At 38.7% G+C, this 64,126-nt stretch overlaps 1 long non-coding RNA gene across 1 annotated transcript; it reads right to left on the bottom strand.

Moving 5' to 3' along the window:
- Nucleotides 1–32,377: 32,377 nt before the first annotated feature.
- LOC131722955 (uncharacterized) lies at nucleotides 32,378–33,837 on the bottom strand. Its single transcript, XR_009320071.1, has 3 exons — nucleotides 33,764–33,837; nucleotides 33,449–33,494; nucleotides 32,378–32,490 (listed from the first exon to the last, which is right to left on the bottom strand). It is a non-coding gene; the product is annotated as an uncharacterized LOC131722955 (long non-coding RNA).
- Nucleotides 33,838–64,126: the final 30,289 nt, after the last annotated feature.

Genomic DNA, 64,126 nt, shown 5'->3' on the forward strand with positions numbered 1-64,126 from the left:
TTGACAGCTGGTTTGCCTTTGGGATCGGGTTGTGAATCGACAAGGCTTCCATTTTTATACAGATGGAAAAACCTCTCTTTTCCTGTTGCATCTCTGAATTCAACTGGTATCATGCATTTAAATGATACATCCATTCCTTCAACTGCACTCTGTTTGTCTAGCAGAAGTATGAACTGATTGCTTGACTCTGAAAATAAGTTAAAAATATGCCTTCAGAACATACCTAAAAATATTCAATAACAAACAGTAGTTTTACTAATCCAAACCCTGTTCCAATTACTGGTTTGATCATAATCTGTACCATATTAAAAACACCTTATCTAGTGTTATGTTTAATATTTTTTTAAGTTGTAGTTGATGGCAAATCAGTAATAACCATTTGAATAAAACATTGAGAGACAGCTATCTCACATAATTATAAGCTTTCTCCAGCCGATATCAATAAGCATTTAATAACCAGAGCATGGTTCAGATTAGTGTGAGTAGTGTATGGGAAATTTAGCTGAAATATTTAAAACAATTTCAAGACTAATTTCAAGAATAATCAATTGACTGAAGGATCACTCTATTATTTATATATATATTTATATATATATATACTTCAAGTTTCTAAAATAACATTTAGGCTCTAAAAGTAGTTGTTACAAAAATGCATTTTTCCTTTTCCACCTATTTAAGAACAAACCAAGCAATTTAAAATGTGATTGTGTTATTTTTTTATATGAAATCAGTTAATTTCCTTCACAAAAAAAATAAAAATAATAAAAAAACATTCAGGTGTTTGGTTTTGTACTCACCTTTTACGTTGAGATAAACTGAAGAGCCATGGCTGATGTTTTTCACATTTCCTGGATTCTCTTTTCCATACATGCAGGTATAGTTTCCAGCATCATTCTTTCTGATGTCTTGTTTTATAAATGTGACAGCTGCCATTCCTCCGGGCTCCGGCAGTGAGCTGATCTTCTCTCTGTTTTTATATAAATGGAACCAATTCTTCTCCTTGTTCTCTGGTTGTTTTCCGTACACAGCTGATATTAAACATTTGAATTCAACCTTCTCCCTTTCCACTACAGTCGTTTTGCCAATTTGAATTATTGCTGTGTGAAGTGGCTCTGTAAAAATGTATTAAAAATGAAAAATGACAAATGAGAGAGAACAATCTGTTAAGCAAATAACATATAGACACTTATTGAAGTAATAATAAACTTTTTATAGACATTTGACATTCCGTGTATATAAATATGTCTAAAACATGACGTTTTTAGAAAATCAAATAAGAGAATTTGTTTTCTGAAAACACCAGTTTTTGTTTTCACGTGATTTGGAACATTTAATCCAAAAACAATATTACACTTTTTGTTCTGTTTCATAAAAGTTATCAGTAAAATATAACCAGGAGAAAAGTTTATATTTTTCATTTTGACAATACATGAAAAATGTCATCTTTGCAAATGCTACAAAATGTCATTAATTTTAAAAACAAATTTATTGCATGTAGTTATTTGAAATGGGCTGTAGCTCAAGCATTTTGGAATAGTAACGGTGATGTTATTTGGAAGAAAAACACAAGGGTGCAATTTACAAAGCCTGTACTTTAATCTATCTTCTGCACCACTTCTTTCCGAAAAGAGAAAGACACCCATTAATGTGAGAAAACTAGAAATAAACATCATAAGAATACCTAAGAATCCATTGCCTGAGTTGTTTATTTCAGGTTGAGTATCTTCATTGTGTGTGTGTAGTCTTTCAGGAAAAATGGTTCTAAAGATTCTTCAGAGTAAACGGCCTTGTGAATTCTACCCTGAATGTTATTCATTCATAATGAAATGAAGATTTAAAACATTGAATCTTATTATGTGAACGTATCAGAGACACACATACCTGTCGAAACTAGCAGCACGTCTCCAAGTGCAAAAACTGAAAAAAAACAAATTAATCATTTTACAAATAAGAAAACGTTAGCTTCTATTTTCTTTTAAAGAATAAAAAGAGTGAGATTTGGCAAAATCCAATGTGCGGGAGTGTTGTATTTTTCATTGTGACATGTGCTCTCCTCTGCACCTGTGATGAGACTAATCAGGAGTGCAGATATTTCATTGATTTAAATAAGACAATTAACATTTCAAATGTACACACATAAAAAAAGTTATCAAACAAATAATACTTACACAGTATGATTGAATGAATACTCCAAGGCATATTGGGAAGCTGTCCAATGAATTTCTGAAACTACCAGTATGAAGTATTTCTATTTGTAACACAACTAAACATGACAGTGGAAATGATGAGATTAAAACAGTAATGCACATACGACAGCACCCTCCCTCACTGAACAAGTGTTTCCGTTACACATGTAAAAGTTGACTATTAAGTAACCAAAGATCAAGAGCAATACATAAATGGTATTGGTCCATCAAAGTCTCTCATTGTTGTCATCTAAAGACCAGGTAGTTGTATTTTCTTTATAACCTCAATGTATTGTTCATCTGCATCAGCTGAAAGAGAGTGAACTTATTGTAAAGAATGAATGAACAGATACTAATAATTAAAATGATAAGGAATAACATACAGCAGCCTGTAAATAACTGTTGAGAATTCCTTCATTTTTTTCGAATACAAGATAAACACACCAGAGCTTCATTTCCCACACGGTCCCTGTTGAGTTTATGCCATCTTCTTTATGGGTGAATCTTTGCATCAACCCAACATCACATTTGTATGGCTATTTCTGACTAGACATGGGTGCTCCTGGGGTTTGGGGCTTTGCCAAGGTGTATAAGACAGTGCAACCCTGTTTTTTAAAACTTCATCAACAATTCTCATTGAGCATCAGATAATCTCTGTTTCCTCATTCTTCTCGATGGCTGTGTAGTGTCAGTGAGTCTCCCTCGCAATGTGCACTGGCCTTATGTATTGATGCAAGTAAAATTATTCAACATGTTGTCACTGGAACAATATTTATACACAGTTGTTGTTTTTGTATATAATACTGGGCCATTTTACACAATGTATTTTGTAAAGATTATACAGAATTAACAAAATAACACCACTTCATCAATCTAATCTACCTTTTCTCTATTTTTTCATTTCTTTCTTTTATTTTCTTTCTTCTTTACTTTTTCTATGGGAAATCCCTCACCCATACACCTCTTCCGCACTGCTGACCACACACACCATAAACTGACTAATCACAGTGATGGGTTGGGGATGGACAGGGATGGACTAACCCTGCCTATGTGCAAAGCCAAATAAGCACCAAGGATATGCACACTTGTATCAGAAAAGTGTTAGAGCTAGGATTAGCATTAGGGTTAAGGTGTTAGGTTTAGAGTTAGCATTAGGGTTACGGTTAGGAATAGGGTTATGGTAAGGGTTATATCGTGCAAAAGGATTTACACATTAGTACATTGAAACTTTGTGTGAAAGGATAGTGTGGTCGCCCAAGATGTTACCGGCAGGAATTCGAGACCCAGAGAGAGCAGTGTCTCAGGCACACATTTCTGTAAAAGGCACAAGGGTCAAAACAAAAGGTTTCCACAAAAACAGTACAGGCGGGGCATTCGCCTTCACTATATAATTCTCAAAAAACACAGTCTAAACAGAGTATATACACTCACCTAACTCCAAAACAAAGGATTTCTGCTCCCCTCTATACAGTTGGCCACACCCCAATTAGCACTCAATTACCTAATTGGGGAATGGCCACATCTGTGATTGTTGGCAGGGATAGGATTTAACCCCATCGCTGCCACACTATGCATAATGGCATTGTAATTATGTGTAATTAGACATGTATTTACTAAGTAAGTACAATGTAATTACAGAGTAATCAGAGACATGTAATGTAAAGCGTTACCAAGATTTGACATGGTGTTGGATCCTTTTTGTAACTCCTATACTGTAGAACTGTAATGGATTTCCAAAACATCATTATGCTCTATAGCGGGGTGGCCTACCCTGGTCCTGGAGAGCCGCAGGGTCTTCTGGTTTTCATTCCACCTGAGTTCTCAATTACTTAACTGAACCAATTATTTTCTGAATTGCTCAACACTAACATTTCTTCCAGGTCTTTAGCTATTTATGATTTAAAGATACCCAGAAAACCTGCAGGATTCTGGCTTCCCTGAACCAGGGTTGGCCACCCCTGCTGTACAGTGTGATCACAACATGATTGAGTTCACAGAACAAATGTAAGGGGTGCTTCAGTTTGTACACAGAATACTGGAGGACACTTCAGTGGTTGAATGTTCCTTGCTGTTAAATAATATATTTCAAAGTGGCTAATAGATTGAGTCAAGGCGTGCTGGGGCCTGTGTCTAGAAGAGCAAAGTGTTTGAGTGAGATGGTCACCAGTATTAGGTTTCTCAGAACAGTAGAATACACAGTGGTTTATGGGAGGAAGTGCTGACTCATGCAGTCTACAGCAGTACAGGTTCTTGGCTATTAAAGAGACATAAATTAAAACAACTGTACTGTACTGGATGGAGTGATTAAGAATGTCGGTTTACAGTAAGTGTCGACTTTGATTAACTGGAGAATGACTTTAAGAGACCATGGAGAATATTCAACTGATCGGAACAGCAGTGGATTTAAATACCAACACTTTCAAAAAATGAATAAAGGGCAACAGTGCATGTTAGTGTCTTTAGTTCTTATTATGTGTGAGAAAATATTTAAATGAGTAAGATTCATATTTTTAATGATTTAAATGGTGGTGGCATTTAGATCCACAGCTGATTAGGTCAATTCAATAGATCTTCATGGGCCTTATTTTAACCAAGGTCCTTTTCTTTGATGAGCACAAGACACAACCATTTGATGTATCCAGGAAAACAGGATAGAGGCTTTTCATACAAGTGCAGCACTGTGTAATAAATCAACAGTCAGCATGCAGGCTGAGCTCCAGCACTAACACTGTGTAATAAATCAACAGTCAGCATGCAGGCTGAGCTCCAGCACTAACACTGTGGCAGCCAGTCAACAGATATTTATGAGCTTGTGGGTAAAATGTGATTCCTCCCCAAACTTAAGTCAAAGTAAAGAAATTACATAACAGCAGCGAAAGGGTAAACCATGGATATTCACCTTCACTTATTATAAATAATTGAAACAAAAGCTTTGAAAAGTACAAGAGATGTCAACAGGAATACAAATACAATTTTTTTTATTTATTTAAAGGAATTTATAAGGGACTTATAAACTTTAGCATTCAATACAGTTTCACAACTTACGAATCAATCCTAATCCTCTTATATTAGCTGTGCCACAATGACCTCCAGGTCATAGTTTGTGAGACAGTGTGTAAAGGGCAGCTGGAAAGCTTGAGATAACATAGCAGACATAACAACAGGGGAGTCCATGCTCTGCATGCAGCTAAGCGTATTGCATGGAAACCCATCAGAACCCAGGGGCTGGGACTCTTCAAGAGCATGAGCCAGTGCTGCTCATAGCCTGGCTGTGCGAGACGTGTACAGAGTACATTTTAGCAAGCTCAGAGGAGCTTAAAACACTGCTTCAGCAAACCACAGGATTTAAAATAGAAATGTTAAGAGGCCATCAACACACTACATGTCATTTGGTGGTTACAGTGTGCCATGATGAAAAGAAGAGAATATGTAACGTGTGTGAGATAATAGAAAACCAAAAAAAAATAGAAATTAACTTTTTAACAACGACACGAAATACATACAGAGCTGTGCTGAAGAGGCTCTGTCTAAGTGTTATCTAATTGGGCCCCTGTTTGGAGTGACTGCTGTGAACACCAATTACAATTACAACACTGACAAGAAACAACCCAACACTGTTTTTTATTTGCAGTTTGATAATTTTATTGGTTGTGTTTCTATCAAATGAGGAGAAAAACAGTGCCTGATTAAGTTTACAAGCAATTTTACAGCTTCCAAGTATTTACAGCACAACAAAGTATGGTTTCAGACTGAAAATGGAAATCATATGAATATTTTGTTAATTGGAAAGCATAATTTTAGAGTATGCTTACTATCAGTACCTTACAACTATTCAGAGTAAATGCATTAAGAATATTTCTTATTTATAACAATTAATGTATATTAGTATATAACTTTATACACCAAGTTTCACATCTATGCAATAAGCAGTTTCAGAGAAGAAGATCTTTGAATCTTTGAATATCGTCAAAAACGCATAGAAAACCTAATATGGAGGCCATACCACGTGACATGTCTGCACCATTTTCACTCAGGTTCATGTCCTCATAGGGTTTTACCCATGTACGAAGTTTCGTGAAATTTGGAGCAACATTTTCGACCAGCGGATTTTGTTTGGTCCATGTCAGCCAAACATAAATACTCTATAATATAATCACATATATATGGCACAAGGTTCACATTATTATATACTTGAAAAAAATGCATATTGAATACAGATGACATTTGATTGGCTTTTGGCAGCCATGTTGTTTTAAAGCAAAAACGATAAAGGGTGTTACTAATTTTATGATTCGAATGTTTCACAACAATTGGTCAAACTGCGTCTGAGAACGAGACGTTGGCGCATTTTTAAAAACTCTCTATGGCCACCAAATCATGTGACCTATCTCACCATTCCAAAAGCCTCTTGAAACATAAGAATATAACACTCTACAGTACAAAGTTAAAGTATACCAAGATTCATGTCAATCAGCCAAAGGGTTCCTGAGGAGTTGTCATTTAAGCGTTTCACACAAAATCCAACATGGCCACAACATCATGTGACCTATTGCTTGTTCCTAAAATAGAATCAATCATGGACACGAGAGGACTATGTAGACAAAGTTTCACAGCTGTGCTATTTTCTCTTCATGAGAAGAAGAGCTTTGAAAATCTTCCAAAAATCACACACAATCCAATATGGCGGCCATACCATGTGACCCAAAAGCACAGTTTATAATCAGGTACAAGTCTGCATAGGTCTTTACCAATATCTGAAGTTTCGTGAAATTCCGAGCAACTTTTTTGATGCCTGATTTTGATTGGTCCATGTCGGCCATCTTGGATTGACAAAAACTCACCAAATGAATAACTTTTGATGCTCTTGTGTTTAATAAGATACCTGCAAAGTTTTAGTTTAATCGGTCCAGCGGTTCTGGAAGAGTTGCATTTTAAGGCTAAAAACATAGAATCCAAAATGCCGGCTACGTGTGACATGCGGTCAACCCCAAAAAGTGATATGTGTAATTGCATCCCTTATCAACATATGTATGAAGTTTGAGGGCAATAGTTGTAATGGTTCTCGTAGTTTTCTTGGCTTCAAAATGAGACTTTTGATTTTTTTAATAATAATCTTTATAAGAACATCAGGCTTCCAGCCATTCTTTTATTTATTTATTTATTTTTTTTAAATTTAGTCGTTGCCAATTGGTTTTTTATTATTTTCTCCCCAATTTGAAATGCCCAATTATTTTTAGGCTCAGCTCACCGCTACCACCCCTGCACTGACTTGGGAGGGGCGAAGATGAACACACGCTGTCCTCCGAAGCGTGTGCCGTCAGCCGCCCGCTTCTTTACACTCTGCAGACTCACCGTGCATCCGCCTCAGAGCTACAGCGTCGAAGGACAACGCAGCTCTCGGCAGCTTACAGGCAAGCCTGCAGGTGCCCGGCCAGACTACAGGGGTCGCTGGTGCGCGGTGAGCCGAGGACACCCTGGCCGACCTAAACCTCCCTCCCCCCGGACGACGCTCGGCCAATTGAGTGCCGCACCCTGGGAGCTCCCGTCCATGGTCGGCTGTGGAACAGCCTGAACCGGCGACGTCCAGGCTATTGAGCGCATCCTGCACTCTAGCTAGTGCTTTTACTGGATGCGCCACTCGGGAGCCACGGCTTACAGTCATTCTGGCTTGGAAGTCTAATTACAACACTGATAAGAAAGAACCCAACACTGTTTTTTATTTGTAGTTTGGTAACTTTATTGACTGTGTGCACCAAGGTTGTGAGGCCTAAAGGGCATTGATTCTAGATTGCCGAGTCACTGAGAGCGGCATGAACACCAGTGCACCAGGGGTGAGAAAGAGCCGAGGGGACCAGGGGTCCAAGGTCCTGCGAGCGCCGAAGCACCAGGGGGCACCTAATGCCTGAGAACTGGAGTGCCGGGGCACCGAAGCACCAAGGCACAGAGCATCTAAGCACCGAAGAACTGAGCACCGAGAGTACTGGGAACAGGCGCCTAGCCTTAACCGCGTGCAGTCCACGCATCCCAGGGTAGTGCGTAGCATACGCCGGGGTGGATTCACAAGCTTGAGTGGGTGCAGTAGGCAACAGGAGAGCAGTACAGGAAAGTGCATGGTGCTGCACCCGGGTGGCCTGGACTGCGTGTAGTCACACAACGGGGCAGCGCGTAGTGTACACTGGAGTGGAGCACAGGTTCAAGGAGCTGCGGTAGGGGTATTAGACAAGAAAGAAAGAATGTACTGCTTGTGTGTTTTTTTTTTTGAAGGCCCAACGCACCGAGGTGGGCGGTCCGAAACAGCTGGTGAAGTCTACTCAACAGCGGGGTAAGGTAAAACCAGGCCCCAGTGGAGGAAGCACATGTTGTTTTTTTTATTTGTTTGTTTGTTTTTAAGCTGCAGAGCAGTAGAAGAAAAAAATACACACACACACACACACACACACACACACACAACAGCAAAGCTGTGGGGGTAGAACAGTCACCATGCCAGGCGGGTGAACTATAAAAATATATATATTTTTTTTATTAGGCCAATAGCATCGAATCGACGGGCCGAGACAATCTGGCAGAGCCGAATCACACGTCTCTTTTTTCCTTTTTTTTTTTTAGCTGCAAGCAGCAGGAGAGTAACACACAAACAGCAGGTGCTGGGGGTTAGAAAAGCATTCTGCAATCGCTAGGTGATGCAGGCTGCTGAAAAAGAGAGAAAAGATTTAATGAGGCGCAGTTGCGCAATGTTTATAGCTGAGTTTCTGCTTCTAAGGAAGTGGCAAGTTGATTTCCGGCAATATTGCAGGGGAACTCCAGTGAGAGCTCTTTCACACAGTCAATCACAGTAACTGGAATGGTTAGTTATACCTACCTTACCTTACCTGAGTGAGAAGCAAAAGAGGAAGTGAGCTCCGTGGAGTGACTATGTGTTTCCTTGGTAAGCGGGACCGAGAACGTCACTACCCAGATTGGCCTATCAGCAGCTCTGACATAAAATGCTCAGTAAATGCCTGACCTGTGGCAAGCATACCCCAAAAATATTGTTGGTGGTTTCTTCGAATTGAAAGGGAACGTAAAGAAACTGAAACTGCCGACAGGCGTGCGAGTAGCCAGAGTCTGGGTTTGTTTATGAACAGGGAATTGTAGATTCAGGGATTGTAGATTCCACTAATGTATAGCGAGCGAGCTGAATAAGCAGGACCTCCTATGCCTTTGGGAGTAGCGCATGCCGTTTTCACAGCACCTTTTATTTGATAGTTTTGTACAGCGTTTTTATTTTGCTTTACATACATTCCCCTGTATGTCCTACCATTGTTGGTAGTGTCACGTGAGCTGTTCACTGTGTGTGTATGTAAATAAAACCTGTGCAGCGTGTCAACTTCAAACTCTGCCTCGATCTCCTGCCTGTTACTCAGCAACGAATGCACACACCTACACACCAGCAGCCTGTTACAGACACATTGATTGACATTTTTTTATTAAAAAGTGTATTCATGAATGAAAAAACAAACACGTATCGGGCAATACACAGAAAAATGTGGCATTACAGTACATTGGTTATGCATTGTTTTTTAACATTATCTTTACTGTTTTACAGAGTTTGCAATCATCACTCATTCTGAGTGGTTCTGGGTTCTGTTACTCCACTATTGAGTTCATATCATATTTCTAATAACTCTGCCTTTACCTGGCTTTGAGCTTGTCTGGAGAATTGGAAATGTCTTCAGTGAACACCCTTCCTCATTGCATTCAAACAATGGGACAATATAACCTTTTCCACTCTACCAGCAGCACCTACATGTATAGGAAAGGAGAGTAAGAGGGGCTGGCAGAGTTGACAGGTAACCTGCCAGATTCTTTACATCTCCAATGGGTTGTCAGTTCTGGAACCAGCACTAACATGGCTCAGACTGCTCTGTCTCTTCATTCTGGTTGGTTTGTCAGCAGACAGTGCTTTGATGAAAAGGAAAGATCATTTTGGTTTACATTGAATATGAGGTGATTTACGATTACCACACAAGTAATTTCCCCCCACAGTGGATTTCTCATCAACAATCTTATCTGGAAGTTTTAACTGTTGCGTAGTCTACATCAGATCAGCCAGATTTTGATGTACATTTTTTCTTGGGGAGGGTGTGTGTGTTTCATTGTGTCATCCTGTTGCTGTGGAGACCGATTCATCTTATTCTGCAATAAATAAAAAGGTAAATTAATTGGAGAGAGACAGAGTGTGGAGCAAGGGATATATCAGGCATATGTCACTTGAATCCTTTCAGACCCAACTTGACAAAGTTCTGAAATCAATCAGCTACAAGGAAGAAGCCGAACTTAGATGAGCCGAAGGGCCTCTCCTCTCGTTGGTAATTTTCTTCTGTTCTTATATAAGATAATGTCACAGGGCCAGAAGGCTGAACTGTAAATAATTAATTGTTTTATAAATAGATCTGATTCAGCACTTTATTAAAACAGTTAAAAGCAGACAAGACTTTCACCAAAAAAGAACATTTTTACAAAACTCCACCTAAATAATAAGGTACCACTTTAGTTTAGGGATGCTTTATAAGTGGTTATAAACAACACAAAAAACAATGGCAAAAGTGTATAATAACTGTGTTGCAAAAACAAAACAATCCCATACAATTGCTGAGACAGACATATAAAGACAGACAGACACAGGCATTGAAAGACAAACAGACCTGAAAAGATAGACAGACAGACTATATCCGTTATAAGCAATTATAAACAATAGCAAGAAAAATGACAAACGTGAATAATAGTCTTGTTATTTCAAATCTTATTCTATAATTGGTAATAGTATAATTAATAACATGTTTATAAATGGTTTATAATCACTTATATCGGATCCCTAAACTAAAGTGTTACCAATAAGAAGTGATTATTAATAAACATTTATTTCTGTCAATGCAATGCTCTAATCTTCACTGGTGGGTACAAAACCGCTTCCCCCTGATGTTCTGTATGAGTGTTTATTTATTTGTACATGTGCCTGTATACATATGTTTTGTGGACCAAAATGGGCCCAAGAAGATAAATACTGAAAATATGCATTACTCACAACCGAAGCCAGAAGCACTGAATCCTTTTTTTACTGGAATATTGTTTTAAGAATGGTAAATCAGAGACAGTTCTGGATTTAAATATGATAGAACATGTACCTGTGTCAGTGAATTGTTTAAGACATGTAACATATAGGACTTACCACCATGGCGTATTGGCATATATAGGCTCAGTCTGGACAGCAATGTCTGGAATGGCATTGTATCAAATAGATTAGTTTCCTAGTTTGAATGGAGGTGAAAACAGCTAGTGACACACTATGCATCAGTAACATCAAGATATATTTTTGTACCAAAGGATGAACAATGGAACACTGCAGTAAACACTCACCCAGGAATCATGCTTTTAATATAGAATTGAACATGATTGAGGGTCACAATAAATTGACACAGCGAGATGAAGAAGTCCCCATCATTTAAACATACTTCATTTGTATCCATTGTGGTGAAGAATGCTGTGCCCTACCTCGTTTGGATTGCAGACACTTCAGCACTCCTCCTATCAGCAGTACCAGCAGCACAAGGACCCCACATCCTACCCCTGCACCCAGGTACAGAGCTGGAACAGATCCTGGGGGGTCTACATACAAATGAGATTCATTGTAAGATCCAGTTAAATATGTGCAAACAGATTCTATAATTCACTAATAACCTATTGACATAAAAGCCTGATCAAGATGTGTTCAAAACAAATGTAATCCAATCCTGTTTTTACAGTGCCTTGATCTTGCAGTATGTGAATAGGGTACATACAGTATGCTCCACAGTGAAGTCATACATTGTTAGTTTTTGAGCAGGTACACCAAAAGCACAATAATCATGTTTTTCAGAAAGCCTAGTTTCTGGATGTAAGGATTGTGAAACTCTTGCCTATGTATTGTCCTGGACTTGTGGGGAGAGGCTGACTTTTCATAACTCAGAGTGCAGCTGTGACCTCGGAGGGATGATAAAACCATTGTTTCTGCTTAATAAGCTGTTTTGAGCCTATGTACAAACCATAATCAAACTAATTAAAACTGGTTTAAGTTACTTTTGTTAAAAGTGACATGTTATAACTGTCATGGAACACATAATAACATACTATACAATTGGAACATGTAGGATTTCCTGATAACCACACAACTTGTGTGGGGCACGGTACACATTGTACAACCTGTTACTTATGCTTCCCATTTAAAGGAAGCGAGAAATCATTGAAACTGCCTGTAAACATTGTGTGATTTTCCTGTGTTTAATGTAAGCTCTGAATCAACACAGGGTTAATGAACTCTAAAATTAAGCTGTACATAGCTGGTCCACATCAGCCACTTGCAATCACCAGCCTTGTCCTTGTGATGCATGGGTATAGCGCTATGCTGCCTGTGAGAATTGAGCAAAACTCATATCATTGTTCTTAAATGTAACTTCTTGTTATCTGGGTTTCTGCTGACATTGGTAAAGTGAAGAAGAAACGCAAATGTTAACTTTCAGTGTGCTTTGTCTCACACCATGCATCATGCTAGGGAAATGAGACCAAATTTGATCAAGGAAATTACATAAGTTAGCTATATATCTGTGCTGTACGAAGTAATTTCTTGGCTCAGCTCAATAACATCTACACTGATGCCAGCTCAGAAACTAACATCTCTGTGCCATGCCAGCTCAGAAAAGTGCCAGCATCGCCATGAAAGCTCATCTTGGCTTAGAAAATAACATTTACCCTGATGCCAGCTCAGAACACCATCTGAGTCCTGTGTGTCAGATCACTGATGTATCAAATTTGATTTGCTTTGTTCCTGTTTGCATTTCTGATTCCTGAATAAACTCTTTGAGATTGACTTTACCTGAAGATTCATTATTTTTAAGGATAAATAGAATCTCTTACATGGACTTGGTTTAATCTGGTATGAAGTTGTCCACATGTACCAGCAATAATCACAGCTGTGACCATTCTGATTCAAATATAATTTCTGATATGTTAGTTAATTACTACCCTGAATATTGACAGCTTAATAGCTTACTTTTCTCTCTAAAACTCTGACTACTTTAAAATATGTGGTTTTATTAAGTTCAAGGAAACTTATAAAAAGAAAACTTGCCTATACCATCTGTCTGTTGGGTCTTGACAGATGTGGTCGGAGTTGTCATATCTCCTGTGGGAACATAAGCAACAACAAGTAGAAAAGCATCACCATTAGGCTAAAAATGTGGCCAGCTGTTTAATAATTAACTGGAAATGACATTAGTAGGGTCACGTGACAAATGCGTAAGGGAGGCAGCATCTGTGTTGAAAACTGAAAGAAAGTGGACGGCAAAGAAAGCTGTGGAGGATGCAAAGGCTGCCCTTCGAATTGGTGATATCATGGGGCAAGTTCAGCATGGAAGACGGGGTCTTGGTCTCAGTTCAGCTCCTCCTACATGGCACAAGGCAGCCCCCGCTCAATGGGGGAAGCTGGTAGTCAATGAGGTGCAAAAGCAGGAGGAGAGGATAAGGTGCATAAAGGCCATTTCCCAGGGCAAGCAGGGAGAATGGATGAGATGGGAGAGTGTGGAACAATGCAAGATTGGCTGGCAAGACCTATGGTCAATGGAACACTGCAGGATCAGTTTCCTCATCAGGTCAACATATGATGTTCTCCCATCACCACAGAACCTAAACCTCTGGGTAGGAGAGGATCCCTCATGTCCTTTGTGTTCATCACCTGCAACATTAAGGCACATTTTGACAGGATGTAAGGTGGCTCTTAGCCAAGGACGGTGTACTTGGTGCCATGAACAGGTGCTGCGATGTTTGGCCTTAGCATTGGAGACAAGTGTAACATGACCAATAAGTTGCCACCTGTTCCATCAAAACATTACACACAAAAGACAACATTCTTCCGCCCAGAAGAGCAACCACCAAGGAAAGGTGTTAAAACCAGTCCTCGCCCAGGACAACTGGAAGCTGCTAGAGACTGGAAAATGCTGGCAGATGTTTGTCAACGGCTTATTTTTCCACCTGAGATTGCCACCACTAACCTTCGACCAGCTATTGTCTTGTGGTCTGGATCAGCACGCCTTGTTCACCTGGTAGAGTTAACAGTGCCATGGGAGGATGCTGTAGATGAGGCATATGAGAGGAAGAAACTGTGGTATGCTCAACTAGCCACTGAAGCGGAACAGCGAGGATGGAGAGTCCGGGTTTACCCAGTGGAGGTGGGTTGTCAAGGATTTGTGGCACACTCTACAACCCGGTTTCTCAGAGATGTCGGATTCAGTGACCAAGAGTTGTGTCGCACAGTGAAGAACTAATCTGAAGCAGCAGAGAGGACCAGCAACTGGCTGTGGTTGAGACGGAAAGATTCTGGCTGGGGATCTCAAGCACAATAGAAAGAAAGAAACGCTGATGTACAGGTAAGTAAGCTGGGCTGAGATGAGTGGGGGACGGAGGGGCGTGATGCTGGCACCAGAATCACCGTCGAGCCCTCTTGAGGTGTTGTGGGCTAGTCGACGAAACACAGAGGATGAAAGGTGCCCACTTGAAGACCCCAGAGATGTAACCAACTTAGCTCAATCCAGACGGTTGTCATGCTGATGCGCTGGGGAGACCGCACTGTGGTTGATCCCCGGAGCCAGCATCGCAGCCATTGTGTGTGCTGATGCGCTAGGGAGGCAATAAGCTGATCCCTGGAGCCAGCATTGCACTTCAGCCATCAACACCAGACAGAAGGATATCTACATCATCATATGGAAGGAAGCGCAAATGGATGGAGACACAGATGGATCACATTAGTTTACTATAAAGCTACGTCTTAGTTGGTGCTTATCTTGGCGAGAGCCAAGTTCAAATCAGCATGAAGTTTTAACATCTACTCTCGTGTAATGGAAATCATAATTCAGACCAACATTAATTTTTTAAGGATAATGATGTTAATAGTGGGAGATCTAACTACTGCCCCTATAATGTATAAACCTGATCTTGTGCAGACTGCATTCCACTAATTGGGCTCTATGTATGTTCAGTCACAAGCACAATCAAACACTCCCTTTCCCTCAGTTTCTCCTCTGGGGGTAAATGAAGCTCGTTCCTCAGCCTTGGAGGTCTGACAGTGCTGGCTTCACCTCATTGAGGACGGCTCTCCACTGAGACTGAGGAGAGCTCTTCACTCAAGCTTATTTCACCCATTCTTTCCCACTCCGGGGGTAAGCTTGTTCCCCAGCCTTGGAGGCATGGGCGTCCGCAGAATTAATTCTAGGGAGGGGCACAGTGTTTAAAACTAGTTGGGGTATCGTGGTTTTGTAATTATTATTACACTTCTAAGCCTCATTTACAACTCAGACGTAAGCCGGAATAGGTCTGGATGGCAGAAGAGATCCTTCTCATTTTCAAGCTGAGTTTCAACTTGTCTATCTATATTTAATTCAAGCGCACAGACTGTGCTGCACAGTAAGGGGAATTTAAGAATATACTTTAGGTACTGTCTCCGCATCTATAGAATTATTTTAATCACACAGGAACGTGTAGGAATAAAAGTTTAAAAAAGCAGTCATAAAGTGTGCTTTATCAACACACTTGAAACAATTATAAATATACTTTGCAAAGAAAAACAACCACAACCAAGTAGAGCAGGAAGTGTAAACTATAAAACAAAATATGTCACCTGCTGACATATTGCAGTAAGAAAGTGCATGTTAAACACACTGCTCCAAGCTAACTGAACTATTTAAAACAAACAAACACACACTTAAACACATGATACTATGATAGTCATCACGCATAGGTCTGTGTGGCTCCGAGCCGCAGCACTGACACACCTAACTAGAGGTACAGTATTACTATCTTGTAAATGGCCAGCAGCAAGCTACTTAATTATACTTAGTGAGTTGGGTAAAAAGTATAAAAATGATTTTATTGTAGAAGACATGAAAACAAGTTTCCTGCTTAAACGTGTTATTTATAATGAATAACTATAGTAGCAGTATATAATAATATTATTATTTATTTATTTTGCAGACACCTTTATATGAGACAAATTACAGAGGCTAAGCTGTGAACTATGCAACAACCATCACTGTTGCAGGGTCACTTAAATTAGGACCTCGGGTTCACACCTCAAACTAAAGACAGAGCACAAGGAAGTTAAGTGACTTGCTCAAGGTCACAGAGTGAGTCAGTGGCTGAGCTGGGATTTAAAGCCAGGAACCTCTTGGTTCCACAACATTTATTTAACCGCTGGACCACACAGCATCCACAGAATATAACTATGAACAGAAAATCATTAAAAATAAAAAATAAAACTGTTGTAAAGACATTTTCAACTTAAGTGGTCTGCACCATCACACATAAAAGAAAGCAAGAAAAAGATATTCACAGTTGGGCATTCACATTGTAAGACATTTGATTTAATACACTGCTTCAAGCAAACACATTTAAAATTACATGACTTAAATGCAATGCACAAAAAATAACTTTGGTAAAGGTACAGAAAGTACAACATGAATACAGATGTGTTTACCTTTATATATGTTCCCCTTTGTGAAAGAAATAATGCGTTAAGCTGCTTGCAGACCCAAAGAAGAAGAATAAACACCAGTAAAAAATAGCCCCTCTTATTAATGCATGATGTCATAATAGTTTTTCACATCATAACTTGTTCCATACTAATAATGCCAGCCCAGTCTTTGTGTTGTGTTTATACTTGTTTTGTGTTTATTTTAATTGTGAAAGAGTATGGTTCAGATTATAGGTCAGCTCTACTGGGGTATATATTAGCGTACTGTACTTCATGGTGAGTCCTGTCAGAATGGTTTCATTTGAAGAAACTACCCCTACTGTATGCAATGATGGTTAACTGTGAGTTAATCATTTTCATCCATTTGTCAAAACCTTTAATTTAAATCAGAAAACTGGATTGAAAACAAAACAAACACAGACTTGCCTGTCAGTTTCTGTTGGAATGGAGTTGTCATATACTCTGTGGGAATATATTATTATTATTATTATGTATTTCTTAGCAGACGCCCTTATCCAGAGCGACTTACAATTGTTCCAAGATATCACATTATTTTTACATACAATTCCCCATTTATACAGTTGGGTTTTTACTGGAGCAATTTAGGTAAAGCACCTTGCTCAAGGGTACAGCAGCAGTGTCCCCCCACCTGGGATTGAACCCACGACCCTCCGATCAAGAGTCCAGAGCCCTAACCACTACTCCACACTGCAACAATTAGAAACTAAAGCTGAGGTGGCAGTTTCTCTAATAAATAATTCAGACCAACAATTATTAAACTCAGGGATTCTGAAGATAGCTTCAGATTCATGAACTGCATGTAAATTGATCTTTGCCACACTTCAAAGCAGTTTCATGTCTAATTGAAACTACATGAGAGACACAATAGTTAACATGTCATCAAGCACACAAACATTAGATTCAGTTCTTCCACCCCCATACCAGCTTTAGAATATATCATAGACTATTTAATGATGGTCTTTGCAGTGCTGTGCAGCAAACAATGAAACAAGTAAATAAATGAAACTATTTGTAAATTACAGTATTGAGTAATATGAGAAGGCTAATTATAATTTTTTAAAGACCCGGCTGTGCTATTTTGCTTTGCTATATGGCAAACAGTAAGTGTTTTTTTATTATATTTATTTTCCTATACCATATGTACAAAAAGTATTTTTAATTTTAATTTTTTGATAGTTTCATCTTACTAACAATACTGAAAAGAAGACTCACAAACACCTTTTCACAAAGACCCCTCATCTGATGACTAAAAGGGTGGCTGTACAGCTATAGCCAAAAGTTTGCATCACCATATAGAATTAACTAATTTTGCTTCATAAAGTCGAATTAAACCTGCTAAATAATGTTATGTTAACACATTGAACTACAAACCATTTTGCAGTTTTGCATATACTTATTGAAAAACTGACAACAATTTTAAGATTTAACATTTCGCAATTCAACAGGAAATACTGTACTACTATTATGGCTTGCAGTAGATATTATTTTGTAGTTTCTTTGTGACATGATGTTAAATACAAGATCTAAATTATGTTTATATATATTTTTTAATTATGTCTAAATTTTATATTTCTGGATGATGCAAAACTTTTGGCAATAGCTGTATGTGCCGCTGTCAATTGAATCGGCCCCACTGTGACACAAAGTATTCAGCTCAGTACTTACCTGCCACATGAAGGTAGACTGGGCGACTGTGTTTGCTGTTTGCTGAGTTCACAAGCTTCTCTTTTCCATACACACAGGTGTAGTTTCCAGTATCAATCCTCTTAACATTTTTAATGGAAAACTTGACAGCTGGTATTCCTTTGGGATCGGGTTGTGAATCGACAAGGATTCCATTTTTATACAGATGGAAAGAACTATCTTTTCCTGTTGCATCTCTGAATTCAACTGGTATCATGCATTTAAATGATACATCCATACCTTCAATTGCACTCTGTTTGTCTAGCTGAAGTATGAACTGAGAGCTTGACTCTGAAAATACAGTTTAAGTTAAAAACATGCCTTCAGAACATACCTAAAAATATTTAATAACAAGCAGTAGAGTTTTACTAATCCAAACCTTGTTCTGATTAGTGGTTTGATCATAATCTGTACCATATTAAAATCTAACAAGTTATAGTTGATGATTAATCAGTAATAACCATTTGAATAAAACATTCAAAGACAGCTATTTTATACATTCTCACATAATTATGAGATTGAACTTTATTCAGCCGATATCAGCAAGCATTTAATTATCATAGCATGATTCAGATTAGTGGGAGTCTAGTTTATGGGAAATTTAGCTGAAATATTTCTGATACAATTTCAAGATTAATTTCAAGAATATCAATTGACTGAAAGATCAGTCTATTATTTATATATACTTCAATTTTTTCCTAATCCACCTATTTAAGAACAAACCAAACAATTTAAAATGTGATTTTGTTATTTTTCATATGAAATCAGTTAATTTCCTTCACACAATAAAAACACACATTAATGTGTTTGGTTTTGTACTCACCTCTTACATTGAGATAAACTGAAGAACCATGGCTGATGTTTTTCACATCTCCTGGATTCTTATTTCCATACATGCAGGTATAGTTTCCAGCGTCATTCTTTCTGATGTCTTGTTTTATAAATGTGACAGCTCCCATTCCTCTGGGCTCTGGCAGTGAGCTGATCTTCTCTCTGTTTTTATACAAATGGAACCAGTTCCTCTCCTTGTTCTCTGGTTGTTCTCCATGCACTGCTGATATTATACATTTGAATTCAACCTTCTCCCCTTCCACTACAGATGTTTTGCCAATTTTAATTATTGCTGTGCGAAGTGGCTCTGTAAAAATGTATTTAAAAATGAAAAAATGCCAGATAAGAGAGAAAACAATCTGTTAAGCAAATATAGAACCTACGGACACTTATTGAAGTGAGAATAAACTTTTTTTATAGACATTTGACATTCCGTGTATATAAATATGTTTAAAACATGACTTTTTTTGGAAATTAAATAAGACCATTTGTTTTCTGAAAACACCACTTTTCTGTGTTCATGTGATCTGGAACATTTAATCCAATAACAATATATATATATTTTTTTCTATTGCATAAAAATTATCAGTAAAATATAACCAGGAGAAAAGTTTAGTTTTATCAGTTTGATAATGCATGAAAAAGTCATCTTCGCAAATGCTACTAGATGTCATTAATTTTAAAAACATGTGTTTATGGCATGTAATCATTTGAAACTGGCCATAGCTCAAGCATTTTGGAATAGTAACAGTAATGTAAACTAGAAATAAACAACATAAGAATATCTAAGAATCCAATGCCTGCGTTGTTTATTTCAGGTTGAGTAACTTCATTGTGTGTGTTTATGCTTTCAGCAATAATGGTTCTAAAGATTCTTCAGAGTAAACGGCCTTGTGAATTTCACCCTGAATGTTACTCATTCATAATGCAATCAATATTTAAATAATTGTATCTTATTATGTGAACGTGTCAGAGACACACATACCTGTCGAAAGCAGCAGCACGTCTCCAAGTGCAAAAACTGAAAAACAAATTAATCATTTTACAAATAAGAAAAGCAACATTTCAAATGTACACACATAAGAAAGTTATCAAATAAATAATACTTACATATTATGATTGAATGAATACCCCAACGCATGTTGGGAAGCTGTCCAATTAATTTCTGAACCTACTAGTATGAAGATCCTCTATTTGTAACAAAACTAAACATGCCAGTGAAAATGATTAGATTAATACAGTAATGCACATACGACAGCACCCTCCCTCACTGTTTCCATTACACATGTAAAAGTTGACTATTAAAGTAACCAAAGATCAAGAGCAATACACAAATAGTATTGGTCCATCAAAGCCTCTCATTGTCGTCATCTAAAGACCAGGTAGTTGTATTTGCTTTATAACCTCAATGTATCATTCATCTGCATCAGCTGAAAGACAGTGCTTATTTTAAAGAATTCATGAACAGATACTAATAATTCAAATTTCAAATTATAAGGAATAGTGTACAGTAGCCTGTAAATAACTGTTGATAATTCCTTCATTTTTTGGGGGGTACAAGACAAACACACCAGAGCTTAATTTCATAGCTTTGAACAACAGTTTATCATTAATGATGTTGTCACTATTTAGTTTGACACATCTTTATGATTTATAATAACTTGATATGAGTCTTGTTACAAGACATGACTTATAATACAATTTCTACATCTTCAGTCAAACTGCAAATGATCTTAACCTGAGAGACTCTGCCTCTGCACTTTTTTATCTTCAACTTTCTGCTCCCACACGGTCCCTGTTGAGTTTATGCCATCTTCTTTATGGGTGAATCTTTGCATCAACCCAACACCACATTTGTATGGCTATTTCTGACTAGACATGGGTGCTTCTGTGGTTTGGGGCTTTGCCAAGGTATACAAGACACTGCAGCCCTGTTTTTTAAAACTTCATCAACAATTCTCATTGAGCATCAGATAATCTCTGCTTCCTCATTCTTCTCGATGGCTGTGTAGTGTCAGTCTACACAAAGTATATACACTCACCTAACACTTTCTCCCAAACAAATGATTTCTGCTGCCCTTTATACAGATGGCCACTCCTCAATTAGCACTCAATTACCTAAGTGGAGAATGGCCATACCTGTGATGTGTAAGTACACATGTATTTACTAAGTAACTACAATGTAAATACAGAGTAATCAGAGACATTTAGTGTAAAGCATTATCAAGATTTGACATGGTGTTAGATCCTTTTTGTAATTCCTATACTGTAGAACTGTAATGGACTTCCAAAACATCATTATGCTCTATAGCGGGGTGGCCAACCCTAGTCCTGGAGAGCCGCAGGGTCTTCTAGTTTTCATTCTTAACTTAATTACTTAACTGAACCAATAATTTTCTGAACTGGTCAACATTAACATTTTTTTCAGGTCTTTAGCCATTGATTATTTATAGATACCCAGAAAACCTGCAGGATTGTGGCTCTCCAGGACCAGGGTTGACCACCCCTGCTGTACAGTGTGAGCACAAAACAAATGTAAGGGGTGTTTCAGTTTGTACACAGAATACTGGAGGGCACTTCAGTGGTTGAATGTTCCCTGCTGTTAAATAATTTATTTCAAAGTGGCTAATAGATTGAGTTAAGGCATGCTGGGGTCTGTGTCTAGAAGAGCAAAGTGTTTGAGTGAGATGGTGACCAGTATTAGGTTTCTCAGAACAGTAGAATACACAGTGGTTTATGGGAAGAAGTGCTGACTCGTGCAGTCTACAACAGTACAGTTTCTTGGCTATTAAAGAGACATAAATTAAACCAACTGCACTGTACTGGATAGAGGGATTAAGAATGTTGGTTTACAGTAAGTATCGACTTAACTGCAGAACGACATTGTGACAAGAGACTGTGACGGAAATACAATGATCTTTGGTGGTAAATCTCCCTCCCGACCTGTGAGGGTGCTAAGTAACGAGAACAGAGTACCCTGTTTGGCCTGACACTTCATTCCCAGGGTTAAAAGGAAGTCGGTAATCTTGAAAGGGGGCGGAGCTTCGGTGCACTAACTCATCAACCCGGATGGGAAATGATGTGGCAGTCGTGGATTGGAGGAGTAGCTGCTATTGTTTACCAAGGGGTCATGTGTGTCGGTACAAATAGGGGACGAAGCGATGTAATCTGTTCCTTCATTTTGCCTCAGGAAAACAACTCCTGTGTTTTATGAAATTGTATCGTGAGTGTTTGTTTTGTTTTGTCTCTAATTGTTACTTGTTATTAGTAGACGGCTAAACACGTCCAGAGCTGTCGCCAGAGGCCAGCACCAACCCGGACAGAGACCATGGAGAATATTCAACTGATCGGAACAGCAGTGGATTTAAATACCACCACTTTCAAAAAATGATTAAAGGACAACAGTGCATGTTAGTGTCTTTAGTTCTTATTATGTGTGTAGAAATATTTAAATGTGTAAGATTCAGATTTTTAATGATTTAAATGGTGGTGGCATTTAGATCTACAGCTGATTAGGTCAATTCAATAGATCTTCATGGGTCTCATTTTAGCCAAGGTCCATTTCTTCGATGAGCACAAGACACAGCCATTTGATGTAGCCAGGAAAACAGGATAGAGGCTTTTCATACAAGTGCAGCACTATGTAATAAATCAACAGTCAGCATGCAGGCTGAGCTCCAGCACTAACACTGTGGCAGTCCGTCAACAGTTATTATGAGCTTGTGGGTAAAATCTGATTCCTCCCCAAACTCCCCAAAATTCAAAGTAAAGAAATTGCATAACAGCAGTGAAAGGGTAAACCGTGTATATTCACCTTCACTTATTGTAAAATATTGAAACAAAAGCTTTGAAAACTATAAGAAATGACAACATGAATAGAAATACAGTTTTATTTATTTAAAAGCATTTATAAGGAGCTTTTAAACATTAACATTTAATACATTTTCACAATTTACAAATCAATCCTAATCCTCTGATTTTCGCTCTGCCACCATGACCTCCAGGACATAGTTTGTGAGACAGTGTGTAAAGGGCAGCTGGAAAGCTTGAGATAACATAGCAGACATAACAACCGGGGAGTCCATGCTATGCGTGCAGCTAAGGGTATCGCATGGAAACCCATCAGAACGCGGGGGCTGGGACTCTTCAAGCACATGAGCCAGTGCTGCTCATAGCCTGGCTGTGCGAGACATGTACAGAGTTAATTTTAGCAAGCTTAGAAAGGCGCTTAAAACACTGCTTCAGCAAACCACAGGATTTAAAATAGAAATGTTAAGAGGCCATCAACACACTACATGTCATTTGGTGGTTACAGTGTGCCCTGATGAGAAGAAGAGAATATGTAATGTGTGTGAGATAATAGAAAAACAAAAAACAAATAGCAATTTACTTTATAACAACAATATGAAATACATACAGAGCTGTGCTGAAGAGGCTCTGTCTAAGTGTTATCTAATTGGGCCCCCCTTTGGAGTGACTGCTGTGAACACCAAATACAATTACAACACTGATAAGAAACAACCCAACACTGTTTCTTATTTGCAGTTTGGTAACTTTATTAGTTGGGTTTTTCATGTCTATCAAATGAGGAAAAAAAAACATAAATTGTTGATTGTCCCTGATTAAGTTAGCAGCACTTTCTTTTTTCATTTTTGTGTTTGTTTATTTTGTTAGACTGTACAGTTGGTTGCCACGTGTGACAGACGCTTCCTGCACCTAGAAATAACTTGTCTGGTGATGTGATGAGTAGCATCCCATCAGAGAAGCTAAACAGAGCTCTCAAATTCCAATGCACAGGGTGTCGAGCACAGCATGTATTAAAAACAAAGAATCGAGCAGCACTTTGAACACCTGGATCTGAGATCTGACAAAGGGGCTGGAGTTTGAAGGTATAGCTATATATATATATATATATATATATATATATATATATATATCTATATATATATATTGTAAAAGATTTCACCTCTCACAGGTTCGTTCCCCTTTAAAATTACGACCCACAACAACTGAAATGAAGTTTCAAGCGCGGTTGCGCTATTTTTAATGAACACAAAAATAAACAAACACACAAAACTAAACCTAACTCCGTTCGGAGCGCTTACTATACAAGTTTTTCCCTCACTAACTTGCAGGACGGCTAAGCCGTTTACCTGCCAACACCACCTACGCAGGTTTAACACAGCACACTTTTACCTTGCCTTACGACTGCCAGGAAGCAGAGCACTCCTGTCTGCCTCCTTCTCCTCAGCAGCCTCGAGCAGACTGCCTGCTCCTCTTTAAATACCCTGCACCTGGCTCTAATTTACAATAATAGACAGGTGCAGGGGATCATTATTAATAAAACAATTAACAAACAATTAAATTAAACAATAACACAATTAGCAAATTAAATGAAACAATAAAGCAAACAACCAAACAAAGGTACATTCTCTCGCAGGGAGGTTTTAACCCCCTCCCTGCTGTCTCACTCAACCTGCTATCTCACAATATATATATATATATATATAGAGACGTGCTCAAATTTGTTGGTACCCTTACAGCTCATTGAAATAATGCTTCATTCCTCCTGAAAAGTGATGGCATTAAAAACTATTTTATCATGTATACTTGCATGCCTTTGGTATGCTTATTCTACAAAGAAATTCTAAAATGGCCTGGTTACATTTGTTGGTACCCCTTAGAAAAGATAATAAATAATTGGATTATAGTGATATTTCAAACTAATTCATTTCTTTAATTAGTATCACACATGTCTCCAATCTTGTAATCAGTCATTCAGCCTATTTAAATGGAGAAAAGTAGTCACTGTGCTGTTTGGTATCATTGTGTGCACCACACTGAACATGGACCAGAGAAAGCAAAGGAGAGAGTTGTCTGAGGAGATCAGAAAGAAAATAATAGACAAGCATGGTAAAGGTAAAGGCTACAAGACCATCTCCAAGCAGCTTGATGTTCTTGTGACAACAGTTGCAAATATTATTAAAAAGTTTAAGGTCCATGGAACTGTAGCCAACCTCCCTGGGCGCGGCCGCAAGAGGAAAATCGACCCCAGAGTGAACAGAAGGATAGTGCGAATGGTAGAAAAAGAAACTAGGATAACTGCCAAAGAGATACAAGCTGAACTCCAAGGTGAAGGTACGTTAGTTTCTGATCGCACCATCCGTCGCTTTTTGAGCGAAAGTGGGCTCCATGGAAGAAGACCCAGGAGGACTCCACTTTTGAAAGAAAAACATAAAAAAGCCAGACTGGAATTTGCTAAAATGCATATTGACAAGCCACAATCCTTCTGGGAGAATGTCCTTTGGACAGATGAGTCAAAACTGGAGCTTTTTGGCAAGTCACATCAGCTCTATGTTCACAGACGAAAAAATGAAGCTTTCAAAGAAAAGGCACAGGGTGCCTTGAATCTGTGCAGGGCACAATGAAATCTCAAGACTATCAAGGCATTCTGGAGCAAAATGTGCTGCCCAGTGTCAGAAAGCTCTGTCTCAGTCACAGGTCATGGGTCCTCCAACAGGATAATGACCCAAAACACACAGCTAAAAGCACCCAAGAATGGATAAGAACAAAACATTGGATTATTCTGAAGTGGCCTTCTATGAGTCCTGATCTGAATCCTATCGAACATCTATGGAAAGAGCTGAAACTTGCAGTCTGGAGAAGGCACCCATCAAACCTGAGACAGCTGGAGCAGTTTGCTCAGGAAGAGTGGGCCAAACTACCTGTTAACATGTGCAGAAGTCTCATTGAGAGCTACAGAAAACGTTTGATTGCAGTGATTGCCTCTAAAGGTTGTGCAACAAAATATTAGGTTAGCGGTCCCATCATTTTTGTCCATGCCATTTTCATTTGTTTTCTTATTTACAATATTATGTTGAATAAAAAAGCAAAAGCAAAGTCTGATTTCTATGAAATATGGAATAAACAATGGTGGATGCCAATTACTTTTGTCAGTTTCAAGTTATTTCAGAGAAAATTGTGCATTCTTCGTTTTTTGTGGAGGGGTACCAACAAATTTGAGCACGTCTGTATATATATATATATATATATATATATATATATATATATATATATATATATATATATATATAGTGACAGAGCAGTGTGTGGGACGTATGGTAAAGTGTGTAACAGTGCATATGTAAGTAACACAATGAAAACAATCCTGTTTCCACGATAAATAACTGTCTGCAGTGCGTACTCTGTGCAGTGGGGTAAAATGGCTGCCGACTAAAAGACTACATTTCCCAGAAGGCCATAGTCAAAATGGCCAAAGTTAAATGTGTAACAGGACACAGGTGTGTCTTGTTAGGACGGGGTCCTGGCTGTATAAAGCCAGCCTCGAATCCAGCTCAGGAGGAGTCTACCAGTGAGATGGTTGTAGAGCAAGATATATGGTGTTTCTAAAAGATTACTGTGAGTATTCAAGAAGAACTGTTACTGTGTCGAGTAGTTGTGCTGTTTGTAAAATGACCAATTGTTTTCTGTACAGTTACAGATTAGTAGTAGTAGTAATAATAATATTAATAATACATGTGTTCAATCATCGAATAGGACTATTCAATTTGCCCTGAGTAAAGACTAATGTCTTTATCAGTATGATCTGAAGATACTAGCCAAAGCCTTTATCTTCTTCACTTTGTTTCTCCATAGTTTCATGTTTACAACAGAAAATAAATATTAAAAGGTGTAGATAAGAACGTGTGTTATGTGATTTAAAAAAAAAACAGAAGGGGAGAAAATCACAGAGCTTTTATTCCAAATGATCATTTGCATATTTTGTACTGAAAAGAGAACGTGTGTGTTTATTCTTTCAGGACAAATGGTGAGCAAGACACTTCAGAGTGAAAGACCTTGTGAATTCCACCCTAAATGTGGAATGCTTCCATCCTTCTGTACCAGTACGACTGGTCCTGTCCCTGGACAATGTGATGCCACAGGGCATTGCTGGACTCCTTCCAGAAATGTAGAGGAACTGTGATGGGGTGATGTGACAGAAAGAGAGTCTTGGTAGTAAATCTCCCTCCCGACCTGTGAGGGCTCTAAGTAAAGGGAACAGAGTACCCTGGACTGCATGGCCTGACAATTCCTTCTCTGGGTTAAAAGGAAGTCGGTCGTCTAGAAAGGGGGCGGAACTTCGGTGCACTAACTCATCTTCCTGGAAGGAAAATGATGTGGCAGCCACGGATTGGAGGAGGTGTTGCAATCGTTTACCAAGGGGTCATGACTGACGGTTCAAATAGGGGACGGAGCGACGTGATCTGTTCCTTTGTTAATGGTTAAGGAACGACCCGGAAGGACCAGTATTGTGTGCATCGTATCTTGAGTGTTTTGTTTGTTTGTCTCTGATTGTTGCTATTTGTTATTATTAGTAAATGGCTAACACATTCCGGAGCTGTTGCCAGAGGCCAGCACTAACCTGGACATCACGGCACCTGTATCACGATCATTTGTATTTGCAAGACAGCCTCGCTTAAGCAAACCACAGTATTTAAAACAGAAATGATAAAAGACCATCAATACAAAACATGTCCGGTGATGGTGATCCTGATGAAAAAAAAACAGTGTGTTGAGATCATAGATAACAGACAACACAACCACACAAATGCATATTGTACACTTTATAACAATGAAATTAAATACATACAGAGTCATGCTGAAGTGGCTGTAGCTCAGAGATGTGGCTGAGTCAGCAGACCCACATGAGCACTAATCATGGACTGCCTGTGTACCTTAGGTAACGTAACTTAGCACTACTGCTAACTGGGGTCTATGTAACCCGCTGCTGGTTATTCAAATACATATAATTTTTTTTACAGTATGAAAAGGAAACACAGGTGCAGAACTGGGTTTCTTCTTGGTGACACGGACAGTATTTATTTCTGAGTAGGTGAGTGTGTCTTCCTGTTGCTTTGAAGGCTGCTCCAGCTTATTCTGCAATAAATCATCAGATTGGAGCGAGGTCAGGATGGCTAAAAGGTACTAAACAAACTGTCCAAACAAAAAGATACAACCTAATAAAAGAAAAGGGCCTTTTATTCATCTGTAAATATATACCAGTAGCTGTGCAATATATTCTTGTTATACCCTTTTCACATTACTAAAAACAATACCTAAACAATACGTAATGTGTTGAAACATGTCATTATCATTCACTTTGTTCACAGTTGTGGTTTCATCATGTGATTATCAAGAATTACTTAGGTTGTGTGAATGAGGCATTAGACACTCTCAGCATTCCTCTACACCATGTATATGTTACACTCAAAGTCAATCACGAAAAGAAAAAAAAACATTTCATGATTTGAGCATTTAAAAATGATTAAAGAACAAAATGAAAGATTATTTCGATCTTTGAGCAATTAGTGTGCTGAAATTGCAAAATGTAAAATACCAAACCACCAAAGAATGAAACATGAAAGATGAGACAGCTTCTTCAGTCTTCGGTCTGCTGGAGGATCTCTGCAGCACCTTTTCAGTTGAATTGATTTTCAATTGTCCGATAGCTCATTTCTAATTTGGAGGAAGTACCCAAAGAAAACAAACTTTATCTTCGTACAGCAGTAGCAGCTGATTCTGGGGCTATGCAAGGCTTCATTTTTTTGTCAAACAAATAAATGCTGTTTCCAGTTTCGTTTGTTTTTTGAGAATGCTAGAGCCTCTTCAACAAGGTCTCAGTATTCATATAAATGGAAGATTTTCCAGGAGTGGTGCTTGGAGAGAGACCATGACCCCACCTCCTGCTCCATGCTGGTTATTTAGCAGTTTTTACAGGACCTCCTAGAGGAAGGTATGTCCCCCTGTATGGTGAAGGGATAACTGGCTGTTATATCCATGGGCTACGTCAAAATTGACTCTGTGTCTCCCGGAGCTAATTTTTTGTCAGTGCAGTTCTAGAAAGGGGCTAGGAGGCTCTGTCCTCCCCTTAAACCAATGGTTCCATCCTGGCATCTGGACTTAGTCCTAGAGGCTCTCACAAAGTCTTCCTTCAAACCTCTTCAGTCAGTGGACCCTAAATACTTGTCTTTTAAGAGAGCGTTTCAAAATCCTAAAAGGTATAGATAATGTCGACCCAGGGAACTTTTTCGACCTGAAAAAAGAAACAAGGACCAGGGGTCACAAATGGAGATTAGATAAAGGGGCATTCAGAACAGAAAATATTACACAGAGAATTGTGAGGGTCTGGAACCAATTCCCCAGTAATGTTGTTGAAGCTGACACCCTGGGATCCTTCAAGAAGCTGCTTGATGAGATTCTGGGATCAATAAGCTACTAACAAACAAACGAGCAAGATGGGCTGAATGGCCTTCTTTTGTTTGTAAACTTTCTTATGTTCTTCTCTTATGTTCTTATGTTTCTCCTGACTGTCACGTCAGCAAAACGAGTCAGTGAGTTACACAGTGGTAATAAGGTTACTTTGCACACAGCTTTTCTGCCTAAGGTTGTTTCGCAGTTTGAAGGCATTCCATCTGCCCCCTTTCACGTCTGAAGAAGATCACAGACTTAACACATTCTGCCCTGGCAGGGTGCTGAGGTGTTACATGGACAGGTCTAACTCATGGCAGCTGTGTGTCAGTTATAAAGAGGTCCCGTTTTGCAACATCAAAGACAACGGGCTGAACACTGTCCACGCTACCCAGACAATGAGACCTAAAGACTTTGCCGTAATCCTCTGATCGCCCCACTTCCTCTTTTGCATCGAACCTGCGAAAACAACCGGTGCGACCTCGCAGGTTGATGGTCGTCTTCTCTTTCAGGGAACCAGGGTTACATCCATAACATAATGTTCCCTTTCAATTTGAATACGACCACCAACAATACTTTTTGGAAAAGTATACCAGTCTGAGCGGAGACAGCAGAAGAGGGGTGACTCGAACCCGCAGAACCACAGTTAGCAGTGCGAGCATGCAACCTCAAGGACCCTTGTGCCTAATGAAGGCATAGAGGGATCTTCGACATTAAGTCGGTAGAACCTGGTGAAAGTATATGGGGTAGCCCAGCTAGTCGCAGTACATATGTCAGTCAATGAGCCTCCTCTTTAGAGGGCACATGATGTAGCCACTCCTCTGGTAGAGTGCATGGGCACCCGTCCAGGTGGGGGTAGGCCAGCATTAGTAAATACAGTTGAAACTGTGTCCACAATTTAGTGAGTCAGCTGCTGCTTTGAGAGGGCTTGACCCAGGGTCCTTACACCATGACAAATGAATAACTGGTCAGACTGACGCAGAGCTTTCATCCAGCCAACATAACATCTCAATGCCCGAACTGAGCAGAGGGAGTTTAGTCTCCGATTCTGCTCTGAAGAAAATGGAGGGGGATGGAAAGCCTCTACTTCCACTGACTGGATTAAGTGGAAAGCCGTAACCACACTGAGTGCAGGTAGACTTTGAAGCAGCGAGGGGGCGAGGGCACCGAATGCACCGAGGCTCTAAGGCTCTGAAGGCGCCAAAGCATCAAGGAACGTCTGATTGATGCACTGAGGGCGCCGAAGCATCAAGTGCACTGTGTGCACTGAGGTTCTGAAGCCCCGAGGGCACCGAAGCACCAAAGCGCGACAAGCACTGAGGACATCTCACTCTGGAGTGCCGCAGCACCAAGGCAGAGAGCATCTAAGCACCGAAGCACTGAGCACTAAGAGTATTGGGTTCAGGCACCTAGCCTTAACCTCGTGCAGTCCACACAACCCGGGGTAGTGTGTAGCATACGCCAGGTTGGATTCACAAGCTTGAGTGGGTGCAGTAGGCAACATGAGAGCAGTACAGGAGAGCACTACAGGAAAGCGCATGGTGCTGCACTAGGGTGGCCTGGACTGAGTGCAGTCACACAACGGGGCAGCGCGTAGCGTACACCGGAGTGGAGCACAGGTTCAAGGAGCTGCGGTAGGGCCTTCCCCCCTTGGGCTGTGGCTGCCCGAGCTCGCCCCTTCTGGGCACTGGATGCTTGGGCTCCCCCCTTCTGGGTGCTGGATGCATGGGCTCCCCCCCTCTGGACACTGGATGCACGGGCTCCCCCCTTCTGGGTGCTGGATGCATGGGCTCCCCCCCTCTGGGCGCTTGATGCATGGGCTCCCCACCTCTGGGCGCTATTTCCTCCTCTTCATAATAGCGGAAGGGACAGTTGGCAAACCGATGTTTTTTGGTCACAGAGGGGGCACACTTGCAATGGCTGGCTATATCACCCTGGATGTCTAGCCATTAGACGACACTCCTCCTCCCTGTCCTTCCTCTCCTGAGCCAGTTCTTCCTGCAGTTCCCCGCAGCCGTCTCTCCAGCTCCAGCCTTCCATTTATTTTATTTTTTTCCCCAAAACACAAAAAAAAACACTTTTTGAAAAAACAAACAAAAAAAACGCCCTTTGCTGTTCCTGGTCTGGCTCCTGGAGGCATTGCTTGTCCCACGCAGGACACCATATGTGGCAGAGTGGTTGCAGTGATGACGTCATGGACCAGGAAGGAACAACACATAAACAATGAATGGGCGGATGAAACTGAGCGCTACGGCGCTCATTCTATTTATTAAATAAACAAAACAAACAAATCACCAGCCACTAAACAAAAGGGCACGTTTGCCAAACAAATAAACAAATAAGTATCGTGCTGATGTAAACCAGCACGCTTAGCAATTGTTTTTACCAGTTGTTTTTAGCTCTCCTTGTTCGCTCTCCCATACTCTCCTCTGTACACTCTCCCTGAGGGTAGAGAGCTGCAGGTTTATATACAGCAACCATCTCCTGATTAGCAACAATTAATCAATGAATTAACTCGGGAGATGGTCACCGTCTGCATGAGTTTAATAAGGATGCGTCACTGTCAGCTAGCTAAATAAATCACTAGCTGATCAGTGACGCATCCTCACAAGGATTTTAAAATATATAAACAATAATAAATATGAGGCGCTTTTATCCGCGCTGGAAACAATAATACAAATAATAATTAAACACTGCACACATTATATATATATATATATATATATATATATATATATATATATATATATATAGGGGTGGGACACTCCGCCACAGGTTTACATTGAATATGAGGTGATTTACTATTAACCACACAAGTAATCCCCCCCCCCAGTGGATTTCTCATCAACAATCTTATCTGGAAATTTTAACTGTTGCGTAGTCTACATCAGATCCGCCAGATTCTTATGTACATTCTTTCTTGGGGAGGGTGTGTGTGTTTCATTGTGTGTCATCCTGTTGCTGTGGAGACCGATTCATCTTATTCTGCAATAAATAAAAAGGTAAATTAATTGGCGAGAGACAGAGAGTGTGGAGCAAGGGATATATCAGGCATATGTCACTTGAATCCTTTCAGACCCAACTTGACAAAGTTCTGAGATCAATCAGCTACCAGGAAGCAGACGAGCTTAGATGAGCCGAAGGGCCCCCTCTCGTTGGTAATTTTCTTCTGTTCTTATACAAGATAATGTCACAGGGTAGGAAGGCTGAACTGTAAATAATGAACTGTTTTATAAATAGATCTGATTCAGCACTTTATTAAAAGAGTTAAAAGCAAACAAGACTTTCAACAAAAAAGGTAACACTTTAGTTTAGGGATCAGATATAAGTGGTTATATAACTGTATTGCAAAAACAAAGCAACCCCATACAATTGCTGAGACAGACATATAAAGACAGACAGACAGAGGCATTGAAGACAAACAGACCTGAAAAGACAGACAGACAGATTATATCCGTTATAAGCAATTATAAACAATAGCAAGAAAAATGACAAACGTGAATAATAGTCTTATTATTTCAAATCTTATTCTATAATTGTTAATAGCGTAATTAATAACATGTTTATAGATGGTTTATAATCACTTATATTGGATCCCTAAACTAAAGTGTTACCAATAAGAAGTGATTATTAATACACAGTTATTTCTGTCAATGCAATGCTCTAATCTTCACTGGTGGGTACAAAACCGCTTCCCCCTGATGTTCTGTATGAGTGTTTATTTATTTGTGCGTGTGCCTGTATACATATGTTTTGTGGACCAAAATGGGCCCAAGAAGATAAATACTGAAAATATCCATTACACAACCGAAGCCAGAAGCACTGAATCCTTTTTTACTGGAATATTGTTTTAAGAATGGTAAGTCAGAGACAGTTCTGGATTTAAATATGACATGTACCTGTGTCAGTGAATTGTTTGAGACATGTAACATATAGGACTTACCACCATGGCGTATTGGCATATATAGGTTCAGTCTGGACAGCAATGTCTGGAATGGCATTGTATCAAATATATTAGTTTCCTAGTTTGAATGGAGGTGAAAACAACTAGTGACACACTATGCATCATTAACAGCAAGGTATATTTTTGCACCAAACGCTGAACAATGGAACACTGCAGAAAACACTCACTCTGTAGTCATGCTTTAATATAGAACTGAACATGATTGAGGGACACAATAAATTGACACAGCGAGACGAAGAAGTCAATTAACATACTTCATTTGTATCCATTGTGGTAAAGAATGCTGTGCCCTACCTCGTTTGGATTGCAGACACTTCAGCACTCCTCCTATCAGCAGTAACAGCAGCACAAGGACCCCAGATCCTACCCCTGCACCCAGGTACAGAACTGGAACAGATCCTGGAGGGATCCACATACAAATGGGATTCATTGTAATCCAGTTAAATATGTGTAAACAGATTCTATAATCCACTAATAACCTATTGACATAAAAGTCTGATCAAGATGTGTTCAAAACAAATGTAATCCAATCCTGTTTTTACAGTGCCTTGATCTTGCAGTATGTGAATACGGTACATACAGTATGCTCCACAGTGAAGTCATACATTGTTGGTTTTTGAGCACGTACACCAAACACACAATAATCATGTTTTTCAGAAGCCTAGTTTTTGGATGTAAGGATTGTGAAACTCTTGCCTATGTATTGCCCTGGCCTTGTGGGGAGAGGCTGGCTTTTCATAACTCAGAGTGCAGCTGTGAGCTCAGAGTGATGATAAAAACACTGTTTCTGCTTAATAAGTTGTTTTGAGCCTATGTACCATAATCAAACCAATTAAAACTGGTTGTGTGGGGCAGTGTACACATTGTTCCAGTTAAATGGTATAAGCTCTTATTGTTTCATCAGCCTTTGTTCCTTTTCATTGTACAACCCGTTACTTATGCTTCCCATTTAAATGATGAAGGAAGCAAGAAATCATTGAAACTGTCTGTAAACATTTTCTGTGTTTAATGTAAACTCTGAATCAGTGCAGGGTTAATGAACTTTAAAATTAAGCTGTACATAGCTGGTGCACATCAGCCGTTTGCAATCACCAGCCTTGTCCTTGTGATGCATGGGTATAGCGCTATGCTGCCTGTGAGAATTGAGCAAAACTCATATCATTGTTCTTAAATGTAACTTTTTGTTATCTGGGTTTCTGCTGACATTGGTAAAGTGATGAAGAAACGCAAATGTTAACTTTCAATGTGCTTTGTCTCACACCATGCATCATGCTAGGGAAATGAGACCAAATTTGATCAAGGAAATTAGATAAGTTAGCTATATATCTGTGCTGTACGAAGTAATTTCTTGGCTCAGCTCAATAACTTCTACACTATTGCCAGCTCAGAAATTTACATCTCTGTGCCATGCCAGCTCAGAAAAGAGCCAACATCGCCATGAAAACTCAGCTTGGCTCTGAAAATAACATCTACCCTGATGCCAGCTCAGAACACCATCAACTGAGTCCTGTGTGTCAGATCACTGATGTATCAAATTTGATTTGCTTTGCTCCTGTTTGCATTTTTGATTCCTGAATAAACTCTTTGAGATTGACTTTACCTGAAGAAGATTATTTTTAAGGATAAATAGAACCTCTTACATGGAGCTGGTTTAATCTGGTATGAAGTTGTCCATATGTACCAGCAATATTCAGAGCTGTGACCATTCTAATTCAATTATAATTTCTGATATGTTAGTTATTTACTGCGTTGAATATTGACAGCTTGACAGAACTTATTTTTCTCTCTAAAACTAGGACTACTTTGAAATATGTGGTTTTATTAAGTTCAAGGAAACTTATAAAAAATGAAGTTATTCACACTTGCCTGTCTCATTTGTCTGTTGGGTCTTGTTAGATGTGGTTGGAGTTGTCATATCTCCTGTGGGAACATAAGCAACAACGTGTAGAAAAGTATCACCATTAGGCCAACAAGGTGGCTAGCTGTTCAATAATTTTAATAATTCAGACCAACATTAATTTGATGATAACATGTTATTTTTAATGATGTGAATAGTGGGAAATTGAAATACTGCCCCTATAATGTATCTTATAACCTGATCTCGTGCAGCAATGTGGAGTAGTGGTTAGGGCTCTGGACTCTTGACCGGAGGGTCGTGGGTTCAATCCCCGGTGAGGGACACTGCTGTTGTACCCTTGAGCAAGGTACTTTACCTAGATTGCTCCAGTAAAAACCCAACTGTTTAAATGGGTAATTGTATGTAAAAATAATGTGAAATAATGTATAATGTGATATCTTGTAACAATTGTAAGTTGTAAACACTGCATATTTGTAGATTCCGTCCTTTGTAGAATGTTTGCGTGCGATGTAATAAACAGCTCTTTTTCCTGAACAACTACCGTAATATCACCACAAGTTTATGAACAGCATAAATTACTGCTCATTATACAGGAGAGACCGGAATTTGCATCTCATTATAAATAGATTTGCAACGGCGAAAGTAAAGATTTAGAACTTCCTTCTGATGAAGATAAATCAGTGGTATAGTGAACAGAAATACATAGTAGGAAATATAGGATTGCGCTCTGGCTTCTGCAGACTCTGACCTTGATGCAACTATGGCACCGGCCAAAAAGAAAAGGAAAACAAATTCACACAAAGACGAAATTAACCTGTTAGTTAGTGAAATAGACAAAAAACAGAAATATTATTTAACACTTTGCAGGGCCAAAAAACATTAAGAAACAAAACATGGAAGAAATAACTAATAAAATAAATTCACTGGGACCAGTGCCAGAGCTAGTATTTACTGGACCCTGGTGCAAAACTGAAGTACCCCCCCCCCCCAAAAAAAAAAAACACGGAAAAAAACCGCAGAGCTCTGCTGCAGCACAACCTTAAGAAAACCTTTTGAAAATAAATACATCAGCAGCAAAATCTTCAAAAAAAGTCTGCAAGAAAACATTTTTACAAGACAGTAATCAATCAAGTGACAGTATATTCAAACATTTTAATACATTGATTATGTGAGCAAGATTAATCAATTTGATTAATAACTTAATTAAGGGGGGGGGGGGTGGCGGCTAAACGGCCACACTGGTATGTTCAGTCACAAGCACAGTCACACACTCTCTTTCCTTCAGCTTCTCCTCTAGGGGTAAATGAAGCTCGTTCCCCAGCCTTGGATGTTGGACAGCGCTGGCCTCACCTCAGCGAGGATGGCTCTCCACTGAGACTGAGGAGAGTGCTTCACTCAAGCTTATTTCACCCATTCTTTCCCACTCTGGGGGTAAACGAAGCTTGTTCCCCAGCCTTGGAGGCATGGGCGTCCGCAGAATTCATTTTAGGGGGAGCAAGGTGTTTAGAACTAGTCGGGGTAACGTGGTTTTGTATCGCATAATAATGATTACACTTCTCAGCCTCAGACGTAAGCCAGCACAGGTCCAAGTGGCAGCAGACATACTTCTCATTTTCAAGTTGCGTTTCCACTTGTCTATCTATATTTAATTGAAGCACACAGACTGTGCTGCACAGTAAGGGGAATTTAAGAATACACTTTAGCTACTGTCTCCACTTCTATAGAATTATTTTAATCACACAGGAACGTATAGGAATAAAAGTTTAAAAAAGCAGTCAAAAAGTGTGCTTTATCAACATACTTGAAACAATTATAAATATACTTTGCAAAGAAAAACAACCACAACCAAGTAGAGCAGGAAGTGTAACCATAATACAAAATATATGTCACCTACTGACATATTGCAGTAACAAAGTGCATGTTAAACACACTGCTCCAAGCTAACTGAACTATTTAAAACAAACAAACACACACTTAAACACATGATATTATGATAGTCATCACGCATAGGTCTGTGTGGCTCTGAGCCGCAGCACTGACACACCTAACTAGAGGTACAGTATTACTATCTTGAAAAATGGCCAGCAGCAAGCTACTTAATTATACTCAGTTTGAACTTAAGCATAACTTAGTGAGTTGGGTAAAAAGTATAAAAATGATTTTATTGTAGAAGACATGAAAACAGGTTTCCTGCTTAAACGTGTTATTTATAATGAATAACTCTAGTAGCAGTATATAATAATATTATTATTTATTTATTTATTTAGCTGACACCTTTATCCAAGGCAGGGTCACTTAAATTAGGACCTTCAGTTCACAACTCATCCTAAAGACAGAGCACAAGGAAGTTAAGTGACTTGCTCAAGGTCACAGAGTGAGTCAGTGGCTGAGCTGGGATTTAAAGCCAGGAACCTCTTGGTTCCAAAACATTTATTTAACTGCTGGACCACACAGCATCCACAGAATATAACTTTGAACAGAAAACAAAGCAAGAAAAAAAAAATTCACATTTGGGCATTGTGGCGGAGTGTCCCGCCCCTATGTATTATTATTTGTATTTTTGTTTGCGACGTGGGTAAAAGCGCCGCGTCTTTTATTATATATTTAAAAACCCCGTGAGGATGCATAGCTGATCAGCTACTGATTATTTAACTAGCTGACAGTCATGCATCCTTACCAAACGCGTGCACACTCTGGCCGAGGGATAATAAGATAATTAACAACTAGTTAATCCCTCGGCCAGAATATATAAACCTGCAGCTCTCTGCACTCGGGGTTGAGTGTACAGAGGAGAGTACGGGGAGCGGAGAGAGCGAGCAACATCTAAAAACAATTGCTAAAACGTGCTGGATTATCCAGCATGACACTTACTTGTTTGTTTATTCGTTTGGCCCTCGTGCCCTTTTGTTTGGTGTTTTGTTAAATCTTTTGTTTGTTTATTAAATACGCTGAGTGCAATAGCATTCAGCTTCACCCGCCCATCCACTGTTTTGGTGTCAGTTACTTCCTGGTCCGTGACGTCATCCATCTCACCACTGCGAGCCAGACTGCCACAGGCATTCACATTGTAAGACGTTTGATTTAATACACTGCTTCAAGCAAACGCATTTAAGTTTACATGATTTAAATGCAAGGCATACAAAATAACTTCAGTAAAGGTATGGAAAGTACAACATGAATACAGATGCATTTACCTTTGTATATGTTGCCCTTTGTGAAAGAAATAATGCATTAAGCTGCTTGCAGACCCAAAGAAGAAGAATAAACACCAGTACAAAATAGCCCCTCTTATTAATGCATGATGTCATTATAGTTTTTGTAAATGCACTTTAGCTAGAGCAATCTGATTTTCAAGAAAAACACCACCAGTATTCACAAACATCCGAGTTTCTTGTTGTATAATTAAAAACAATATATATCTGCTCTCAAATTTAAAAGATTAATTTAATATTTCACATCGAGAATAAAATCTGTGCTTTATAAACTGGGAGATGTAAGACATTTCTACAACAAACTTCCTGAAAAGCTGTGTGCTGTGAACTCTTGAGAGCTTGCATTGTTTAAGACTCCCACAGAACTACAGATTCACCATTTTACATTTACAGAAATTCGCTATAAATGCAGTGTTTTCTAAACACCAACTATTAATATTTTTTTATTACCAATAAAAGCACCATCTTTGGGCCATCTCCAACTCCAAACTTTCTTAGCGCTAGACCTCTTAAAAAAACAAACAAACAAAAAACAAATGATCTCAAAAACTGCACAGACTGGTATGAATTTGACCACGTCAAGAGACATTTACCCTACAAGACCATCCATGCAAAATGTCGTGCCAGTCCATTTAACAGGCTCGATATTATTAAAGTGCAAAAATTGGTGTTTAACAATAAAGCCAATTCAACCCTAACTGTGGTGGTCCCGCATCACTACAATTAACAGTTCAATTTATACTGTAATACCCGACACACTCAGATGTGTAGAGTAGCATTTAATCTGTGAATAAAAGCGCAGCCAATCAAAGTTTACATTGTTATAAATGCAGTAGAAAGGTAAAGCACATACTGTAAATGTGCACATAAATCAGCTAAAACAACAACATCTGATGAAAAAACAATACTGTAAATGTGCCTCCATATTGATTCACAAACATATTTACAGATTTATATATATTTTTTTTAATTATGTCTAAATTTTATTTTTCTGGATGATGCAAAACCGCACTGTGTCACAAAGTATTCAGCTCAGTACATACCTGCCACATGAAGGTAGACTGGGCGACTGCGTTTGCTGTTTGAGTTCACAAGCTTCTCTTTTCCATAGACACAGGTGTAGTTTCCAGTATCACTCCTCTTAACATTTTTAATGGAAAACGTGACACCTGGTTCGCCTTTGGGATCGGGTTGTGAATCGACAAGGCTTCCATTTTTATACAGATAGAAAAAACTCTCTTTTCCTGTTGCATCTCTGAATTCAACTGGTATCATGCATTGAAATGATACATCCATTCCTTCAACTGCACTCTGTTTGTCTAGCTGAAGTATGAACTGAGAGCTTGACTCTGAAAATACAGTTTAAGTTAAAAACATGCCTTCAGAACATACCTAAAAATATTTAATAACAAGCAGTAGAGTTTTACTAATCCAAACCCTTTTCCGATTAGTGGTTTGATCATAATCTGCACTATATTAAAAACATCATATCTAGTCTTATGTTTGATATTTAAGTTGTAGTTGATGGCAAATCAGTAATAACCATTTGAATAAAACATTCAGAGACAGCTATTTTATACATTCTGACATATTTATAAGGTTGAACTTTCTCCAGCCGATATCAATAAGCATTTAATTAACATAGCATTGTTCGGATTAGTGTGAGTCTAGTGTATGGGGAAATTTAGCTTAAATATTTAAAACAATTTCAAGACTAATTTCAAGAATAATCAATTGACTGAAGGATCACTCTATTGTTTATATATACTTCAAGTTTGTAAAATAACATTTTTTGAATGATTTAGGCTCTAAAAAGTAGTTGTTACAAAAATGCATTTTTCCTAAGACACCCATTAAAGAACAAACCAAGCAATTTAAAATGTGATATTGTTATTTTTCATATGAAATCAGTTAATTTCCTTCACAAAAAAAAAATAAAAAAAATGATTAATGTGTTTGGTTTTGTACTCACCTCTTACACTGAGATAAACTGAAGAACCATGGCTGATGTTTTTCACATCTCCTGGATTCTTTTTTCCATACATGCAGGTATAGTTTCCAGTGTCATTCTTTCTGATGTCTTGTTTTATAAATGTGACAGCTCCCATTCCTCCGGGATCCGGCAGTGATCTGATTTTCTCTCTGTTTTTATATAAATGGAACCAATTTCTCTCCTTGTTCTCTGGTTGTCCTCCGTGCACAGCTGATATTAAACATTTGAATTCAACCTTCTCCCCTTCCACTGCAGATGTTTTGCCAATTTTAATTATTGCTGTGCGAAGTGGCTCTGTAAAAATGAAAAAATGCCAGATAAGAGAGAAAACAATCTGTTAAGCAAATGTAGAACATACAGACATATGGACACTTATTGATAGACATTTGGCATTCCGTGTATATAAATATGTTTAAAACATTACTTTTTTAGGAAATTAAATAAGACCATTTGTTTTCTGAAAACACCACTTTTCTGTGTTCATGTGATCTAGAATATTTAATCCAATAACAATATATATATTTTTTTTCTGTTTCATAAAAATTACCATTAAAATATAACCAGGAGAAAAGTATACGTTTATCAGTTTGATAATGCATGAAAAAGTCATCTTCGCAAATGCTACTAAATATCATTAATTCTAAAAACAAGTGTTTATAGCATGTAGTTATTTGAAGCTGGCCATAGCTCAAGCATTTTGGAATAGTAACAGTAATGTAAACTAGAAATAAACATCATAAGAATACCTAAGAATCCAATGCCTGCGTTGTTTATTTTAGGTTGAGTAACTTCATTGTGTGTGTTTATTCTTTCAGCAATAATGGTTCTAAAGATTCTTCAGAGTAAATGGCCCTGTGAATTTCACCCTGAATGTTATTCATTCATAATGCAATCAAGATTTAATATTGAATCTTATTATGTCAGCGTGTTAGAGACACACATACCTGTCGAAACCAGCAGCACGTCTCCAAGTGCAAAAACTGAAAAACAAATTCATAATTTTACAAATAAGAATATTTACATTTCAAATCTACACACATAAGAAAGTTATCAAATAAATAATACTTACACACCATGATTGAATGAATACCCCAAGGCATATTGGCAAGCTGTACAATGAATTTCTGAAACTACCAGTATGAAGTTCCTTTATTTATAACACAACTAAACATAACAGTGAAAATGATGAGATCAGTACAGTAATGCACATATAACAGCACCCTCCCTCACTGAACAAGTGTTTCCGTTACACATGTATAAGTTGACTATTAAAGTAACCAAAGATCAAGAGCAATACACAAATGGTATTGGTCCATCAAAGCCTCTCATTGTCATCATCTAAAGACCAGGTACTGTAGTTGTATTTTCTTTATAACCTCAATGTATTGTTCATCTGCATCAGCTGAAAGAGAGTGAAATTATTGTAAAGAATGAATGAACAGATACTAATAATTCACATGATAAAGAATAACATACAGCAGCCTGTAAATAACTGTTGAGAATATCTTCATTTTTGGGGGCGTACAAGATAAACACACCACAGCTTTGAACAAAAGTTTATCATTAATTATGTTGTCACTATTTCGTTTTACCCATCTTTAGGATTTATAATAACTTGATATGAGTCTTGTCACAAGACATGACTTACAATTTCTACATCTTCAGTCAAACTGTAGAGATCTTAACCTGAGAGACTGCCTCTTCAACTTTTTGCTCCCACACGGTCCCTGTTGAGTTTATGCCATCTTCTTTATGGGTGAATCTTTGCATCAACCCAACATCACATTTGTATGGTTATTTCTGACCAGACATGGTTGCTCCTGGGGTTTGGGGCTTTGCCAAGGTGTACAAGACAGCGCAGCACTGTTGTTTAAAACAATTCAACAATTCTCACTGAGCATCAGAGAATCTCTGCTTCCTCATTCTTCTCGATGGCTGTGTAGTGTCAGTCTATACACAGTATATACACTCACTTAACACCTTCTCCTAAACAAAGGATTTCTGCTCCCCTCAATACAGGTGGCCACTCCCAAACTAGCACTCAATTACCTAAGTGGAGAATGGCCACATCTGTTATTGTTAACACTAGCCATGATGGCATTGTAATTATGTGTAAGTACACATGTATTTACTAAGTAACTACAATGTAAATACAGAGTAATCAGAGACATTTAATGTAAAGTATTACCAAGATTTGACATGGTGTTGGATCCTTATTGTAATTCCTATACTGTTAAAATGTAATGGACTTCCATTATGCTGTATAGCGGGGTGGCCAATCCTGGTCCTGGAGAGCTGAGGGGTCTTCTGGTTTTCATTCTTAACTTAATTACTTAACTGAACCAATAATTTTCTTTACTGGTCAAAATTAACATTTTTTCCAGGTCTTCAGCTATTGATGATTTAAAAATACCCAAAAAACCTACAGGATTGTGGCTCTCCTGAACCAGGGTTGGCCACCCCTGCTGTACAGTGTGAGCACAACATGATTGAGTTCACAGAACAAATGTAAGGGGTGCTTCAGTTTGTACACAGAATACTGGAGGGCACTTCAGTGGTTGAATGTTCCTTGCTGTTAAATAATATATTTCAAAGTGGCTAATAGATTGAGTCAAGGTGTGCTGGGGCCTGTGTCTAGAAATGCAAAGTGTTTGAGTGAGATGGTGACCAGTATTTGGTTTCTCAGAACAGCAGAATACACAGCGTTTATGGGAGAAAGTGCTGACTCATGCAGTCTACAACAGGGTTCTTGGCTATTAAAGAGACTGCACTGTACTGGATAGAGGGATTAAGAATGTCAGTTTACAGTAAGTATCGACTTTGATTAACTGAAGAACGACATTAGATGACTGTGACGGAAATAGAATGATCTTTTGTGTTAAATCCCCCCCCCCCCGACCTGTGAGGGCGCTAAGTAACGAGAACAGAGTACCCTGTTTTGCCTGGCACTTCATTCCTAGGGTTAAAAGGAAGTCGGTCATCTAGAAAGGGGGAGGAGCTTTGGTGCACTAACTCATCAACCCGGAAGGGAAATGATGTGGCAGCCGTGGATTGGAGGAGTGGCTGCTATTGTTTACCAAGGGGTCATGTGTGTTGGTACAAATAGGGGACGAAACGACGTAATCTATTCCTTCATTTTGGTTAAAGAAAACAACCTGGAAGGACCTGTGTTTTGTGAAATCGTATCGTGAGTGTTTGTTTTGTTTTGTCTCAAATTGTTACTTGTTATTTAGAAGATGGCTAAACACGTCTGGAGCTGTCGCCAGAGGCCAGCACCAACTCGGACATCATGTCAATTGTTACCACAATAAATTGTATTTAGCACCACGAGCACTACAGCACTCACCCAGGACTGGTGACCGTGTTTGTGTACTGTGTGTATACTATAGACTGTGTTCATTGTTTGGAACTGCAATTCCGTTATTTAGAACAGTGCAATACACATTGCTGGGTATTGCCTGGGAAATATTATTTACGATCATCAGACCTGGATTATAAATAAAAACCACTTGTACTGGGATTGCTGTTGTCTGCATTTGCATTCAATCACCACATCACTCCTGCACCTGTACACTGCAAGGCACTTTGCCACAGAGACCATGGAGAATATTCAACTGATCGGAACAGCAGTGGATTTAAATATCACCACTTTCAAAAAATGATTAAAGGGCAACAGTGCATGTTAGTGTCTTTTGTTCTTATTATGTGTGTAGAAATATTTAAATGTGTAGGATTCATATTTTTAATGATTTAAATGGTGGTGGCATTTAGATCCACAGCTGATTAGGTCAATTCAATAGATCTTCATGGGCCTTATTTTAACCAAGGTCCTTTTCTTCGATGAGCACAAGACACAACCATTTGATGTATCCAGGAAAACAGGATAGAGGCTTTTCATACAAGTGCAGCACTATGTAATAAATCAACAGTCAGCATGCAGGCTGAGCTCCAGCACTAACACTTTGGCAGTCCGTCAACACTTATTATGAGCTTGTGGGTAAAATCTGATTCCTCCCCAAACTCCCCAAAATTCAAAGTAAAGAAATTGCATAACAGCAGTGAAAGGGTAAACCGTGGATATTCACCTTCACTTATTATAAAATATTGAAACAAAAGCTATGAAAACTATAAGAAATGTCAACATGAATAGAAATACAGTTTTATTTATTTAAAAGCATTTATAAGGAGCTTTTAAACATAAACATTTAATACATTTTCACAATTTACAAATCAATCCAAATCCTCTGATTTTCGCTGTGCCACCATGACCTCCAGGACATAGTTTGTGAGACAGTGTGTAAAGGGCAGCTGGAAAGCTTGAGATAACATAGCAGACATAACAACAGGGGAGTCCATGCTCTGTGTGCAGCTAAGCGTATTCCATGGAAACCCATCAGAACGCGAGGGCTGGGACTCTTCAAGAGCATGAGCCAGTGCTGCTCATAGCCTGGCTGTGTGAGACGTGTACAGAGTTCATTTTAGTAAGCTTAGAAAGGCGCTTAAAACACTGCTTCAGCAAACCACAGGATTTAAAATAGAAATGTTAAGAGGCCATCAACACACTACATGTCATTTGGTGGTTACAGTGTGCCCTGATGAGAAGAAGAGAATATGTAATGTGTGTGAGATAATAGAAAAACAAAAAACAATTAGAAATTAACTTTATAACAACGACATGAAATACATACAGAGCTGTGCTGAAGAGGCTCTGTCTAAGTGTTATCTAATTGGGCCCCCCTTTGGAGTGACTGCTGTGAACACCAATTACAATTACAACACTGATAAGAAACAACCCAACACTGTTTCTTTTTTGCAGTTTGGTAACTTTATTAGTTGGGTTTTTCATGTCTATCAAATGAGGAAAAAAAACATAAATTGTTGATTGTCCCTGATTAAGTTAGCAGCACTTTCTTTTTTCATTTTTGTGTTTGTTTATTTTGTTAGACTGTACAGTTGGTCGCCACGTGTGACAGACGCTTCCTGCACCTAGAAATAACTTGTCTGGTGATGTGATGAGTAGCATCCCATCAGAGAAGCTAAACAGAGCTCTCAAATTCCAATGTACAGGGTGTCGAGCACAGCATGTATTAAAAACAAAGAATCGAGCAGCACTTTGAACACCTGGATTTGAGATCTGACAAAGGGGCTGGAGTTTGAATGTATAGCTATATATATATATTGTGACAGAGCAGTGCGTGGGGTGTATGGTAAAGTGTGTAACAGTGCATATGTAAGTAACAGAATGAAAACAATCCTGTTTCCATGATAAATAACTGTCTGTAGTGGGTACTCTGTGCAGTGGGGTAAAATGGCTGCCGACTAAAAGACTACATTTCCCAGAAGGCCATAGTCAAAATGGCCAAAGTTAAATGTGTAACAGGACACAGGTGTGTCTTGTTAGGACGGGGTCCTGGCTGTATAAAGCCAGCCTCGAATCCAGCTCAGGAGGAGTCTACCAGTGAGATGGTTGTAGAGCAAGATATATGGTGTTTCTAAAAGATTACTGTGAGTATTCAAGAAGAACTGTTACTGTGTGGAATAGTTGTGCTGTTTGTAAAATGACCAATTGTTTTCTGTACAGTTACAGATTAGTAGTAGTAGTAATAATAATAATAATAATAATAATACATGTGTTCAATCATCGAATAGGACTATTCAATTTGCCCTGAGTAAAGACTAATGTCTTTATCAGTATGATCTGAAGATACTAGCCAAAGCCTTTATCTTCTTCACTTTGTTTCTCCATAGTTTCATGTTTACAACAGAAAATAAATATTAAAAGGTGTAGATAAGAACGTGTGTTATGTGATTTGAAAAAAAAAAAACAGAAGGGGAGAAAATCACAGAGCTTTTATTCCAAATGATCATTTGCATATTTTGTACTGAAAAGAGAACGTGTGTGTTTATTCTTTCAGGACAAATGGTGAGCAAGACACTTCAGAGTGAAAGACCTTGTGAATTCCACCCTAAATGTGGAATGCTTCCATCCTTCTGTACCAGTACAACTGGTGCTGTCCCTGGACAATGTGATGCCACAGGGCATTGGTGGACTCCTTCCAGAAATGTAGAGGCACTGTGATGGGGTGCTGTGACAGAAATAGAATGAGCCTTGGTAGTAAATCTCACTCTCGACCTGTGAGGGCGCTAAGAAAATGGAACAGAGTACCCTGGACTGCATGGCCTGACAGTTCCTTCCCTGGATTAAAAGGAAGTCGGTCGTCTAGAAAGGGGGCGGAACTCTGGTGCACTAACTTATCGACCTGGAAGGGAAACGGTGTGGCAGCCGTGGAATTGAAGAGCTGTTGCAATTGTTTACGAAGGGGTCATGACTGATGGTTCAAATAGGGGACGGAGCGCTCTCTCTCTCTCTCTCTCTCTCTCTCTCTCTCTCTCTCTCTCTCTCTCTCTCTCTCTCTCTCTCTCTCTCTCTCTCTCTCTCTCTCTATATATATATATATATATATATATATATATATATATATATATATATATAATGTGTATAGATATTACATGCTGAGTAAGACTTGCATGGTGATTTTTCAGATGGCTTTTGAATAGTGTTACTGCTACTGCTTGCCTCAGAGTTCTTTTTTGTTCTCTAGCTAAATAAATAGGGGCAGCAGTGTGGAGTAGTGGTTAGGGCTCTGGACTCTTGACCGGAGGGTTGTGGGTTCAATCCCCAGTGGGGGACACTGCTGTTGTACCCTTGAGCAAGGTACTTTACCTAGATTGCTCCAGTAAAAACCCAGCTGTATAAATGGGTAATTGTATGTAAAAATAATGTGATATCTGTATAATGTGAAATAATGTATAATGTGATATCTTGTAACAATTATAAGTCGCCCTGGATAAGGGCATCTGCTAAGAAATGAATAATAATAATAATAAAATACCAGAGTATTTTTGCCAATTTTTCTGTAATTCTTAGTGACAGAGATGAAAAACAGATTGTTGAGTGATTTAAATACTGTTTCAGTTGTATTTTGACATTTTTACATACAGAAACACTGTTTAGATAATTGTTACTATTATGGTGTAGTAATATTTATAGATCAGGTAAGTAAGTTGGTCTATGATGTCATAGCCATGCGGTAATACAATTATTACTGCACGGTCATGTGTTCTTGTTCAGCCAATCACAGCACTCAATTTATCCAAGCCATTTTATAAACTTGTTTTTCTATTATAATTTTTATCTGTCTGTTTTGTTTGGCCAATGAGCAGTTTTGTTTTGATAAAGAGTTTTTTTGTTTTTTTTTAACTTTTCATTTATTAAATAAATGCGCAAGCAGTGCTTTTTCATACCTCAGTACTGCCTTATATATCTTCCAGGTCTGTGACGTCATCTACCAGCCATCATTGTGACAGGCACTCAAAAGGGTGACATCTTAACTAGCTTGGCTAAACATCAAGTGGATGGTATACCAGCACAATAACTTCTCTACATTTATCTGAGGTGAGAGTAAGAACATTGTTACAGCTCCCATCTCAGAAACCCTGACCAGTAGCTGAACTGCACCTTCCACCAAGATAGCTCGGTATGTTCTTTAGAGGTGTTTCTACAATGTTCCTCAGCAGTTCTTACTATAAACTTTCACAAATCAATCCCTTTATCATATTTTAATTTTAATAGTAATAGTGGCTACTCTAACCAGAACACTGCCTTCTGACCAGTCAGGCCAGTAAATAGTGATGACTATCTAGGAGGGAACCAGCATTCCTTCAACCTGAGCCTGAATAATAAACAGACCAGGGTAGAATACTCCCCCCCCCAATATTGACCTGTAAAATCAAAAAGCACTTTATATATGTAATGTCCAGCACCAAGACATACTTAACAAGCAAATCCATTCCTAGCACAATGTTACCAAATTCACAGGCTATGATAAATATGGGGGATAAATACATGGGGACCAGTACCAATTACACATTGGCACGCCTATCTTTCTGTTATATACATCTAATTTCCCATAACGCATTTGCAGGACAGATCAGCAGCTCCACTGAAGGAAACAGCAGGACACACCCACACTCCCAGCATATTTCACCACATTCCTGTTCCTGGCTGAAGGAGGCGCACTTTTCTGATTCTGAATTACATTGTCCCTGTCTTTCTGTTGGGCTGGCCACTCTTTCACAATCTAGTGAATAGTGGCCTTCAGGTCTTTCATCCATCCTTCCATTATCATTAACCGCTTACTTCCTTTACAGGGTCACGGTGAGCCGGAGCCTAACACGGCATACACAGGGCGCTAGGAGAGACTACACCCTGGACGGGACGCCAGTCCATCGCAGGGCACCACACACACACTCACTCACACAGTGGGCAATTTAGAGTGAACAATCAACCTAGACAGCATGTCTTTGGACTTTGGGAGGAAGAAAACCGGAGAAAACCCACGCGAACACGGGGTGATCATGTAAACTCCACACAGACAGTACCCTAGGTCGGATTCGAACCTAGGACCCTGGCACTGTGAGGCAGCAGCACTAACCACTACGCCACCGTGCCGCCCTCAGGTCTTTCACTCCCCTCTAATTTCTTCCAAGGCTTTCAAGATGTCCCCTACAGTATGTCCACCACATCTTCTGACATACTTATCATCTCTGTTCCTAAACTGACTCTTTACCAGTTTGTGGACAAGGGCAACCTGGAATGGATTTCAGAAACATGCTGGATGAGTTGCTGGGGTTCTTCTGAAGCAATCATGGGCAGAGTTGGAAGGACAGCATATTGAACTGGAACCTGTATAATTATATTTAAACATGAACACTTAACTACACTTCAGAATCAGAATCATTCAGACACGCATTCCTTTCAATGTCTTTACTTATTCACTTCTGTTATAAAGGGAACAAATGCAAATGTACAGCTCATGGCTACAATACAATGTTCCATTATTTTGTCTATAACAATCTTTTCTCACTAAATTTAGCTGCAGGACAATGACCAGGACTTAGTGACAGTTTGAGGAACAGGCGGATAACATGAGCATCATAACAACAGTTAGGCACATGTTGTGCATGCAGCTCAGTATATAGCAATGAAACCAGATGCTGGGTTCAGCACCCCTGACTCTGAAAGCACAAAGCATGCAATGCATGGCTGAGGTGAAATAGAAATGACTAATATGAAGTTACAAACAAAAATTAATTATTTTTAGACATTAGACAGAAGTTCTGAGAAAGCCAATGCTACTCACAGCCTCATTGTGCAAGGCATATGCAGTGTTTAATTTTAGCATGTGTAGCGAGGTGACAAGAATGACAGAGAACCTCACTTAAGCAAACCACAGTATTTAAAACAGAAATGATAAAAGACCATCAATACAAAACATGTCCGGTGGTGGTTGCCCTGATGAAAAAAAAAAACAGTGAGTTGAGATCATAGATAACAGAAAACACAACCACACAAATGCATATTGTACACTTTATAACAATGAAGTTAAATACATACAGAGCCATGATGAAGTCGCTGTAGCTCAGAGATGTGGCTGATTCAACAGACCCACATGAGCACTAACCATGGACTGCCTGTGTACCTTAGGTAAGGTAAATTAGCACTGCTGCTAACTGGGGTCTATGTAACCCGCTTCTGGTTATTGAAATACATCTAATTGTTTTACAGTATGAATAGGAATCACATGTAAAACAGGAAATAAGAATTATAACTGAATTTCATTCATAACACAACAGATTAGGGTCTCAAAGCTTTTATCAAGTTCTTTTGAAAGGAAAGAATACTATTTACAATTCTAAACAACTTACAAGCTGGACATTCAGTCCTGGGACTCTCTCAAGCACACTGGCAGTTTGTTGCCAAATTAACCCAATTTTAGACACTTTTGCATTCACACCACACCTCATTGTGTGTCAGCTTTGATTAAGAAATGCATTGTGTGTTAGCTTTGATTAAGAAATGCATTGTGTGTTAGCATTGATTAAGAATCCCACACTCCTACAGGGAAACACACAGTATACTACTAGCTATTTAAACACTAGAACCTGTGCAGAAGGTTTCATAGAAATGTTGCCTCCCAGCATTGATGGAATTGCTATCAGTGTGTCTTCTATTGTTTGACACATTTTATTATTTTTTTATTATTATTATTATTTATTTATTAGCAGATGCCCTTATCCAGGGCGACTTACAAGTGTTACAAGATATCACATTATTTTTACATTACCCATTAAATTACCCATTTATACAGATTATTTATATCTTCATTGGTTTGCCACTTCTGGGACAAGAACTAAAGTGTCTCCCTCTGATCGGACTCTGTATGATCATTCTGGTAGTAATGAAAGCAGAGAGTACATAGATAAAAGGGAAATACCATTTTAATGCATTGACTATTCAGGTATTTTTCAAAACAACATTCATTTTTCCCCAGTGGTTTTCAGTATGTGGAAGTTTTAACTGTTGCGTATGTTACATTGTCTTCATCAGGTGCAGAGCTGGGTTTCTTCTTGGTGACACGGGCAGTGTTTATTTCTGAGTAGGTGAGTGTGTCGTCCTGTTGCTTTGAAGTCTGCTCCAGCTTATTCTGCAATAAATTAACAGATTGGAGAGAGGTCAGGATGGCTAAAAGGTACTAAACAAACTGTCCAAACAAAGAGATACAAACAAATAAAAGAAAAGGGCCTTTTATCGATCTGTAAATATATACCAGTAGCTGCATAATATCTTCTTGTTATACCCTTTCCACATTACTAAAACAATACCTAAACAATGCGTAATGTGTTGAAACCATGTCATTATCATTCACTTTGTTCACAGTTGTGGTTTCATCATGTGATTATCATGAATTATTTAGGTTGTGTGAATGAGGCATTAGACACTCTCAACGTTCCTCTACACCATGTATATGTTACACTCAGAGTCAATCACGATCTGAGCATTTAAAAATGATTAAAGGACGAAATGAAAGATTATTTCGATCTTTCAGCAATTAGTGTGCTGAAATTACAAAATGTAAAATACCAAACAACCAAAGAATGAAACATAAAAGATGAGACAGCTTCTTCAGTCTTCGGTCTGCTGGAGGATCTCTGCAGCACTTTTTCAGCTGAATTGATTTTCAATTGTCCGATAGCCCATTCCTAATTTGGAGGAAGTACCCAAAGAATACAAACTTTATCTTCGTACAGCAGCAGCAGCTGCTTCATTTTTTTGTCAAACAAAGAAGTAGTTCTGTGCGCATAAGGACATTAAGTGCAATTCTAAATGCCTCAGCAGCAAGCCCTGCAAAAACAAATACAGTGATTTTTTTGTAGTATTATGGTTTCTTTATACAGTATGTATCTAATTTGATGGAACTACTTTAATTATGCCTGACTATTATTATCTAAACAATTAAAATAGTGCTTTAAAATGAGGCTCAGTAACCCAGAGGAGTTCTCAATATGGTTTATTTTGAAAATCAAAACATTTAAGAAGAGTTTGCACTGTCTGGTGCAGATCGGGTCTGTAAAACATGGTTTCTAAAAAGTGGTAGTTCACCACTTCCTATAATTTAGCAGAATATTATAAATGTTTAATAAGCATACTTTTCTTTCTTTCTTTCTTTCTTTCTTTCTTTCTTTCTTTCTTTCTTTCTTTCTTTCACTTAAAAAACAGTGATTAGACCAGCGTAGACTGACATTTGATTTTGCAATATGAATAAAACAATCCATTTTTAATTATGTTCGTTATTTCTTCTAAAACTGTATTTTCCCTTTCAATCTCAAAATGTCAACCATTACGAGTTGGGAAATGGCCTTTGTGTCACATGACCTGAGCACATATTTAAAAAGCTGCCTGATAGGCCCACTATGACCACATACCTATTGCATTGTGGAACAAAACCTTTGCCATTTGATTCCTCACTCTAACCTGAGCAGACGTGCTTCCACTTGTTCTGTTTTTGCGAGAATCTCTTTCTCTTCAAGACTGTTTTGGCTAGTTATTACGTCCCGTATTCTTCTTTGGAAGCTGGCTTGCCCCTTCCTTTGGATGTGACGGTAGTTCTTATTTCTGTATTGATTATACTTTGAACTAAATCACATGGCTGTGTGTTTTTAGTGCGGATTGCTGAGGAGCAGCGGCTGCTGTTTCCAGTTTCGTTTTTTTTTTTGAGAATGCTAGAGCCTCTTCAACGAGGTCTCAGTATTCATATAAATGGGAAGATTTTCCAGGAGTGGTGCTTGGAGGGAGACCATGACCCCACCTCCTGCTCCATACAGGTTATTCAGCAGTTTTTACAGGACCTCCTAGAGGAAGGTATGTCCCCCTCTACGTTGAAGGGGTACCTGACTGTTATATCCGTGGGCTACGTCAAAATTGACTCTGTCTCCCGGAGCTAATTTTTTGGCAGTGCAGTTCTAGAAAGGGGCTAGGAAGCTCTGCCCTCCCCTTAAACCAATGGTTGCTTCCTGGTATCTGGACTTAGTCCTAGAGGCTCTCACAAAGGCTTCCTTTGAACCTCTCCAGTCAGTGGACCCTAAATACTTGTCTTTTAATAGAGCGTGTCAGTGAGTTACAGGCTCTCACGGTAGAGGATTCCTTTAAGGTATGATAATGATAAGGTTACTTTGCGCACTAACCCAGCTTTTCTGCCTAAGGTTGTTTTGCAGTTTCACCTGAACCAGTTGGTGGAATTGGAGGCATTCCATCTGCCCCCTTTCACTTCTGAAGAAAATCACAGACTTAACACACTCTACCCTGGCAGGGTGCTGAGGTGTTACATGGACAAGTTTAACTCATGGCAACAAACAACCTAGTTATCAGTATGTTGTGGTTCGCGTACTCAGGGTCAGGCACTTTCCAAGCAATGGTTGTCGCATTGGATAGTGGATACCATTGAGTTAGCTTATGAGCTGGCTAACTTACCCTCGCTGAGTAATGTTATAGCTCACTCCACTAGAGGTACTATGACGTCTTGGGCAGTGTTTCATGGGACATCCCTGCCAGACATATGTAAAGCATGGGCCACACCACAGACATTTATAAGGTTTTATCGACTGAATGTTGCTGGTTCAGCGGCACCTTCGGTGGGGTCCAAAGTCCTTGAGGCTGCTTGCCCTCTTGGGTGGAAGCATGACAGTTAGGCTAGCACCAGGGCAAGGCTTTTGGCTGCTTTGGCTCACTGTGACAGCTTGGGTATACATTTCCCAACTCGTAATGGTTGACATTTTGAGATTGAAAGAGAACATTAGGTTACGAGTTGTAACCCTGGTTCCCTGAAAAAGAAATGTCAGCCATTCATTTTGTGATGTCAGTAGCTCACTCTCATTGCCATTTGAGAATGAAATGGTGAAGGTTTTGTTCCACAATGCAACAGATATGTGGTCACAGTGGGCCTATGTGACAGAAATATAATGAATCTTGGTTGTAAATCTCCCTCCCAGCCTGTGAGGGCGCTAAGCAGCGAAAGTAGAGTTCTTTGGATGGGCTGGCCAGGGTCGGGAAGTCGGTCAGTCTGGAAGACGACAAGACTCCGTTGCAGGAACGTATTGACCCAGAAGGGAAACGACGTAGCAGCTGCAGATTGTAGAGCGGTAGATTTGTTCAAAGCACATTTCACAAGCTGCCTCTTCTTTTCTGTTTTGCTCTTTGATTGTTTGGTAACTTCTGTTTCGCAATTTGAGCAAAATAATTTGCTAAAAGGCAGAAATAACATTTCAATTCATTCTTTGATAGTTTTTAAAAGCTCATATCGCAAAATGGTTATTTTTGCCAGTGATTGACTGAATCCTGACTCTGAGTTTAACATATACACTCCTCAACTGAGAGTTATTACCTACAGCCTGTTTACAGGGGGAAATGTAGCATTAGTCAATGGAAACCAAAGATGTCAAATGTCCCTTTCCTGACACAAATTCAAATCACTCAACTCATTACATAAGGTCTAAAAGAACATTTTAATTCTAAATAAAATAGTAATAATAACAATACAGTACAACGTCGCATATCCGACCCCCAGTGGACTGGGGTATAGGCGGATATGTGAAAAAGTCGGATTTGCGAACATCTATAGTAAAAGCATTTACACATCCATAAATAGGTTAGTGAACAAAAACAGCATGCAAACTGCTTTAAAGATGGGGAAATTCTTTACTTTAAAAGTAAGCAACAGTAAATGAGGTTAATTAGGCTAAGCCATCTCCATGCAAAGCTTTTTTTTTTAAAAAAATACAAAACAAACGGTAAATGTACAGTAACCTGCAACTGATGGCTTCTTTCTTAACTCTAGAAGTCCCTGCCTCCATGGTTTTGCTTTCTTATTATCTCTGTCACGGTACTTTGCGCTCTTTCTTGATATTGCCAACAACCGATAAGAAGATCGGTTTAAATATTGCTTCAGCTATTTTAAACAAACGGCCGGTAAGCATTGCGTTTATGAAGCTTGTTTTGTTTAATTCAAATGCATCTACAACAACATGCTGCCAATATCTGCAACCGTGCGCTCCATCATATAAACACATTGCACAAAAAAAGAGTAAAACACAAAGCTTTCTGAATGTCACTGCTACACACAGCTGACTGACACGCGCACACAGCCCGTCTCTCTTAAAGGGGAACGCACCAGAAGGCGGATTGCTATAACGCTTTCTTTCTGCTTCCATCGCGGACGCTGCACTTGCTGCCAATACCATTATTCTCGTAGCCTAATTGTAATATTTATTTATTTATTTATTTAGAGAGGCAGTTAATTGATCAGGGTGGTCATGTGATGGTTGGATATGTGACGTTCCACTGTACCTGGATTATTATCCGAGAGTCTGTATATCCAATGTTTTGTGAGTGTATTTAATGAATGATAAATAATGGAAATGTATCTATTTTAATCTGAAAAAAAAACTGTATATATATACAAGCAAATTGTTTGAGAGACATGTAATATATAGGACTTACCACCATGATGTACACAGGTCCAGTCTGGACAGCAAGGTCTGGAATGACATTGTATCAAATAGATTAGTTTCCTAGTTTGAATGGAGGTGAAAACAGCTACACTATGCATCAGTAACAGCAAGGTACATTTTTGCACCAAAGGCTGAACAATGGAAGACTGCAGTAAAAACTCACCCAGGAATCAAACTTTAATATAGAATTGAACATGATTGAGGGTCACAATAAATTGACACAGCGAGATGAAGAAGTCCCCATCATTTAAACATACTTAATTTGTATCCATTGTGGCGAAGAATGCTGTGCCCTACCTCGTTTGGATTGCAGCCACTTCAGCACTCCTCCTATCAGCAGTAACAGCAGCACAAGGACCACAGAACCTACACCTGCACCCAGGTATGGAGCTGGAACAGATCCTGGGGGGATCCACATACAAATGGGATTCATTGTAAGATCCAGTTAAATATGTGTAAACAGATTCTATAATTCACTAATAACCTATTGTCATAAAAGCCTGATCAAGATGTGTTCAAAACAAATGTAATTCAGTCCTGTTTTTACAGTGCCTTGATCTTGCAGTATGTGAATACGGTACATACAATATGCTCCACAGTGAAGACATACATTGTTGTTTGTTGCGCAGGTACACCAAGCACCATAAACAAGTTTTACAGAAAGCCTAGTTTTTGGAGTTGGTTTAATCTGGTATGAAATTGTCCATATGTACCAGCAATAATCAGAGCTGTGATCATTCTGATTCAATTATAATGTATATACAGTATATTAATCAATTAGTGCCTTGATTATTAACAACTTAAGAACTTACTTTGCATTCTAAAACTTGGAGTACTTTAAAATAAGTGATTTCATGAAGTTCAAGGAAACTTATGATAAACAAACTTAGTCACATTTGCCTATCCCATACATCTGCTGGGTCTTGATAAATGTGGTTGGAGTTGTTTTGAGGATGCAACATCGACAATGGATAATCGCAAAGCATATGACATGGTTTATTTACATCTCCAAAAAGCTTTTGACAAAGTCCCGCATAAAAGATTAATTCTCAAACTGAACGCAGTAGGGATTCAAGGAAATGCATGCACATGGATTAGGGAGTGGTTAACATGTAGAAAACAGAAAGTACTAATTAGAGGAGAAGCGAGGTAACCAGTGGTGTACCACAGGGATCAGTATTAGGCCCGCTGCTCTTCCTAATCTACATTAATGACTTAAGATTCTGGTATAGTAAGCAAACTTGTTTAATTTGCAAACGACTCAAAAATAGGAGGAGCAGCAAACACTGTTGCAGCAGCAAAGGTCATTCAAAATGATCTAGACAGCATTCAGAACTGGGCAGACACATTGTACTCCATACAAGCAATAAAAATGTACATATTATAAATACGATATGGGAGATACTGAAATTGAAGAAGGAACCTATGAAAAAGATCTAGGAGTTTATGTTGACAAAGAAATGTCTTCATCTAGACAATGTGAGGAAGCTATAAAAAAGGCCAACAAAATGCTGGGATATGTAGTGAAAAGAGTTGCATTTAAATCAAGGGAAGTAATGTTAAAACTGTACAATGCATTAGCATGACCTCTTCTAGAATATTGTGTTCAGTGCTGGTCATCTCGTTACAAAAAGGATATTGCTGCTCTAGAAAGAGGGCAAAGAAGAGCAGCCAGAATTATCCTGGGTTTAAAAATGGTGTAGGTTGAAAATGTAGTCGCAGCAGGTATGAGTATTATTGATAAAGCAATAGGTTGATTATATATATATATATAACACTGACTAATGTCATAGATATGTCTGTCAGAAGTTCTATACCAATAAATCATGCAAAATATATCTCTAGACTTTTCTAGGCAAACGTGTTAGACTACATTGCTATGGATACGGACTATAGGTGGTTTGTTCCACTTCCAAGTGCTTTCATTGTATTTCACTCTATCAACATGAAACCATTTTTTTTTTTTTTTTGATCAACATCAGCTTCGAGCAATCAATTAATTGTTTTGAGCCTAATGTGTGTGTGTGTGTGTGTGTGTGTATATATATAGTGCTAGTTAATTTGTCATCAAGCAGACAAAAATGTATGGAGATTCAGTTCTATTTGCCTATAACATATGTCTCAAGTGTATTTTTAATTTTAGCAGAGCCCCATCTGGGACATGTGTTGTTAGTTTCATCTTATTCAAAAATACTGTAAAGAAGACTCACAAACATTACAGATGTTGGTTTTCACAAAGTCCCCTCAACTGATGATTGAAAGATGGAGGCCGCATGTGCCAGAGTTTAGATCAATTGAATCAACCCCACTGTGTCACAAAGTATTCAGCTCAGTCCTTACCTGTCACATGAAGGTAGACTAGGCGACTGCGTTTGCTGTTTGCTGAGTTTACAAGCTTCTCTTTTCCATAGACACAGGTGTAGTTTCCAGTATCATTCCTCTTAACATTTTTTATGGAAAACTCAACACCTGGTTCGCCTTTGGGATCAGGTTGTGAATCGACAAGGCTTCCATTTTTATATAGATGGAAAAAGTTATCTTTTCCTGTTGCTTCTCTGAGTTCAGCTGGCATCATACATTTAAATGATACATCCATTCCTTCAACTGCACTCTGTTTGTCTAGCTGAAGTGTGAGTGTGTCTATAAATAACAAACAGTAGACTCTTACTAATCCAAACCCTGTTCAGATTAATGGCTTGATCATAATCTGTACCATATTAGAAACACCTCCTCTAGACTTATGTTTAATATTTTCTAAGTTATATTAAATGCAAATTCAGTAATAACCATTTTAATAAAACATCTTATATAAACAGCTATTTTATATATTCTCACACAATTATAAAATGTAACTTTGCCGATATCAGCAAACACTTAATGACCATAGCATAGTTTGTATTAGTGAGTCTAGTGTATGGGAAATTTAGTATAAAAAATGTGAATACAATTTCAAGACTCATTTAAAAACTACAAATCTGGAAAATAACATCAGTTGAATGATGTAGGATCTAAAAGCAGTTGTAATAGAAATGTATTTAAAAAGTAATTAACCTCTTAAAGAACAAAGCCAAGCATTTTCAAATTTGGTTTTGTTATTTGCTGTATTAGTATCAATTAATTTCCTTCACAGAAAAGTTACATTCAGCTGTTTCACCATTGTTTGCTGCTGTACTTACCTTGTACATTGAGGTTAACTGAAGACCCATGGTTGATGTTTTTCACATCTCCTGGATTCTCAATTCCATACATGCAGGTATATTTTCCAGCATCATTCTTTCTGATGTCTTGTTTTATAAATGTGACAGCTCCTATTGCTCCGGAATCCGGCAGTGAGCTGATCTTCTCTCTGTTTTTATACAAATGGAACCAATTCTTCTTCTTTGATTGTTCTCTGTGCACAGCTGATATTACACATTTGAATTCAACCTTCTCCCCTTCCACTACAGGTGCTTTCCCAATCTGAATCATTGCTGTACAAAGTGGCTCTGTAAAAATGTATTTAAACAATGTAAAAAATACCAGGAGAGAGAACAATCTGATAAGCAAATAAGAACATGGGCATATGGACACTTATTGAAGTGAGATTGAACTTCTTATAGACACTGGACATTCAGTGCATACCAATCTGTTTGAAACTTGCAGTTTTCAGAAAATTCAGTAAGAGTATTTCTTTTCAGAAAACACCCTTTTATGTTCATAAAAGTTATCAGTAAAATGTAACCAGGAGGAAGTTTTTTTTTTTACTGTTTTTTGTTATGGTTATGTGCATTTGTGTTATTGATGTTATGTAAGAAGTGTAAATAAGTGAAGATGTTGAGGACTTCACTACAAGACAAAGTTTGAATTAAGTGTCTCTATTTATGAACGTGGCTAAAACTAGAGACACGTAAAAGCAGATTTATCAGTTTGACAATACAAGAAAAAAGCCGCCATCGACCAAATATTAATACATTTATCAGTAATTTTATAAACATATGTTTATTGCATGTAGTAATTTGAAATTTGCTCTGGCTCAAGCATTTTGGAATAATAACAATGATGTTATTTGGTAGAAAAACACAAGGGTGAAATCTACAAAGACCTTTACTCTCAACTATCATTTGCACTTCTTTCTGAAATGAGAAAGACGCCCATTAATGTTAGAAAACTAGAAATAAACATCATAAGAATACCTAAGAATTCAATGCCTGAGTTGTTTATTTCAGGTTGAGTAACTTCATTGTGTGTGTGTTTATTCTAACAGGAATAATGGTGCTGAAGACACTTCAGAGTAAATATCTTTGTGAATTTCACTCTAAATGTTATGTATTTCTAATGTAATCATGCATTAAATCATTGTATCTTATTATGTGAACGTGTCAGAGACACACATACCTGTCAAAACCAGTAGCACGTCTCCAAGTGCAAAAACTGAAAAACAAATTAATCATTTTCCAAATAAGAAAAGCAACATTTCAAATTTTCCTACATAAAAAAAAACACGTATCAAAGATATAATACTTACATATCATGATTAAGTTCACTTTCCAAGGCATATTAGAATGCTGTTCACTTAATCTCTGAAACTAACACTGAACAGTTCCTCAATCTGTAACACAACTAAATGTAACAGTGCGTACTATTTGATTATAATACAGTAATGGAAACTCATGCGCACTAGAAATGTGTGTTTCCGTTATGCAGCTACTGCACAGCACACACTGTAAGCCCACACATGTGGCAATCAATGTATATCAATTTCTAGGCCTGGATTAACAGCATGTGAGTGGCTCTTAACACAAGGTGTGGCAGGAACTGTTTATTTTTAACTATTTTTATTTCAACATAATTTATTATAAAGCTGTATTGGGTGGGGGTGGGGGACTTTTCTTAAATGTATTAACATATTTATGAATGTTTTTGTGAATTAATTATTGTTAGTAGTTTAATATTGACGTGTGTCAAAGTGGTTTAAAGTGTGCAGGTGTACAGGTGATGCAATGTGTAAACAGATGACAATCAACAAAGTTCATGGTCCAAACAACGCTTTATTTGTTTTTATAATCCAGGTCGTTTGGCAACCGTAAATAATATCCTTGGCAATACACAGCAGTGTGTATTATAATAGAGTAATGGAAACTCATGCGCAATAGAAATGTGTATTGCACAGTTTAAACCACAGGGTACAGTCCCCGAAATAATAAACGCGGTATAAACACACACAGAACACAAACATGATCACAAGTCCAGAGTGAGTGCTTTGGTGCAAGTGGTCCTTCAGTGGTTCTTTCGCAACCATAACAAAGGAACAGTTCGTTTGACCACATCCCCTTTTGTACCTTCAGCCACGCCCCCTTGGTTAGCGAGTGCAATCGCTTTTCCTCCCGTCTGGGGCGATGACTTGGTGTACTGTGGCTCCGCCCCCTTTCTAGATGGCGGACTTCCACCTTTCCCTGGAATGAATTGCCAAACCATCCAGTCCGGGGCACACTGTTCCCTTTACACAGCGCCCTCACAGGTCAGGAGGGAGATTTATAACCAAGATTCATTCTTTCTCTGTCACATGATGTCATGTTATCTATTGAAAATTAATAAAAAATATTAATAAATAAAGATAACGGGCAGCAGCGGTGTGTAACAGGATCAGTAAACTCAGATACACAATATCTAGCACATCATATACACTGATAATTGAAGGCGGTTTTGAAGTGGAGTCAGTTTACACTCTTGGTGCGCAGGTATGGCAGTAAAAATGTCAGCGTCCCGGATGAAAGGAAAATAATCTTCCAAAGATTTTGCTCCATTTTTTGTACACTAATATGTTCCCTGCTTTCTCTTGTGCAAAAATGTAATTTAATCCCAGACTGGTTTTGCTCCAGAGCACAAAATCAAATATCCATGTATTCATTCCTATGGTAATGAGGGACACGCCCCTTTAATTACCTTTTGCTCTGTCAAACAGGAGCAAAGAGCAATATTAATGAAAATAAGTTGAAAGCTAAACAAATACACCAAAAAGAAAAACCCAAGTAATTGATCTTTTTGAACAGATGGACATCTCTAATGTTTTGTCTAAGTCACAGTAAACTGTTTAATGTTTATTTTGAACAACCAGGTATTAAAAGGACGGTTCCGACAGTGTTTTCAACAGTATTGTGTTATTCTCTCTTAGCTGTATTAAATGTGTCACTTTCCTTCATTATGCAACTTTGGAAGCCAGTATTGTGGGCTGTTTTCTAATAATTCACCCCTTTATTGCTCGGAATAGCCAGTTAGTGGTTGGTTAGGAAGGGTTTTTCATCAGCCTTTGGTTATTCTCGCCTATTTGTAGTATATTTATCATTTTCTTATTTCTCAGTTGAATAGAAAGCCATTGTGGACAGTCCAAACTGATTTACATTGATAATCCTGTTTTAAAGCTTGCAACTCATTTCACATCAGAGAAGATGACCACCAACCGCGAGGTCGTATCGGTCGCCCTCCTGGGTTTGATGGAAAAAGAGAAATGGCTTCCTTTGGATGACAGTTTTAAGAACATAAGAACGTTTATAAATGAGAGGAGGCCATTCAGCCCATCTTTCTCGTTTGGTTGTTAGTAGCTTATTGATCCCAGAATCTCATCAAGAAGCTTCTTGAAGGATCCCAGGGTGTCAGCTTCAACAACATTACTGGGGAGTTGGTTCCAGACCCTCACAATTCTCTGTGTAAAAAAGTGCCTCCTATTTTCTGTTCTGAATGCCACTTTATCTAATCTCCATTTGTGACCCCTGGTCCTTGTTTCTTTTTTCAGGTCAAAAAAGTCCCCTGGGTCGACATTGTCTATACCTTTTAGAATTTTGAATGCTTGAATCAGATCACAGCGTAGTCTTCTTTGGTAAAGACTGAACAGATTCAATTCTTTTAGCCTGTCTGCATACAAGATGTGTTTTAATCCTGGGATAATTCTGGTTGCTCTTCTTTGCACTCTTTCAAAAGCAACAATATCCTTTTTGTAACGAGGTGACCAGAGGTCTTACTAATGTATTGTAAAGTTTTAACATTACTTCCCTTGATTTAAATTCAACACTTTTCACAATATATCCGAGCATCTTGTGGCCTTTTTTATAGCTTCTCCACATTGTCTAGATGAAGACATTTCCGAGTAAACATAAACTCCTAGGTCTTTTTCATAGATTCCTTCTTCAATTTCAGTATCGCCCATATGATATTAATAATGCACATTTTTATTGCCTGCTTGCAGTACCTTACACTTTTCTCTATTAAATGTCATTTGCCATGTGTCTGCCCAGTTCTGAATGCTGTCTACATCATTTTGAATGACCTTTGCTGCTGCAACAGTGTTTGTGTCGTCTGCAAATCTAATTTAGTTTGCTTACCAGAATCTAAATCATTAATGTAGATTAGGAATAGCAGAGGACCTAATACTGATCCCTGTGGTACACCACTGGTTACCTCACTCCATTTTGAGGTTTCTCCTCTAATCAGTACTTTCTGTTTTCTACATGTTAACCACTCCCTATTCCATGCATTAGGGAGTGGATAACTCCCTAATTGGATTACTTGGATTACTATTTTATCCCCTCGGATATGTAATTAAAAAGTTAAACAAGAAACAATTGGGGCAAACTTGGCACTCCTTTCTATTACAGTATGAACTAGTAGCATCATGAATAACAAGTGAGGGTATGTTTGCCTAATTGTGTCTTTTTTACATCACTGCACATCTTTACAGGGCTAACCCTTTTTGCTGTATAACTTGACCTCTTTTGTAGATATCTCATATGTATATGGCTGGATCTAGTTTGAGTTCCAGCAGTCTATATAGGAGTCTCTGACTTCATTGATTGCAGGTGTATCAAAGTAGTAAAGATTCATATCATGAACCTCAGTGTCTTTGTGTGGTTCATGAGGGTAAACAATTCTGAAGGTGAAAAACATTAGGTTACTTCCATGACCCTGGTTCCCTGAAAGAGAAGACGGCCAGCAATGACATTACGTATGGGATATGACTGCCCATTGGGTAGGTATTGCTGAGCTCTCTATACCAGAGCTGCTGATAGGCCCCTCCTGGGATGATGCACTCGGTCCCGCCCATCGAGAGGATAAAACTGTCATCCAAAGGAAGCCATTTCTCTTTTTCCATCAAACCCGTGAGGGCGACCGATGCGACCTGGAGAAAGTATGTGGCATAGCCCAGCTAGCCACAGTACAAATATAACACATCGAGGCACCTCTGAAGATTCTCTTGGGCCACTTGTTGGGCCACTAGGAGAACTGACGTTTCCTCTAACCGGACCTTTTCAAGAAAGGCCTGGACCAGCGGTAAAAAAACGCTTTGGTCCACTCGTGGGCTGCTCTCAGCTCCCACACATTTATGTGCAGGGATGTCCAGTGATCCGACCAGGATCCGCAAACTCCTCTGCCTGCGGGGGGCTAAGGAGAGGCCGAATCACAGCATGGAAAACTCAAAGACGCTCCCCTGAAAGGCAAAACAGAGATACTTCCTGTGTGCTGGACGAATAGGAACGTGGAATCCGCGTTCTTTTGGTCCAGTGTGATAAACCATTCACCCAGCCGGACAGCCTGGCGAGTACGGTGGACGCCAGTGTCTCGTTCTCTCCCGTACCAGAGTACAGGAGAGGAGCATTGAGGCTGCCTGTCGAGACGCCTTACGTTCTCGGTGAGTGCGCTGCAGCAATTCCTCAACC

The sequence above is a fragment of the Acipenser ruthenus genome, chromosome 52 (genome assembly GCF_902713425.1).
Source record: "Acipenser ruthenus chromosome 52, fAciRut3.2 maternal haplotype, whole genome shotgun sequence".
Lineage (NCBI taxonomy): Eukaryota > Metazoa > Chordata > Actinopteri > Acipenseriformes > Acipenseridae > Acipenser > Acipenser ruthenus.